General features: G+C 33.3%; 5 protein-coding genes, 4 non-coding genes and 1 pseudogene across 9 annotated transcripts; 5 read left to right on the top strand and 5 right to left on the bottom strand.

Annotated features, from left to right (window-relative positions):
- Positions 1-9,537: 9,537 nt before the first annotated feature.
- On the top strand, positions 9,538-11,119 carry LOC120177463 (probable WRKY transcription factor 72). Its single transcript, XM_039183599.1, has 3 exons — positions 9,538-9,672; positions 9,763-10,221; positions 10,294-11,119. The coding sequence occupies exons 1-3, from the start codon at positions 9,562-9,564 to the stop codon at positions 11,107-11,109; spliced, it is 1,386 nt and encodes a 461-aa protein (XP_039039530.1). The 5' UTR covers positions 9,538-9,561; the 3' UTR covers positions 11,110-11,119.
- A 1,116-nt stretch (positions 11,120-12,235) lies between these two features.
- LOC120177505 (translation factor GUF1 homolog, mitochondrial) lies at positions 12,236-16,635 on the bottom strand. Its single transcript, XM_039183632.1, has 12 exons — positions 16,278-16,635; positions 15,278-16,013; positions 15,046-15,202; positions 14,878-14,932; positions 14,728-14,795; positions 14,522-14,626; positions 14,369-14,440; positions 13,913-14,026; positions 13,349-13,489; positions 13,214-13,273; positions 12,931-13,126; positions 12,236-12,475 (listed from the first exon to the last, which is right to left on the bottom strand). The coding sequence occupies exons 1-11, from the start codon at positions 16,578-16,580 to the stop codon at positions 12,961-12,963; spliced, it is 1,977 nt and encodes a 658-aa protein (XP_039039563.1). The 5' UTR covers positions 16,581-16,635; the 3' UTR covers positions 12,236-12,475; positions 12,931-12,960.
- Positions 16,636-18,624: 1,989 nt separating this feature from the next.
- On the top strand, positions 18,625-22,554 carry LOC120177508 (beta-glucuronosyltransferase GlcAT14B-like). Its single transcript, XM_039183633.1, has 4 exons — positions 18,625-19,377; positions 19,598-19,673; positions 19,801-19,916; positions 21,951-22,554. The coding sequence occupies exons 1-4, from the start codon at positions 18,786-18,788 to the stop codon at positions 22,463-22,465; spliced, it is 1,299 nt and encodes a 432-aa protein (XP_039039564.1). The 5' UTR covers positions 18,625-18,785; the 3' UTR covers positions 22,466-22,554.
- A 10,597-nt stretch (positions 22,555-33,151) lies between these two features.
- On the bottom strand, positions 33,152-33,246 carry LOC120177533. The gene has a single exon (XR_005521425.1). It is a non-coding gene; the product is annotated as a small nucleolar RNA R64/Z200 family (small nucleolar RNA).
- Positions 33,247-33,291: 45 nt separating this feature from the next.
- Positions 33,292-33,384, bottom strand: LOC120177532. The gene has a single exon (XR_005521424.1). It is a non-coding gene; the product is annotated as a small nucleolar RNA U54 (small nucleolar RNA).
- A 73-nt stretch (positions 33,385-33,457) lies between these two features.
- LOC120177530 lies at positions 33,458-33,534 on the bottom strand. The gene has a single exon (XR_005521422.1). It is a non-coding gene; the product is annotated as a small nucleolar RNA SNORD18 (small nucleolar RNA).
- A 53-nt stretch (positions 33,535-33,587) lies between these two features.
- On the bottom strand, positions 33,588-33,669 carry LOC120177531. Its single transcript, XR_005521423.1, has one exon. It is a non-coding gene; the product is annotated as a small nucleolar RNA Z199 (small nucleolar RNA).
- Positions 33,670-39,860: 6,191 nt separating this feature from the next.
- LOC120177415 lies at positions 39,861-40,394 on the top strand. Its single transcript, XM_039183574.1, has one exon. The coding sequence runs from the start codon at positions 39,861-39,863 to the stop codon at positions 40,392-40,394; it is 534 nt and encodes a 177-aa protein (XP_039039505.1).
- A 4,856-nt stretch (positions 40,395-45,250) lies between these two features.
- LOC120177470 (type I inositol polyphosphate 5-phosphatase 1-like) lies at positions 45,251-47,815 on the top strand. The gene is made up of 7 exons (XM_039183607.1): positions 45,251-45,576; positions 45,656-45,734; positions 45,798-45,908; positions 46,009-46,632; positions 46,941-47,204; positions 47,329-47,518; positions 47,655-47,815. The coding sequence occupies exons 1-7, from the start codon at positions 45,468-45,470 to the stop codon at positions 47,748-47,750; spliced, it is 1,473 nt and encodes a 490-aa protein (XP_039039538.1). The 5' UTR covers positions 45,251-45,467; the 3' UTR covers positions 47,751-47,815.
- A 4,240-nt stretch (positions 47,816-52,055) lies between these two features.
- On the top strand, positions 52,056-56,378 carry LOC120177414 (annotated as a pseudogene).
- The last annotated feature ends 13,937 nt before the right edge of the window (positions 56,379-70,315 follow it).

Here is a 70,315-nt window from a genome sequence, read left to right as displayed (position 1 = left end):
GGGATAATGTTAATGGTGTTTTACAATATATGCCTTTACCCATGAATCTTCAACTAAAATTGTCTTTACAAAAGTTAACTTATGAAACTCTAATGCTACGTATTTCAAATAAATTGAATTTAGAGCCCCTAAGTGGATTTAGGCTATCTTATCAGAGAAATGGTAAAGTTTATTTGTTAACCGACAATGAAGATGTTGAACGATTCATTGCTTACATTAGTGTTTCACAAGATGATGTTACATTGTATGTTGTTGAACCTAGAAGTAGTATTGTTGGGTCAGTAGCGGGTAGTAATCAACTAAGTTTTTCTCAAAACCCACAACCTTTCTCTAATCCAAATCCCAATCAACTTTCAGCACCAAATTCCGGTTTTCGTATTGACCAGTTAGACGATGATGAGCCAACAAAAAAATTGTGAGTACTAGTCAGTATTCGAAATTTGGTCTTGGTCAATATCCGGACTTTGATATTGGTCAATACACGGATTTTGATGATGTTTCAGAAGAAGAAACAGACCCTGCGTGTAATGATTTTGATATTGGTCAATACCCGAATTTTGATGATGAAACAGCCGTTGCCGAAGAATGTATTGTTGATGATAATGAGGAGGAAGTTACGACTGTGAATGAACATGTTGAACATCCATTCTGTAATTCATATAATCCTGAAGAAGAAAAAGAAGAAGAAAAAATCCCCGAAGAAAAGAAAATGCCACGGGCGTATAACTGGAATATGCCAGAATTACTTCAGATACCGGAAGAAGAGTTGGTAAAGAAAGCAGTTGATTGTTACACAAAAGTTATTCGTATCAAGAAAGATGATTGTTTTGATACAAAGGAAGACTTGAAGATAGCTTTGTATACGAAATGTGTGGAAGATGGCTATCAACTAAAAGTTAACAAATCAAGCAAAGATCGTTTCGAAACAAGGTGTATGATTGACAAAAACTGTATGTGGCGAATGATTGCAAAGAGAATAAAAGATTGCGAAATGTTTCAAGTTAGGACTTTTATTGATAAACATACATGTTCAAGAACCCAAGTTTTTCCTCACCATAGACAGGCAAACAAAAAGGTGTTGGGTGGTTTTCTGGCTGAGTTAATGTTTTTGAATGGCAGGGTATATCGGGGACATGAAATTATGACTGACATGAATGCTCGGTTCAAGATTAGTATATCATATTCTCAAGCTTGGAGAGCCAAATGTTATGCCTTGGAATTGTTGAGGGGGTCGCCAGAAGCATCGTTTGCCCAACTGCCGGCTTATTGTCACAATTTAAAGCTGAAAAATCCTGGGTCGGTAACTCATATCAAAACAGATAGAGATGGACGCTTTGAGTTGCTGTTTATCGCCATTGGTGCTACGGTTAGTAAATCAATATAATTTTGTTGACTCATTTTTGTTAGTTACATGCATTTCACATTTAAATGATTATATTTCTTGTGTATATTATTTTGTAGATTCGTTCGTTTATTACTTGCATGCGCCCAGTTTTATAGTTGACGGAGCACATTTGAAAGGTCGATACCTTGGAGTAAACTTATTAGCAGTAGCCATGGATGCTAACAATGGGATATTGCCAATAGCTTACGGGGTTGGCAAATCTGAAACCTCTGATTCATGGACATGGTTTATGGGGCATCTTAGGGATTGCATAGGTCCTATTAGCAATCTGACAATCATATCCGATAGGGCAAACTCAATTGACAACGCTGTTAGAAGGTGTTTCCCAGATGCTTTTCATGGACTTTGTGGTGTTCATTTGTATAGAAATCTAAAATCAAGGTCTGCTGGTATAAAAAAGCACAAATGGACATACTGGAAGGCTGTAAAAGCTTATCGGGAAGTGGATTTCAATAAGCATATAAATTGTTTAAGACGTGTTTTGCCTCAGTGTGCTCAAACACTAGAAGATGTCGGGTTTGAAAGATGGTCAAGAGTACATCAACTTGGAGCAAGATATGGTTTCATGACGTCTAATAGTGCAAAATCAATCAACGCTCTAAGTCGTCATTCCCGGAAATTACCCATTACTATGTTAATGGAGTTTTTTCGAGCCTCTATTCAACAGTGGTACTACAAGAAAAGAAACCATGCAGGTATTATTTCTTTGAATTCGTAACTTATCATATTTATATATTTTACTAAGTATTGTTTATTTAAATTTACAGGAACATTGGAACATCGTGTTACACCATGGACTGAAAAAAGATAACGAAACGTGTTGTGAAGTCAACGTCATGGAGAGTTGAACCATGTTCAAACACTTTGTTTCAAGTACTGGATAATAACTTAAATGGGCTAGTCGATCTAAATGCAAAGACGTGTAGTTGTATGAAATGGCAAACATCTGGTTATCCGTGTGGCCATGTTATAAAGTTGCTCTTCATTTAAACCAAGATGATTCAAGCGCATACGCTATGGATTGCTACACTACAGAAGTTTATCGACAGACTTATGCCGAGATTGTCTACCCTATTCCACATCCTTCTGAGTGGGACATACCAGATGACTTACAAACAGTTTTGCCACCAGCCATGGACAGAAGGCTACCTGGCCGACCAAAAAGTCACGATCGTATACCGTCTAAGGGTGAAGAGAAGAAGAGATCGACATGTAGTCGGTGCAAGGAAAGTGGTCATACAAGGTTGACATGTGGATCACCAGTGCCATCAAAATCATCTTTTCCTCTACCAAAATATGGATCCTCATCAAAATCACAATTGGCTTCACCTTTTGGGACTGTTAACTTAGGTGATTTTTAAATGCAAACGTTGTATTATGTGGATTTTATGTGTGAACTTTTAACATTTTCAGTTGAATTAATGACTCAGGCCAACCATTTTGACTTAACCAACTCTTGTTATTCAGTTGTTATCACTATTAGGCATGCATTTGACTATCGCAACACGGAATTACAATCGCAACGAGAGAATCGCAATGCGAAATGAAAATCCCAACATGAAAATCGCAATGCGGAAATGAAAATCGCAATGCGAAATGAAAATCGCAATGCGAAATGAAAATCGCAATGCGAAATGAAAATCGCAACGAGAGAATCGCAATGCGAAATTAAAATCGCATTGCGATTCTCCAGTTGCGATTTTCATTTCCGCATTGCGATTTTCATTTCGCATTGCGATTCTCTCGTTGCGATTTTCATTTCGCATTGCGATTTTCATTTCGCATTGCGATAGTCAATTTTGCCTTCAACATAATGCAGATTGAAATCAACAAAATCAACCATTACATTTCAATCAATTAAACAAGCACAAATAAGAATTATATTCGCATCAATTACACAAATCAACTTTTACAAATCATCTTTTACAAATCAATTAAACAATCAAAAAATAAGCAATAATTCTTATTTCCGATCATCTACTATTGAATCAACTTTTACAAATCAATTAAACAATCAAAAAACAATCAATTAAACTATTGAATCAACTTTTGCAGCCATACATCATTTTCACGCAGTTCACTTCTGAGATTAACCTGCAGAAACCAAACATTTGCTCAAACAACACTTTCTACACATCTAAAACCTACAAACAGCAAATTATTGAATTCTAGGTACTTAACCAAACATTTTCAAAAAAAGTATATAAACTTACCAATTGTTTATGGACATTTTTATAACGCGGATGCAGGTAGGCAGCGTCTCGTATATATCGATTTAGCCATATAATGCCGAAACCACAAGCCTACTGCAGCTCTATCCCTATCGGTGGGAGGTAGATACTTGATGTTTCCCGTCGTCAAACGCTCCAACGCCAAGCATACGAGAGGACCACAATCTCCTCTGGCTCCGCTCGTTTGTTGTGGCGCGGTCTCGTCTCTAATAACTGTAATATTGAGCTTCTTTGGCTTCTTGTTTCCAGAACGAGTCCAATAATTGATCGCATCCAAGAATTTAGCCAAATGAGAGCTCCATCCCTTAATAACATCTCTTAAATCAGCCAATGATATGTAATTTATCATGCTGTCATACACTATTGTCTTAAGGGATGGGAGCTGAAGCTCGACGAGAATCCAATGTTTACGTTCCAAAACAGGGATAAACACCTGCAATCATAAGTAATAATTCATTCATTTGCGCACTTATTTCATAAAACCTTTAAACTCAATCTAAAATAAATACTAACCTTATCGACCTCCCACCATGCAGGATAAAGTTTAGCTTGTCCATTGCCCAAATCAAATGATTCATCTCGTGCATTCTTCAAGTGAACGGCGTGAAAAGACGTCGGCATAATTGTATATCGTATATTTTTATTTTTCTTAAGTTTTCTTATTATTAGAAGACGTGTCACCCACGCATCGATATGCTGTTTTACAAAAAAAGACATATATTAGTGACTTACATAAATTTAAAAAAAAATTAATCAAATTGAAATATAAGAAAAATATAAGACTTACCCCCCCATCGAAATAGCCATTGTCTTCGACCCCTAATAATACGCCCCACCAAGACCGATCAAGCAACAAATAGATATCATCGGTGAGCTTGCATATGTCAGTGAAACACCCCTGGCTCTGCTCATGTAGATAAAAATCAACAGCGGTCTTAGCCCAAAGGGTGTTATCCAGAATTGTGTCCGGTAGTTGATCCCTCTCCTCTTCAGATACCGGTATGGTACTGGCCGGTAACTCATACGAGAGCCAACTTGAATCCATCATGTCCGGCACGTCAGAGGGTTTCTCAAGAAGCCTACATATGACGCCATGTGAATCGGGCTCTTGAATGGTGGGAGGGACCTCTTCAATGATGACAGTGGCCTCTTGAACGGTGGGAGGGGACTCTCGAGGAATGATAGGGGGGCCTCTTCAACGATAGGAGTGGACTCTTGAGGGATGACAGGCGAGTCGGGCTTCTTCTTGCGGTGTCTTCGCACTATTGGGGTGTACGGAGACTTAATAGCACGTGCACGCTGTCTGATGCGTGAACTCCGTCGTGCAAGCATAACCCGACGTAAAGCATCCACTCTATCGGGCCGCTAAATAATTAAATACAAAAATCAGTAAATAAACAGACATGATATTTAAACAGTGAAAACAAAGACAAATATGTTTCAAACTTGCATTGTATTCACCCAAGTCATTATTCTATCATAGTTCACAAAATGCATCAGATAACAAAGAAAAATATGTTTCAAACTAATACCCTGAAGTTAGTATTTGTCTTTGTTTTGTCTATTGGTTGAAGTAATGCAATCCATTCAAGTTTCAATTTGCAGAAGAAGAAATAGTTTACTTTCGCAACACGAAACTTAAAATCGCAACGCGAAACCAAAATCGCAACGCGAAATGAAAATCGCAACGACAGAATCGCAATGCGAAATGAAAATCGCAACGAAAGAATCGCAACGCGAAATGAAAATCGCAATGCGATTTTGGTTTCGCGTTGCGATCTTGTCGTTGCGATTTTGGTTTCGCGTTGCGATTCTGTCGTTGCGATTTTCATTTCGCGTTGCGATTTTGGTTTCGCGTTGCGATTTTAAGTTTCGTGTTGCGAAAGTAAACTATTTCTTCTTCTGCAAATTGAAACTTGAATGGATTGCATTACTTCAACCAAAAGACAAAACAAAGACAAATACTATTTCACAGTGTTAAAGAATACACAGTTTAGCAGAATTGGCAGCAACCGAACAAATTTACTTTCAACCAAAAGACAAAACAAAGACAAATACTATTTCACAGTGTTAAAGAATACACAGTTTAGCAGAATTGGCAGCAACCGAACAAATTTACTTTCAACCAAAAGACAAAACAAAGACAAATACTATTTCACAGTGTTAAAGAATACACAGTTTAGCAGAATTGGCAGCAACCGAACAAATTTACTTTCAACCAAAAGACAAAACAAAGACAAATACTATTTCACAGTGTTAAAGAATACACAGTTTAGCAGAATTGACAGCAACCGAACAAATTTACTTTCAACCAAAAGACAAAACAAAGACAAATACTATTTCACAGTGTTAAAGAATACACAGTTTAGCAGAATTGGCAGCAACCGAACAAATTTACTTTCAACTAAAAGACAAAACAAAGACAAATACTATTTCACAGTGTTAAAGAATACACAGTTTAGCAGAATTGGCAGCAACCGAACAAATTTACTTTCAACCAAAAGACAAAACAAAGACAAATACTATTTCACAGTGTTAAAGAATACACAGTTTAGCAGAATTGGCAGCAACCGAACAAATTTACTTTCAACCAAAAGACAAAACAAAGACAAATACTATTTCACAGTGTTAAAGAATACACAGTTTAGCAGAATTGGCAGCAACCGAATAAATTTACTAAGCAATCTAAGTGAAATGGCTAATCTAAGTGAAATTACGAGTAAATTTATCATTAAGTTAACTATGGAAAATCTTAAACTTACCTCGTTGCGTAGAGTATGAACCTCATTCTGCAACGATACTATCATCTCACGTAGAGCGGCAACCTCACCACGTAAAGTTGACACCTCCACACGCCATGCACCATCGTTATCGCGTAGAGTACCGATCTCCTCACGCAAGGCATTGACCTTATCACGTAACTCCCTTGACTCATCCCGTTGAGGTGGAGGTGGAGAACAGGGAGATAGGAGTCGTGGCATCTTTGCCGGTCGCCTATCATGAGGTGATGGTGGAGAAGAGGCTCGATGATGTGACGGGATAGGTGATGGCTCTCGTTCTAGAGGTGTATAGTCGGGTCGATCGGGTGATGGCTCTAGGTGAGGTGATGGCTCTCGAATTGGAGGAAGTGGATGCTGCTCATCATCCGTGCCATCAAAAAAACTCTGACTAGCTTGCCACCAATCAGTGGCAAGCTCTTCCTCCGTGGGTGTCAGTCTTTGTAATGGAATGTTGGCCTCCTAAAATATAAAACTCAAACAAAGTTAAATGTCTACTATTAATAACTTGTTTATATTATATGAAAGTATTTGTGTTAACTTACATTATTTATTGTCGCATATGGTATTAAGTCTTCCCAATCCAACAGAGTTTTCCTCTTCCAGGAAATAGCCCTGGGAATATCATTTGACGTTTTTATTGCATATGTACGCATGCTGGGGAAAGCCTCGAATATCCAAATCTACAAACAATATAATAACAAAATTAGTAATTGTTAAATAATTAATTATAATTTTAGAAACATTATATAGAAATTCTTACCTTAAAGGCCCAAACAAAGCCTGACAAAGTGTATTTGGACCCATCGCCCCGCAAACTTTTGCGGTCATCAAAGGCAGACGACAACTTAGTCCAGGTAGCTTTCCATATATACGAACCCCACGGAAACAGATTCCATGCATTCAGGTCCTCTACCAATATTATTAGCTCCCGATGAATAGGTTGTCTGGCCTCTCTGCCTAAAAAGCCGGCATACACAAGTAGTAGAAGGCATACTCGGACAACATCGACGTCATCCATCCGAGTGAAACCAGCTTTCTTATTAAACAATTTCTTCAGGTCGTCGACATGTAGGTTCGGCTTCTCCATTGACTCATCCGGAAAAACCCGGGATAACCATGATGGGCGGGCGATATGACGAGTGTACCGGCCTACATCATCGTGTCCGAATCGTAGACCAGTGATTAAGCAGAACTCCTTCCGCCCAAAACAAGTATACGCTGGTGGAAAATGAAACCATATCTCTTCCTCACCACGTTGTATACTGTCGGGTAGATTTGATGTCATGGTCTGAAGCCACAAATGGGTCAAATTAGCATCTCCACCCGGATGCTGTACTCTCAGCCATGGCCCGAAGCAGGTTTCCTCAAACAATTGTCTTTGAGCAGGTGAAAGCTTCGAAGCAATTGTAGTGGCCAGGCTGACTTTATTTCTCAAGGTCAATTGAGCCGAAAAAAATTTCTACAAAAACAATAAACATACCAAGTTAGATATACCAAAAACTACACTGTGAAGATATACCAAAAACAATAAACATAAAAAGTAGTAGTTTATTCTTGAAACTAAAATTTGCAACACTGTTTTGTCTTTTGGTTGAAATGAAAATCGCAACGAGAGAATCGCAACGCGAAATGAAAATCGCAACTAGAGAATCGCAACGCGAAATGAAAATCGCAACGAGAGAATCGCAACGCGAAATGAAAATCGCAATGCGATTTTGGTTTCGCGTTGCGATTCTCTCGTTGCGATTTTCATTTCGCGTTGCGATTCTCTCGTTGCGATTTTCATTTCTCTCGTTGCGACAGTCATTCTCTCGTTGCGATTTTCATTTATCTCGTTGCGACTCTTCTGCAAATTGAAACTTGAATGGATTGCATTACTTCAACCAAAAGACAGAACAAAGACAAAGACAAATACTAACTTGAAAATCGCAACGAGAGAATAGCAACGCGAAATGAAAATCGCAACGACAGAATCGTAACGCGAAATGAAATCTAAGTGAAATGGTTAATCTATTATTGAAATGACCAGTAAACTTATCATCAGTTTCAATATGAAAAACCTACAATAATGCAAACATTTCAAAATAAAAATAATTAAAAAAACTAACCCTCGGAGGTTGATTTTCCATTTCTGAATATTGTGAGGGATTTCTGACCGTGAATGGTTGTGAGGGATTTCGCCGGAGATGGGGACGGAAATCTTCGGAGATGGGGACGGATTTCTTCGCCGTAGAGAGTGAGAGATGGAGATGGGACTGAGTTGTGATTTTAGGTTTTAGGTTATGAGTTGCGATTACGGGATTTTGTCTTAATATTGGTTTTTGTAATTTGAAAATAAAATACGCGTAGCGATTATAATGGCGCTTTAAATATCGCGTTGCGATTTACGGATACGCGTTGCGATTTTATGTATTATCGTTGCGATTTACGGATACGCGTTGCGATATACGGATACACGTTGCGATTTACGGATACGCGTTGCGATTTATGTGTTCGCGTTGCGATTTTCATATTCGCGTTGCGATTTTGGAAAATCGCAATGCGAATTTGTACTATCGCATTGCGATTTTCAAGAATCGCGTTGCGATTTTGGAAACTGATTTGCGATTCTGGGGATCGCGTTGCGATTTTTATTTCGCGTTGCGATTTTGTTGGTCATTTTGGCAAATCCAAAAAAAGTTGGTTAAAATCGTATATTATAACTTTTTTTTGGTCACTGAGGCGATTTTCTCAATTTTTAAATATGAAATGTTAAATTTATTAAATTGTTTCAAATTAGGACTAAATTGATCGAATGTATAATTATTTGGAACTAAAACTATTATTATATCATGTCAAATACCTATTCCGTCTAGTATTCAATGGTCAATGACCTATTTGTCACACTATTTTAATTGAGTGATTAAATTATGACTTTTAAAAGAAAATTTGGCCCGTTTGTAATCAAAGTAATAATTGATTGACCTAGGATGTATTTTACCCTTAATATTTTTAAGTCTAAACTGTAAAACGTTGAAGTTGAATTCTTCTCAAATGGTTTACTCATTGTTTTAAAATAATGAAATTGATCTTTCAAGTGTTGCTGGGGTGTTGACATTTCTGTGCCTTGGAACTGTATAAGAAAAGCCTCATTTCTCATACATCAATGGAGGTTTTATTGATGAAAACGTCAAGGGAAGATGCTGCTGTTAAGCAAGAAGAAAACACTACTCAAACTGTCTGCCATGAAGATGATTGTTGTCCAAAAGATAGCCAGGTAAATATACATATACATATACATATATAGTATGTATGTATGAATTTCTAAGTCAAATATGTAATATAACTATGTATGTTGATTAATTAGGAGAAAGAAATTGAATCAGCAATGGAAGAAAATGAGAGGTTGAAGACGATGATAAAGCAAATCCAGGAGAATTACAAATCTCTTCAACTGCGTTTCTTAGAAATGCTTCAACAAGGATCCGCCATTGAAGGTGCAGAAGAACCCGAACTTGTTTCACTTTCCCTTGGAAGAAGTCCAACTGGTTCCAAAAGAGATGATCAAAAGAGGACAACAATCAACAGAAAAGCTGAAGCAGATGATGATCATAACATCAATGGCGGTCTAACTCTGGGATTAGACCCTAAATTTCTATTGTCTACTAAAAATAATTCAGAGTTACCAAAGGAAGAAGATGATACAGGGCAGGCACCGAGCAAAGTTCAGAAGACAACAAGTGGGGATCATGAAGAGGCTGTAGGACATAAAAGCCAAGTAAAGAGAGCTAGGGTTTCTGTAAGAACCAGATGTGAAGCACTAACGGTTAGTATAAAGCTTTCAAGCTTTTGGTTATGGCGGAATTTTGTTTGATTTGATTCATTTCTATCCTTATAGATGTATGATGGGTGCCAATGGAGGAAATATGGACAGAAAATATCAAAAGGAAATCCATGTCCCAGAGCTTACTATCGTTGCACAGCTGCACCAGGGTGTCCGGTAAGAAAACAGGTGCAAAGAAGTGTTGAGGATTTGTCCATCTTAACCACAACTTATGAAGGGAACCACAACCACCCAATTCCAGAATCAGCCACGGCCATGGCTTCCACCACTGCGGCAGCCGCTTCCATGCTGTTATCGGGCTCATCAATATCTCAACCAGGCCTAAATTCAGCTACCACTCTCTCAACTGAACTCAATGGACTCAGTTTCAGCAGCAGCCTTCATGATAACTCGAGATCACCTTCGTTCCCAACGATTACTCTAGACCTCACCGGCTCTCCGTCGCCGTTTGTCATCAACTTACCTACAACACCCAGATTTCCTTGGACGAATCTCAACTTTTCTTCTCCGGTATCCAACGTTTTACCATCTGTTTACCTAGCTGGGAACCCAGAACCCATCCAGGATCAGTTCTACCAGACGTTAACCAAGGCAATCACATCGGACCCAAGCTTCAGATCATTAATATCTGCTGCCATTTCAATGGTGGATCAAAGTAATCAAAGAGCCAAGAGTTTTGGTCATAATCTGATGCAGGCCACCGTTTCACAAAGTTTAAAGGATCCATCATTATGTGCATCAGGCTACTTTAAAGGGCTTACATCTTCAAGCTCTCGTATAGCAAATTCGCCTCAATCATCGCCTCTGTCCTTTTCTGTTTTCAATAGTGCCTCTGCACTTGGTTCGGATAATAAAGAACCAAAGAAATAGTATGTATGTATCTTTCTTTTAATCAATTCATCATACACATGATTAAATTCAACGTTTAATCTGTTGATCTTAGAAGTTCATCCGTTTGTAATCCGCACAACATTTAATCTATTGATAATAGATATTTACTTATATTTAATCCACTTAATGTTTAATATATTGGTCATGCATGTTCACTCGCATTTAATCGGTTTAAATTAAAAATAAGCCTCTAAATTATATATTTTTATTAAACTATTTTTTTGTCAAAATAAATCATTAAATTATTATATGTAATTATTTTAGGTCGTGTCATTTTTTCAGTTAATATTTTTTCAGCCAGTAAAATACATATCACACAAAAGTAGGTACTTATGTTGACAAAAAATAGTTTAAGGATTTAAAACAAAAAGTACATGGTTTAAAGATTTATTTTGATAAAAAAGATAGTCTATACTTATATAAACTTATATATAATAGTTTAAGGACTTGTTTTGATTAAAAAACAATTTAAAGACTTAAAGGAAAAAAGAGATTATTTAAGATTTTTTTTTTAGTTTAAGCTTATCTAATCCGTGATGTGTTAGTAAAAAGATGTGGATCTCTTAATAAAATAAAATGTCAACCATAGTGATTAAAATATTTCAACTTCTGTCTCCCTTTACAAAAGGGTATTATGCAAATTATCGACCAAAAACTCTCAAGGGCTTAAAAACACTAAATATGAATTTTGATGGGTTAATTGAAAAATAATTAGGGTAATTATTTCAAAGTGACAACACAGTTACCATGGCTATTCACAGCCCTGAAGGAAAGAAATAATTAGGGTAATTCATGTGCTAAAAATAATAAAATTTATTTTATGTATTTTCAAAGAAAATTAAAAGCTTGCTATATGTCATGTTATCATTGGTTAATGAAACGTTGGATACCTCCTTCCACAAGGCACCACATTGAACTTGAAGTCAAGTTCAAGTACCTAATTGAACAAAAAAACATCAAGTACCAAATTGAACTTGAAGCCAAGTTCAGGTACCAAAATGTATGTTAAACCTTATATAAAAACATCACCTACTTTTATCGCTAAAAATAGTTAAGAGGGGTTTTACAAAAATATCAACTTATCCGATGACTACACTCTGACACCATTGTAGTAATAACTATAATCTTAAATTGTTGTGAAATAAAACATAACATCTTTAAGCATGAAAAGGTTCATGAAACTGATTATGATCCCTATCCAAAAACTAGGGCAGTTTATTGTAAGGCATACAGGTAAATAGAGCCAAATGCATCTTTACTGCTTCAGATTTTCCAACAGCTTCTGCAACCAGGTTCTCACAGTAATGCATGCACTTAACTGGTTCTTTAATCTTTATAGCTGAAAAAGATGAGTTAATAACTTCAGTTATACATCCATGCAACAAATTCTGAGCCATGAATCACATATCAGTTGTCTACTAAATTTTCACTGGGATATAAAAGCCCATACTATCTTCAAACTGAGAGATGCCTTTTGTAGACAAGCCGTAAAGTCTAAAGGGCCAAAGTGAACAACTTTCATGATGGTGTGGACTGTAAGACTGAGACTATAAGGCATAGCTTAAGTAGTAGCTACACCTATCCTAAAACAGTTTTCAAGTGTCCTCTTCACCAAATCATCAATTAATGAGGTTGAAAGGAAAATTCACTTTGATCAGTATGTATGACCAGTCATTTAGTATATTAGTAGACTCTGGAAAATGCAGAAAGAGCTTTGCTGCCATTGGCACTAGAGAATATATGAACGAAAAAGTTCAGGTTGAATTTAACCATTAACTAAACACATTGGAATTCGGAACTTACCACCATCATTGCTGATGTAGTCCTACACTATGAAACCTTCAGCAGTTGATGAAAAGCTTCTTGAGGTATGTCAACGGAACCAACTCGCTTCATTCGCTTCTTTCCTTCCTTTTGCTTCTCTAGAAGCTTCCTCTTCCGAGTAATATCCCCACCATAACACTTTGCAAGGACATTCTTTCTCATTGCCGAGATTCTGAATCCAGCAAATAAAGGCTTAGCTAACCAATGAATACTAAATGAGTTTTAAGGAACCTTAAGGAATGATAGACACAATACTTACGTCTCCCTTGCAATAACCTTTGATCCAATTGCAGCTTGAATGGTTATCTCAAACATTTGCCTGATTAGAATTGGACCATCTGTATTAACTATAATTGAATGCATACAAAGCTCATATTGACTTTAAACCAACTACCTGTCGATGAATTTCTTAAGCTTGTCCACCAGTTCACGACCAACTCGTTGTGCCTTCAAATTGTAAACGATTGTGGCCATGGCATCAACTGGCTGTCCATTTAAGAGGATATCAAGTTTCACCAAATCAGATTGTTGGTATCTGTAAACAAAATCAATAACGTGTCAATAATACGAATAAGAGGCTCCAATTTTGTGGAGGCAAAGGAAAACAACTTCAGCAAAGGTTTCATGACATCAAATGTCCAATCAGAAGTGTGTAAATGCCAGAAGACTAGCACTTCGACGTTGTATTTCACTGAAAATTTAGGCCAGATCAAGTAGGATTTTTCATTGGTAGCAACCCAGGAAATGAGGACATTTATCCAACTGAAACCAGTTGTCTTAATTTGTTTCACCACTTGCTCCCCAATGCATTATTATAGAACATTAAACAGCATATTGCAGACTTTTACAGCACCAGCCCTTATGATGCTGGGCCCTGTCATGAGTGTACGCACGTATCTGAGTGTGTGTATGAAGCTGTGTGCTTGTGTGTGAGTGAGTAAGAGAGAGAGAAGCCTACTCTGAATCCTCATAATCAAAGGAGGCATATCCAGATGTTATACTCTTCAACTCATTGTAAAAGTCGACCACAATTTCCCTCAGAGGTAACCGATACTTCATAAAAGCCCGTTGACTGCATAAAAAGAATGACTGGGCATAAGTACTGAAACATTAAAACATGATTCTTTTACGGATAAAAAAATACAATTTTTTATAGTAAACAAAAAGGCACAAGTGGATGTCAGAGTAACATTATAAAAAACAAACGAAGGCTTCATTAGTTGAAAGCACAGCTACTACAAAAAAAGAGCCTAAATTTACTCATCAGATATTTTAGTATTTCATTTACTCAACTAGGAGGCAAGGCAGCAGATTTTTCTACATCAGGACAAAAGAAACAGAAACTATTTCACTGAAGATTACCGTTGATGAGTTAAAAATTACAGGTTAAAGAGACCATAATGGTATAAATCACCTGTCTATAAATGAGTACTCCAGCTGCTGGCCTCTCCGCTCCGAGCAGAGGGTGATAACAGGCCCCACATACCTACAAGCAAGGAAAAAGTCCTGCAGAATGAAACCTTTTCATGCCGTAGAAAATTGATTGTAAAGGGTTATGGGAGCTTACTCACTAGGAATAATAATAGTTGCTATTACAGTAGGTTCCCAGCAAGCTGTAACTCGTTTCTTGGGATTTGAGGGCAATGCAGCAGGATTCTGAACTTCTACTTTACTGCATAAGATCAAGATATAAAAAACATGTCAAAAGCAACTTCACGAAGCTTATGTTTCTCCAAATAAAGAGTGATCATAAAAGGTCACTGTTATATGTACCTTCCATCAGAATACTCAAAAATATATGGAACAGTTGGAACAGTAGAAATGACATGAGCTCCATACTCCTACATCCGTGATAAAAACTGTTATGACTTGTAAATAAAGAAAGAAAATTTAGGTAAATGGATAAATGGAAAATTTGATCACCTGTTCAAGTCTTTGATGAAAAACATCCATGTGAAGTAAGCCTAAGAATCCACACCTGCAGAAGGAATACAAGACACACTAGAGATTATCCCATTATAACAATGTAAATTTCCATAATAAAGACAGTTGGTACTTTGAGATTAACTCATAAAACATAAGACAGCACACCTAAAACCCAGTCCAAGTGCCGTGCTACTCTCCTTAGTAATAGAGACGCTGGCATCATTGCAAGTTAGCCTCTCTATAGCATGGTTAAGTGCCTCAAAATCAGATCCATCTGCAGGGTAGAGACCAGAAAACACCATATGTTTTGCGGGTTTGAAACCTACAATTTAGAAGCATAGCAGATAAAAAGAGGGTGTAACAATCCTATAAAGATTAAATAAAGCCTCGTGTATACCAGGAAGGGGTTCTACAGTAGTCCGAGTGTGATATAGTGTATCCCCAATACGTGCCTCTTTTGTGGAACGCATGCCAGTCACCACATATCCAACTTGTCCACTTAGAAGAACTCCAGTGGGAGTAAGCTCAGGATGCATGATCCCAACATCCAAAATTTCATAAGCTTGACCAGTTGCAGCAGATGAAATCTTATCACCTTTACGCAATGCACCATCAACAATGGCCACATGGCAAATTACACCTTTATACTCATCGTAGTAGGAATCCAACAGAAGCATACGCAAAGGTGAACCACTGCTTCCAGGAGGGGGAGGAATCCTTTCTATGACAGCTGGAAGGACATGCTCGAGCCCCTGCCCTGTCTTAGCAGACGTTAAAAGGGCATCACTAGGCTCAAGATCAAACATTGATTTCAACTGAGCTTTGACACGATCAGGGTCAGCAGTTGGCTGGTCAATCTTGTTTATGACAGGTATTATAGTCAAGTTAGATTCAAAAGCAAGATAAAAGTTTGCAACAGTTTGAGCTTGAACACCTTGGGCCGCATCAACAACCAAAAGAGCACCTTGGCAAGCTGCCAGAGATCTAGACACCTCATAACTGAAGTCCACATGACCCGGTGTGTCAATCAGATTTAGCAAAAATGTGGAAGGCTCATCGCATCCACGGGACTTGTGTCTGTGGAACATAGTCGCTGTTTGAGCTTTAACAGTTATTCCCCTTTCCCTCTCTACCTAATAACATAAAAAACATAATGATGTTTGCACTTTTAAACCAAAGCTATACTCAATATCTTTATTTATTTATTTCTCATTTTAAACCAAATTTAACGTTTACATGAAAAGATAACAAATACCCAAGTCTAGTTTCTCTTTAAACCAACTATTGCAATGCCGATACCTTGCCTTTTCATCAATTTGTAAGATATATATAGAACTACCAATTCAAGTTTTGATCCAAACAAAAAAGCCACGATGAAAATTAAAAAGCAAAATTACCTGCAACTTGTCAAGATACTGAGGCTGACCATGACCTCTCTTAATTGTCCCAGTAAGCTCCAAAAGCCTATCAGCTAAAGTAGACTTTCCATGATCAACATGGGCAATAATTGAAAAGTTCCTTATTTTTTCAATGGGGTATCGACTCAAATCTATCGGAGCAGATTCTTTGCTGTTTTGACGAGAATGGGAGCAGTACCTCTGAGATAAGCCAAAAGCATCGAATGGGTTGTTGATTGAAGATAATGGAGATAAGTATTTTCGAATTTTAAGGGTTTTTGACGCTCTGAATAAGGAACCCATTTCAGGGTTTTAGGGAGCCTTGTGAGAACAAGAGAGACACTGAGCTGCGCTGCACCACTCTGAACAAAAACTCGGTTCACACCAAAACTTGGTCGTTTTTTCAATTTTATTTTATGCCGTGTTTTATAGATATATACGGATGGTTCCTTATGTTTTTTATCTATTCGATTTTGGTCACCGGTTCAAAAAAAAAAGTTTTAATCCCTTATATTATTGGTCCACTCGATTTTAAAAATTCGAATTTTAACTCTCGTTAACCCTTTAATGAAATTCTGTAACAATTAAAAAATAAAACAATAAATCTTCTTCAATCTAAGAGCATAACATTATAAACATTACTATTTTAAATATCTCACCGTTAAAAAAGTTAAAACACTTAAATAAGAAAAAAATTGTATAGTATAGGCATTTTTGTATTAAGGCTTATTATTATATATAGGATACATGTTTGATTATTAGTTTTTTTTTCTTCGGATTGAAACACATAAGCTATGTGTGTTTTGTAAATTAATGGGGATAAGACACCTAAAGTTTTACTTGGCTTCCACCGGATATATTATCTGCAACACCTCCATTTAGGGTGGTGGAAAAGAAAAGGATTATGAAAGTTGGTGTACTGTCAAAGGGGTGCTCGAGTTCATAATTTAGTACTGTTGCATCTCTAATTATATCTGGTAAGTATTTCAATGTCAATTCAAAACTGTCTACGATTTTTAACATTGAAAATGTATCTAAAAGAGAGCTTTTGTTGTAATGGTGATGTTAAATTAGAGAGCAGAACCAAGTTTAAATGTGCAGCCTTCGGTTTCCACTCCGTTTAAAACTGTGTGGTCCTGCAGAAATCATAGTCGGCAAACAGTTTACTACTAAATTAACTTGGATCATGTTTGAGGATAACTGGTGTTTATAAAATTCATCGCAATGGGTTAAGGAGACTGCTGCTGCTCTATATTCAGTTTTAGCAAGCAAAGGGGGTATGGATTCAACTCCCAGCTCGAACACAAGCCAAGAAATTAGTGAAAATAAGTGAAACCTGGAACCAAGCAACTCCACGTCACACTCTTTCTCGTAGGGATTGTTCATAAAACTAAGATTAAGAAAACTAACATTACTGCCATGAGGAAGAAATTGATGAGACTGGGGTTGAGCATAGGGACATTGAGTTGATCATGAAACAAGACGGGGTGTGGAGGAGTAAGGCCGTCGAGGCTCTCAAGACACACGATGGGGATATTTTGTTAGCGTTCGACAAGTGTCACTCAATGAGACTGCCATTCCTTGGGCCACCATATTATCATGTAGAGATGGTTGGGTTTGGGAGTTGATGAGGTGGGAAAGGTGGGGAAGGGAGGAATACGGTGACGGGTATTTAGAAAATAAATGAAAATCAACAAACTCACAATTCGAGTGAGAACTGAAAAGGGTTGTTGAAAATTTACAATAAAATCTTAAACTTATAATAAGAAATAATAATGTTTAATTTAACTCCATAAATACAACAATAAAGGCCTATTAAAATAAAATATAACATAATAATAAATTTCGTGTAGAATAGTTATCTTTCTTGTAGTACAATTAACTCTACTAGACTTGGTACACTTAAATATAAAATAAAATATTAGATTTAATAATCAACGTTGGTAAAATGAGTGTATTGATGAAATTCAGGAGTATACAATTTAATAAAATGAATTTTTTTAAAGATTTAATTATTTTTTTAATAAAAATTCAAGGACTTCTAACACTTCAAACTATTATGATTTATTATCAGAACAAGGTATGGTTTAAGTAGTAAACAGTTTGATAAACATGTTTTGAGTTCAGGTTATTGTGTATACAGAAATTCTCTCTATAGAGATTAACTCATTAAAATCTGGTGTACGATCTGAGTCGGTCCATATTAACAAAGATGAAGTATTAAAAACAGAGAGGATAACAAAGATATATTATGTTTATAATTAATAATTTGACCAGACTATATAACTTTGAAAAGAAATTAATAATCTGACCATAGTTTATAACCTTGATTAATCTGTCCTAAATTCCCCTATTTTCATGGTGAAATGCTTTCCTCCCCGTATCTAACATGTACCAAAGAAGAAGAAAACTTCTCTTAAATTTCACTCAAAAGTCCAAAAGCAGCAAATCGAACAATCTCAATTTTCCCTTTAATTCTTTCATTCTATCCAAACAACTTGAAAGAAAATGAAGAGATTAAGAAGCTATTACTTGCAGTTTCGTCGCAACAACAATCAAGCGATGGAGCGTAGATGGATCTTCCCATTAGCTATTGGCTCCATCGTTTCCTTATTTTTACTCTTCTTAACAACCTTAACCTCTTTAGATGGCTCCTCATTCCTTTTCTTCTACCGTTCCTCCGCCGTAACCGGTGGTTCCTCCCCTTTCGTCGAGAACCGACTAAAACCCATCCCTATCTCCACCCTCCCTCCGCCTCCCCGCTTCGCTTACCTCATTTCCGGCACCGCTGGCGACGGTCGGATGCTGAAAAGGGCCCTTTTAGCCCTTTACCACCCGTTGAATCAATACGTTGTTCATCTTGACCGGGAAGCTGGCTCTGAAGAGAGGCTCGATCTGGAGAAGTTTTTGAAAGATCATCAAGTGTTTAACGAAGTTGGGAATGTTAGGATGATTGTGAAAGCTAATTTGGTTACTTACAGAGGCCCTACTATGGTTGCTAATACGCTTCATGCTGCTGCGATTTTGTTGAAAGAAGGTGGAGATTGGGATTGGTTTATTAATCTTAGTGCTACTGATTATCCCCTTGTTACCCAAGATGGTGAGTTGAATCTTCCAAATAATTAATTCCCCCCCCCCCAAACCCCCCATTTCTTTGGAGAGGAAAAATCCATTTTCATCCTTGATTTTTCCAAGTTGGGAATTGAAACGTCTTTCCCCTCATTTTTAGTACTATTTGTCTTATTTCCCTCCATTCCTCTCTGTGTGTTTTTCTAGCTTTGCTACTTGATATTGGCTTTGAGATTTTGGGTATCTTTCAGATTTGTTGCACACATTTTCATACTTGCCAAGGGATCTGAACTTCATTGATCATACAAGCAATATTGGGTGGAAAGAGTGAGTTCGTTTCTTTTATTAGAGCTTTTAAATTTTACTTTTCCCTCTAACTTCCCTTTTTCGCTCATCTTTTATTTCGAGATACTGATTGATTGTTGGGTTTTTTTTGTTGTTGTTGTAATGGCAGGTTTCAGAGGGCTAAGCCAATCATTATAGATCCAGGATTGTATAGTATGAGAAAAGCTGACGTGTTTTGGGTTACACAGAAGAGAAGCGTGCCCACTGCATTCAAGCTCTTTACGGGTAAGTATGCTGAAATTTTCAAGTTGTAGGCGTTTCAGTGATGTTGTTTATTTGCCATTGTTAGATAAGTTGTGTTTAGATAGACACTCTGTTTACCCTTTTCTTTGAATTGGTCCAACTGTGTTTCATTCTTGTGAGGATAGTTGTTAGATATAATGATTTCTGCGAGATTTGATTAATCATTTTAGATAATATTTTGCTGAGTAATTTTTCTTTTATTGTTAGAGTATTGTTATTGAGGTTGGAACTGGAATATGGTTATCACTTGATTCTTTTGTGATCAAGTTAGATGCCAAAGTTAAAGACTTCATAAATCTGGGATTTCCAAGAACAGTAGATTCGACTGAGCTTTGATATGAATTGAGGTTGACTGGTTGGAGAACTAATAACTTCCCATATCATGTTCTCTCAGCTTTCTGATTGTGTATAAGCAGCTTATTGATGTGATTATTTTGCTTTTAATGCTTCTCATATTATGACAAGATATTTCGGAATTTCTGATCCAAACGAAGTGTCATATATGTATAGTAGAATGACATGCCTACACTGCTTCCTTGTTTAAGAAGCTAGTTTCAGTATATGGAATAGATACACATGAAAAAAAGCTTTGCTGCTTAGCTCGGGGGATTGTTGGTGAGAAATGTTCAGGAAAACCGGCGCAATAAACAGAAGTTTCTGTTAGGATACTAAATTATTTTTACTTATATTTTTTCTCTGTTCCCAAATAGCCATGAAACATGTTTGATCCGGATGCTCTTGATGTCGCTCCTGTCAATTAGATGGTGAAACCCATGGTTACCTGCCAACTCTCTCGCTTCCCCTTAAAACATAGAAACCGAAAGTTTTTAAGGATATACATGACATCTTGTAGATTTTCCTATTTATTTAACGTTGACTTTCCTAATATTTCCAAATCCATTATTGAAACTTGATGCACAAAAAGATAATTAATGTTTATTTATCATTACTCATTTTCTTCGTTGTTCACTCTTTTCTAGAAAGGAACGTTAAAGCAGTGAATTCATTCAAGTTTCCTTTGAACCCGACCTCATTTCACTTTGATTTTATCAAGAGGTTTTATTACATTTTAAGTGTGGTTTTTTTTTTTTATAAATTTAAATTTCATATTGGACGGCTAATAGTTGACTCTGAATTCTAGCAAATCCTTGAAGTTTTTCATCTCTTTGATGAGAAACTAGAAATCAAAACTGCTTCTTAGCCTAAAATAGTCTTCTCATTATCAAATATTACATTATTCTTGTTCTATTTCATGTGGCTAGCACTAATGCGATCATTTAGTTTTGGCTTCCAGGCTCAGCTGACTAAAATTCTTTATTTCTTTTCTTATTTTTTGATCATTTGTAACCTATCCAAATGCATTTTTCTGATTTTGCGGGTTATTTTTTATAGAACTGATTTTGCGTTGCTATAAAGCTAGACACGGTATCATTTGATTTCCTTTTCATGTAGAATATTTTATAATAATGAAAATAGAAGTTAAAGGCTCAGAAGTAATTCTGTTCTTTGAAACTTTGTAAACAATAATTTAAGGCAAAACAGTATAGATTTGATGTTCCAATTAGCTTCAGATACATAAACGACTAAACGGTGCATGTATGTTATGTTTGACTTGTAAGTTGTAATTTCAATGAATTTTTATGATGTATATAATTGCTGACTAAACAGTATAGATTTGATGCTTTTGCATAACGTTCATCATGATGTTTTCAATAACTTTGATCAATCATATGGTTGTGTAGAAACTTTTTGCAGTAGTGACAAATATAAAGTATCCTTTAGCTGTAAGAAACACAAGTAGTATGCAGTATAAATGTCGAAAAATTCTCATGAAGTAGTGGATTATATCTTGAATTGGCTGCTGTATGATCATATGCATGCTACTTAGATAGTTTGATCGGAAAATGTCTTCATTATTCTGGCAAAATGTTTTTCCATCTAACTTGTTGGCAGGATCTGTTAGACAGCCCATAAATATCCACAAGTATCTTGATTAAGCATATCATTTTGTCACAGGTTCTGCTTGGATGGCACTTTCTCGCCCTTTTATCGACTATTGCATTTGGGGATGGGACAACCTACCTCGAACCGTCCTTATGTACTATGCAAACTTTTTATCTTCTCCAGAAGGTTACTTCCACACAGTCATTTGCAATGCTCAAGAATTCCGTAACACTACGGTAAACAGTGATCTCCATTTTATATCGTGGGATAACCCTCCGAAGCAGCATCCTCATCACCTCAGGCTTGCTGACATGCAACGTATGATTGATAGCAATGCTCCTTTTGCTAGAAAGTTCCCCAGGGATGATCCTGTAGTTGATAAAATGGACTCTGAGCTCTTGTCTCGGGGCCCAGATATGTTTACTCCTGGTGGTTGGTGCGTAGGAAGTGGGAAGAATGGGACTGATCCTTGCTCAGTTATCGGTAATACAACGGTAATCAGGCCCGGCCCCGGGGCAAAAAGGTTGGAAATTTTGATCAGCTATCTTCTATCCAACGACAATTTTAGACCGCGGCAATGCAAATAACACGAAATTACACGGACCGAGACTTGCTATGGGAGGCACTAATGCTGATTGAGGTTGGTTTATTATACATGTATCAGAAGATGGAAATGGGGGGGGGGGTTAGTCCCACTGATCTTTTTGCCTTTTTTTGGGTAGTGTTATTGTGTACCTATTACACAGAAGAAAAATTTTAGTTATACACTTTTACCCCATTAAACGTGTATATAGTTTTTCATGACATGATAGAAAATGATAAAAATAACTGACATTAATATTTTAGTTACAGGACAAAATAACTAATGCCAGCTTAACGTCAAAGGAGATAGATTAAAAGTAGAAATGACCAAGTTTATTAAAATCAATTAACCTGAGTCGAGCTGATTTTATTAAAGAGTAAATTATAAATTAATTCATTGAATTTTACTCTCTTTTATTTCAATTGTTGTACTTTTAAATGTTTAAATTTAATCATTGAATTTTGTACACTGGATTTTTTTGTCACCCACCCGTTAACCTGCGAACCGCGTTATGATTGCACCAAAATGATATAGTTTTAGATTTTATAAAAAATAAATTTAAATGTCAAAATAAAAAACTATTTTTCTTTTTTCCCTTTATTCTCTTTCTTCTTTTTCCTGCAATTCTCTCTCCATTTCTCTCCTCAACCTCATATTTCGGACACCACGCTGATTGTTATTCTGATTTCTGACTACTAAGCATCGAGTAGTTCGTGACACCTAAGAGATCGGAGAAAGAACATTATTTATGTGGCTAAAGGCTAATACTGCTATTGTTGTTGGTTGAAGGGCTTTCTAGGGCTGGTGAAAGGGTATCTTGCATGAACTGTTCAGCTTCATCTTCCTCTGGAACTTGGTCATTTACAGTTGCTGATGTTGAAGTTAAAGCATGGGATTTCTTGTGTATGCAGCAAAGAACCTAATCATCCAACTGAAAAATCACATCTAAAATGAAATGATTGGAGAAGAGGCTCTTACCCTCGTGGAGAAATCTTTGGACTTCAATGGTCTAATGTTGTAGTTGGAACTAGGGCTATGTGAAAGGTGATATTCATGCATGATCCAGTTCGTCTTTATCCCTTTTGAAGGCCTTCCTTTGTAAAACACCAAAGTTTTCTTTACACCAAAATCGAATGCACTCCATCTCGTCCAGCGACAGCTATAATCTTTTATGTCCTAGTTGCTTACCAAATCTAGCTACAGAGGTTGGTATTTAGCCAGTACTTGATCATTTATCTTCGGCGAAGGTGGTCGACAATTATCAGTAGGGGTGTGCAAAATTACCCGACCCGGATCTAAAAAATCCGGGTAATTCTCTAAAAAAATTACCCGACCGGGTCGGGTACCCGGCCCAACATTTCCCAGGTCAGGCCCGGGTCACAAAATCTAGTTTTTCTGGGTACCCGGTTACCCGAGTACCCGGTTAGTTTTTAATTTTTTTTATTTTTTATATATAATTATATAAAATATAATTAATTATTTATTTATGGATTATTATATTTTGTATTTTGAACTTTTTAATTTTATGTTCGGATATTAAAGTATGTAATTTGAAGTTTCGAACATTTAAATTTGTGTATATATTTTTTTAAATTAATAATTTGAAAATAAAAAAATTAAAAACCCGGGTATCGGGTATCCGATTACCGGGTATCCGTAAAATCCAGGTACCCGTAACATCCGGGTCGGGACACGGGCCGAGAAATCGTCTACCCGAAAATTCCGGGTACCCAAAAATCCGGGTACCCGAATTTGTACATCCCTAATTATCAGAATAACGGCCTGTCTAGTGGTTGGAATCTTGGTTTCATTGAGGTAAAGGAGAGAAGGGGAGGAGGAAGAAGGGAAAAAAAAGAAAAGAGTAGAAAATGAAAGAAAAAAATTATTTTTTATTTAAATTAAAACTATGTACTTTTAGTATAAATTTGATTTTCTATAAGATCCAAAACTATATTTTTTTTTGGTATTGATTGTAACGTCATAACACGGTTAGAATGCTAACATATGAGTGACAAAAAATTCAATGTATAAAGTTTAATGATTAAATTGAAAATATTTTTAGTACAATAAATAAAATAAAAGAGAGAATAAAGTTCAATTAGTAAACTTTCTATTTTTTTATGATGTGACACATGAGTAAAAATGCGTTAATTTTTAATCTGATCTCTAAACTTTAGGTAGAATAGTAATTTGACATTGAGTTTTAGATAAAATATCATTTTGACCCCTAAATTTTAGATTAAATATCAATTTAACTCATAATTTCGATAAAAATCTCTTGTTATTGGATGCCACTCACCATCATCGTCGGTCGCCATTGATTGTTATTGTTATCGAGTCCAAAATTATTAGTTTACTCCTTTTCTTATTACTTGAATGCGAATCTAGTGTCACTTTATAGGAAATGCCCTGAACTCAATAAATTTATCTTATAACCCTTCGATTTTCTTTAAAATTAAATAATAATAAATTTATCATTAATATTTCTTAAAAAATAAGAAAACCAAAAATCTAAATATATATATCATAGTCAAATGCATAACTTTTTTTATAATATTTTTATTTTATACTTTTTTATTATGCATATAATATTAATTATAATTTTTAATAAATATAAATTATAATACTATTTTTAATTTATTAATCTTCAAACTAATAATATATTAAGACTCTTTTATATATTTATGTTATATATTCCGTTATATATTTTGGTAAAAGTAAATAAAATAAAATAATTTTTCATCTCCTATGATTTAAGCTCAATTTAAGATTTAGAATTAATTTAATTTATGTTAGAATTGGATTGAAGTTTCATCACCATTTCCAAAAAATAGCATTGATTTTTTATTAATTTATTTTAATACTAAAAAAATTATAAAAACATAGTAAAATCAAGTTATAAATAAAATTTTGATAAAATTTATAGAATGATAATTATTTTATTTTATTTTGAATTAATAATTAATTTTTATATACATACTAAAAATAAATATTATACACTTTTATACAATATGTATGTATATATATATATATATATTAAATTTTGTCATATATTTGATATTTATAAATATTAAAAATTTATTAAATATTATAATATAATTTTTTATTATGTTTATAATATTAATTATAAATATTTAATATTTATAATATATATAATAAATTTACAAAATTTTAATATTTACATTAACAATTTTATTTAGACTCTTTCGTACATGTTCGTTATATACTTCATTAAATATTATCGATGACAAGTGTTTATTATTTTAATAAATAATTTAATTAAAATTTCAGCTCCTAGAATTTGACTCAATAATCACAAAAATAATCTCATTGTTTTACCACTACAACTATCAAATACATTGTTTTATAATTGTGAATTAATCTATTTCATGTTATAATTAGATTGAAGTTTCATCATTGTATCTGAAAATTAGTTTTGATTTTGTATTAAATTATTTTAACGTTATAAATATTATAAAAATATAATAAAATAAAATCATAAATAATAATTTCTTAAAATCTGTAATATCATAATTATTGTATTTTATTTTAATTAATAACTATATTTTTACACACATACTAAAATATAAATATTACACAATTATATAACATCTACACTTATAATATATATAATATTAAAGTTTGTCACTTTTTTATACATATAAATATTGAAACTATATAAATTATATTATAAACATGACAATATTATAAATAAAACTTTATATATTTAAATTTGATATAAATTAAGATGTTAGGGTATCTTTACTTTTTTTTGAAAAACATTAATGATAAATTAATTATTATGATTTAATTTTAAAAAAGTCGACGATTCTAAGAAAAAAATTATTGAGTTAAAGTATTTTCCAATGAAAATATTATATCAATTTTACGTTTAAGAGATCAAAAAGAGTAGATTGTAAATTATATAGTCTAATTATCATCAAAGATTCAAGATTGGTTTTCAAAATAAAAAATTCAACAAGTTAGAAATTCTCTCTCACAAGAAAAGCTCTCTTTGGGGTTTGTCGATTTGTTACCATGCAGGAAGTGACTTCGTCGGTCACCGGGGTGACCCAGGCGGTGGAAGGAGAGGGGAAAGTGGAGCGAAAGCATAAAAGATTCCAGCCAACCGAAGGCGATAGAGTTTCGGATGAGGAAGTTCCGAGAAGGTCATGGAGAGATACGGTAATAAGCCCGACCATTCTCCCGGAAAACTTTAACAGCTCGATTGAAGTTGAAGTCGAAGATTCGAACGAAGAGGAAGAAGGTGAAGGGGATTATATTCCGACTATCAAGATTCCCCAAGAATTAAAAGAAAAACTGAGGAAACCATGGAGAAAGGCGCTCATTATCAAGATATTAGGTAAAACAGTGGCATACAAAACCCTCATTAGCAGAGTGACAAATTTATTGAAATTGGAAGGTGAGTTCGAATGCATCGATCTTGGCTATGGTTTCTATGCTATTAAATTTCAGAATATGGTAGATAGAGCAAAGGTCTTTATGGAAGGCCCCTGGAAGATATTAGATCATTATATCACAGTCCAAAGATGGCGTCCTAACTTTGTGGCAGCAAACGCAAGTATTCCCTCCACGGTGGTCTGGCTTCATATCCCTGGTCTTCCAATTAAGTATTTTGAGGAAAGTGTTTCGTATAATATAGGAAGTATGGTTGGAAAGCCCCTGAAAATTGATTTCTATACAGCATGGTCAACAAGAGGGCGTTTTGCTAGAATATGTGTGGAAATCGATCTTAATACTCATCTACTGTCAAAAGTGCGTATAAGAAATAAGGTTTATAACATCGTAAACGAGGGATTGCATTCTACTTGCTTCAACTGTGGTGTTGTAGGTCATAGAGCAACGGATTGTCTAGCGAATCAGAAGGAGTCTCCTGCTGCTAGGGAAGTCAATAGCGAACCACATAATCAAGTTCAACAAGAAAGACAAGAAGAGGTGAGAAATAAGAAAATTCAACATGAAGAAAATGAATGGATTAAAGATAGATATGGACCTTGGATGCTGGTTCAAAGAAGACAACGTGGGTCAAAATTTAACCCTAAGAATCAAAGAAGCAGAAACCAAGAACCAAGTAGAAATAACAGATTTGCTAATCTGGAGAATTATAGTGAAGAAGTCTTAGACAAGGGAAAGGAAAATAATAACTGAAATCATGATATTAACGTTAACAGCAACGCACCTGAAGGATCAACAAAAAATATGAAGTCCTTACAACGTGAAGAAAGCAATAATAGAATCAGAGGGAGTAATTTGGTAGGAAGCTCAGGTGAAGAAAATTTAAAGACAAAAAATGAATATTCCCAGTCTCCTAAAGTTCATGCAAAAAAAGATGACCAGGGCAAGACACAAGAGAGCAAGCTTAGATGGGATGGTAACCAAACTGCTGGTTTGGGGTAAATTACGGAAAAGGAGAATATTATCGGTAAACAGGGGTAGTCCTCAATGGATATATAAAAAGCTCTAAATCAAACAGATAACCGAAATACGCTGGAAATGGAAGCCGAACCAGTTGGTCAGGAACAAGCTGCTACGTTAAATGAGCCGATGACCATAGAGGCGAATAACAATAAATTTTTTTTTTCTAGATTAAGCTTATCTCTTGGAATTGTCAAGGCGTAGGGAATAATGATTTTATTAGAAACTGTAAGGATTTGATTCGGGATGAAATCCCATCCATCATTTGTCTACTGGAAACAAAAGCTAAGGCAGGCGTTGGTTCTGTGCTAGAGAAAAAACTGTAAGGATTTGATTCGGGATGAAATCCCATCCATCATTTCGAGGTCCCTGCTCAAGGCCTCTAGGGAGGATTGGTTCTCATGTGGAACACAAGTCAACATGATATTATGATTCGGCAACATACTGATCAAGTTATTCATGTCGAAATCCATGAGAATGGTAAGAGGTGGTTGCTCTCTATTGTCTATGTTCAACCATATTCGAATAAAAAAGAGGAGTTTTGGGAGAATATTTACAATTACTCTATGAACGTAAATCAACCTTGGATGTTGGTGGGAGATTTCAATGATTTTGCTACGATTGATGAATGTGTTGGTAGAAACTCAGACTGTATGGAACACATCTTAAAGTTTCGGGAACGCTGGAATATGTGTAATCTTATGGATACAGGGTATGTGGGCAGTAAATTTACTTGGACTAGACACCTTCATGGGAGAGTTACGCTTCATGAAAGGCTTGATCGATTGCTTCAGAATACTGATATGGTGGAACTATTCCAAATCTCAGAGTGGTTACTTTAACTAGATTCTAATCGTATCACAACCCGATCCTTGTTTAACAGAGACTTGGGAATTCCAATTGACAGAGAGAAACGCCCATTCAGATTCGAAGCAGCTTGGCTTACTTATGAAGAATTCAAGACAGTTTTTAGTTCAGTCTGGGATAAGAAAAAGGATTCACTTGTCAATGCGGTGGAAGAAACGAAGAATGTCATTGTTGAATGGAAGTAAACTAAGTTTGGTAACATTTTTAAACGTAAGAAAACCTTGATGAAACGGATTCAAGGTATTCAAAGATCTTCAAATTATTTATATTCTTCTTATCTTCAAGAGTTGGAAATGGCCCTCGAAGCTGAATATCAACAAGTATTAAATCAAGAGGAAATCATTTGGTTCCAGAAAACTAGACTGGACTGGATTTTGAAAGGTGAAATGAACACTAAGTTCTTTCATCTTACCGCAATGGTGAGGCGAAGATATAATAAAATAGTGGGTTTATACATAGGAAATGAATAGATTACTGAAAAGCAAACTCTTTGCAATCACGTCTACATGTACTATAAAGAGTTGTTCGCAGGAAAAGAGTATGAACAACTCTCAACAGATTATGATAGTTTTATGCCCAGATTAAGTGAAGACGATAAGACCGAATTAATCAATCATGCCACAATGGTTGAAGTTAGAGAATCCTTGTTCTCCATGAAGGGATTGATAGCTCCGGGCCTCGATGGCATTCAACCCATTTTTTATAAACAGAACTGGGACACTGAAGGATACTATACGAGACTTTGTTAATACGGCTATGGAGGTGGGAAGGATGGATACTAAAATATTGAAAACTTTCATGGTGCTTATACCTAATAAGGCTATTGCTGGCAACATTACTCAGTTTTGACCTATAAGTTTATTGAATACATCATATAAAATCTTTTCCAAGATAATTGTTCATCGTTTGCGTCCTCTACTGCAAAGGTTAATCGACCCTTACCAGAATAGCTTTCTTAAAGGAAGAAACACGACGGAAAATATTTTGGTTGTTCAGAAAGCGACCCATTCCATGATGAATCTTAAAGGTAGGAAGGGTGCGGTTATAGCAAAGATAGATCTCCAAAAGGCCTACGATAATGTCAGTTGGGAATTCCTTAAGAAAACTCTACAGGACTTTAATTTTCCTGAAAAACTTATAAAGATCATAATGTTCTGCATCATGTCTAGCACTATTGAGCCGTTGTGGAATGGGGAAATCACAGATATTGGAGAAGGAATAAAAGGGTTTATGGAAATCTTTTAAGTGCTCTAGAGGAGGAATTAAACTAAGTCACTTGTTTTTTGCTGATGATATTTTATTGTTTGCAGAAGCTAAATCTGATCAAATGAATATTATTTGAAGTTGTCTACATGAATTCAGCCGAGCAGCTGGAGTTGAGGTAAACTTACAAAAAAAAATTATCTCCCCAAATATTAACTCAAATATGGCTAGAGACTTAAGTGATTTGTGTGGTATTCCCCTTACGGATGATTTAGGAACCTGTTTGGGAGTTCCAATAATCCATAATAGGGTCAATGCAGGAACTTATGCTTCTCTTATAGATAAGGTCATGAGGAAATTAGATGGTTTGAAAGGACGAGTACTATCCATGATCGGTCGAAGAACTCTCATCCAAGCTGTCACAAATGCAATCCCAATCCATACAATGCAAACAACTAATCTTCCAGTGGTTGTCTGTAAGAAATTGGACAGATTAAATACCAATTTCTTGTGGGGATGAGACACTGAATATGTGCATAATCATCTACTGAGCTGGGAAAAAGTTTGCCGATCAAAGCAGATGGGTGAACTTGGTCTGCGTAAAACTAGATCCATGAACAGTGCTCTTATGGCAAGAATAGCTAGAAATTACTCACTAGACCAGAGTCTTTGGTGCAAAGTATTCACAGGAAAATATCTTAAGGATAGGGAGTTCCTAGAGATAGAATCAAGAGGAAATAGTTCTTCCACTTGGAGAGAATTGCTAAGCACTGGAAAATTGCTCAAGGAAGGATGTAAATGGAAATTGCTCTGGTAGGACTGGTGGGTCAAAAAGGAACCTTTGAAGAATTTATATTCGCTTATTGATAATCCTAGTAGAAACGAAGAAGTTGTGAGATACATCGATGAGGACAGTTCGTGGAATATCCAAGGAATTCAACACCTGATCTCTAAAGAAACTAGAAAGGAGATAATAAAAGTTTAGATCCCAATCTTGACCGACTATCAGGAAATGGACAAAATTATTTGGGGTTTCTCAAAAGACGGACTGTTTATGGTCACATCAGCTTATCAAGCAGTGTCTAACAAGGAGATGGGTGAGCAATATGGAGAAAATTTAAAGTGGATATGGAAAACAAATACTAGCGAGAGAACCAGGTTCTTTGTTTGGCTATCTTATTTAAACAAGCTCAATACAAATGAAGTTAGAAGCAAGAAAAGCATGACACGAGATTCAAATTGCAAAGAATGCCGAAATGAAGTTGAATCTGTAAATCATATTCTATGGATGTGCCCCATAGCTATAAGGGTCTGGGAAGAACTAAAAGCAAGGGAACATGACAACTAATTCGATTCGCTGGAATTTAAAGAGTGGCTGAAAAAAACTGCCTTTAAAAGAAAACCAAGATTGATGGTTTGGAATGGGGTCCTTTATTCTTGGCAGCCATTTGGGGGCTGTAGAAAAATAGAAATGAAAGAGTGTTCAAAGAAGGAAGAGTTGATCCGTTTAAAGTGACAAGTTATGCAAAACAATTTGCCAGAGATATGAGAAAAACGTAGACAGCCTCTCAGAGAAGGATGACAAATGATCCATGCTGGATTAAATAGGAAAAACCAATTGAGGGAAGATGAATTTTAAATACTGATGGTGTGTATAAATCTAATACAGATTTGGCTGCTACAGGTGTACTGATCCGGGATAACAATGGCGACTGGAAGAGTGGATTCATGATGATTTTGGGGAACGTGAATAGCTTGTTCGTTGAAATCTGGGGAGCTCGATAGGGTCTCGTGTTAGCAAAAAAAATCTGGGATTAAGAAATGTAATCCTTGAGATAGATGCAAAATAGGTGGTGGATTGTTTGAAAGGTGAAAGGATGGTAGAAATATCAGTTGAGCTGGTTAAAGACTGCATAAATATCCTGGAGGAAGGTTGGGATGTAAAAGTCTGACATGATTAAGGATTGCATAAATATCCTGGAGGAAGGTTGGGTTGTAGAAGTCCGACATGCCTGGCGTGAAGGAAATAAATGTGCTGATAAGCTGGAAAATCTTGCTCTGCTTCAAGAAAAAGAAATCTCTAGTTGAGACAATAGTCTATTATGTTTTCTTTCGGTGTACCAAAAAAAATTATCATCAAAGATTCTGGTCAATGCTAATTAACACGATGTAAAACTCAAAATTAATATCTCAATGATCAAAATATAACCGTCGAAAGAGCAATCAATGTCCTCGAAAGAGCCATCTCAATTCCGCATTTTCATTCACCGCAATGAGCTGGAGATAATATACATCTACTCCATTTGGTTCACCATCGCCGCAATCATCGAAGATTTTCCAATACCAAGAGGACCATAAAAAACATATTCACGTTTCCAAGACTTCCCAATTGTAGCAGAGTAATCTTTAGCGGTGCTAAACTTGATCAAATCGTTTTTTATTTCGTCTTTCAAGTTGACATCCACTGTTAAAGCATCAAATGTTGCGGGGTGTTCAAACGGTACATTGCTCAACTTGCTCCTTTGATAGCCTCAGCAATTCTGATTCGGATTGTTCAAACTTTAGCCAATTGAAGTTCATCAGTTACTTCTCGTTATAATTCGTGGTAAGGACTACAGATCGGCTATCATTCAACGTAAATGCCTTAGAAACTTCGCCAGCACCATCAACTCGGCAAAAGTGAATTCGCAATAGAGTTGAAAATGATGAGGGATAAACTGTTCAAAACCGGCATAAACAAGCATCAAAATACACGTCGAGGAGACTTGATTCCATATTTCCCAATCATCACAAACTCTTTATTTGAAATGATTAATAACGATGTCATCTTAACTTTTTATAGAGACGATGATTAAGGTACAATGTTACCTAAAAAATATTATTTATCGATCACCATTTTGAAAATAAGGAACATTCAATAAACAAACCCAACCATACATGACAAAAGCCCATTTTACTACATGACATTTCGAGCAAGTTGGTAATTTCCCACACGATTGCTGCGTAAGGTTCATATATAATTTCTAAAGTAGGCCAATTCTAATGTAAAATTATTGTCTGTTTGAGGCCACCATTAACGGACCACAGTGGCTTATTAGATTAATAAATGGCGGGAATTAACAGGCGAAAACACCTTTAGCAACCCAGAAAGGCTAAGATTTCTTTTAATGAATAACAAATCAAACTTGTGCTCAGAAAATATGAATTTTCTTCTCATAGATTTTAGAAAAATCTCTGAAGTCTGACATGTGATTTTATTCATACTTCATCACGGCTGAGCATTTGAAGAAACAAAAAAATACTCAAAATTAAGAGTAAAAAATTAGCTCTCATTCCTTCTCCCAAAGTCGTCTGCTCATTTATTCTAGAGATCGGAATAGCGTATATTGCCCACGTTAGGCTATTAATCACGGAGCTAATTCCATTACTTACAAAATACATCAAAAAACAGAATACATCTTTTCAAAAAAAAACTTGGGCAATGAAATTTGAGATCAGAGTTTGGTTAAAAAATGTCGCTCACGGTTAAATCAGAAACACGGACCAATTAGAACCTCATCATATCTCAAAAATCCCAAGAAATTTTACAGAGAATGTTGAAAAGAAGACATGGAAAGAACGACCATCAGAGACTTAAATACAAGTAATCATGGAATTATATCCAATATTATTGTTGCAGTTTTAGTTTCTCTTCACATGATCGATGAAACAATAAAACAGAATAAAATTCATGAAAATAGAAAACCCAGAATCTAGATTTGAAAGCAAGAAAGGGGGAACATGATACACCCTTCAAGTAGAATACAGATAAAAGGTGAAGATGATGGCTACGAGCAGTGCATGCCTGCTTATTTATAGATCTAATTGGGACAAACCCTAGATTGAAACGCGGCGTTTGGGACATGGGAATTGTAATAGGGTGAACTGCTGAATACTTTGTTTGGGCTTTTAGGTCTCACTTCTTCCTTTTTGGGCTAATTTTAGCTTCTTGTTGTTTTTCTAAGCTCAATTTATTTCATTGAAAATAAATTATATATTTTAAAAATACTTTCTAGAAATTATTTTTTAGTGTTATATAATTCGGGGTACATTATTTTATTTTATTTGAAAATTTTTAAAGAAAAATAATTACCTTAAAGTCATGTATATAATTGTTGATATTATTAAAAAAAATTACACTAATTTTTTAACTACATGTTAAGCATGAAGCTTCAGGGGAAAATAATATTATTATAATATAATTAAATATATTATTATAATATTGAAAGCTATAATATTAAAAATATTAATCAACATTATTTTAAATATTTTAATAATTAATATTTTATTAAAATAATATAAAATAGTATTAAACAAATTTTAAAATATTTTTAACTCCATTCGATCACTCTTGAACTCGTGTTCGTCGTCCCACAATATCTCGGATACATAGCACCACAGATTACATCATAAATGGAACTTAAACTTGAAAACCGGATCGAATCAAAATATAAAACATTGAAAAACAACTTATTGGCTTCGAATTTGGTGAAACATACCTCAATAAAGAACTCTGGACGTTGAAACGTTAGGATAGATGTTCCCGAAAAAAAGTCAATGATCGTTCAATGACAGTCAATGGCTTGGCTCAACTCAATCAAAGGCTCAGTCAACACCTTGGCTCAACTCGGTCAACTGCTTGGTTCAACTCGGTTAATAGCTCGGTCGCTCGGCTTGATCGGCTCGGATTGGACTGTACCGATTCAAGTGGTCTAGACCGGTTCATACCGATTCTAGAAGGTCTCTTGTCTGCTAGACAACCCCATGTAGAAAGGGCGACACATGAAGTGTGTGCGACGGCTGCGACGATCAAAATTTCACTAATTTTTTTATAAAATGAAATTCAAGGTTTGGGAGTCTCTTACCACTGTTATTTTGCGACGAAGAACGATGAAAATGTCAAAATTCGAATGGTCAAAATTTTACTCTTCTCATCCCTCCACACGTTAACGACGACGACAAATCTGAGAATATTAGTCGACTCAAAAAATGACGAGGAATGCAATGATACCGACAATACCGTAAATGGACGGCTTATCAACGATGAAACGAGGATGAAAAGAGAGAATGAAGCTTTTCAAAGAAAGTGATGGGAGAGAAAGTAGTTTACTATTTTGGGTATGTGTAAAATAGGACGATTCCAGGTATGTGGTATTGCGTATCCACCTTATCCCAACAAGGTAAAATTTTGATTTAAGTACTTAAACTTTCTCCACATGATGACTTTAATTTAAACTTTAATGAATTACATTTTAGTCCATATTTTATTTTAGGAAAAAATATTAGTCAGGGTGTGACAGTCACACAGTAATGTTGGATACGATTCTATTAACTTACGATATAAAGCAACATTGCCTCTTATTTTGAAAATGAGAAAATAAATGTACGATTAATGAATGCAACAATAATAATTGGCACCTATATAATGAATAAAATACCAAATATGATATACTAATTTTAACAGATAAACTTGCACACAACTACTAACCTTATTAATTTGAAATTAATAGGATATTTTTTCAGTCATGCGTCTTAAGGAATCACACTCTAAGTATTTGAATATTTTCCCACATATAATATTTCGTTCGAGACATTAACCCATAAAAAAAATAATTTAATTTTTATGGAAATAATTTCTTTTTATTTAATTATGAGAATGGGAGGGATATCCCTTTGTTTGAATAATCCTCATAATGACAATCTAGGTATTTAGAGGTGTTTCATAGATTAATCTCACAAAAAAAGACATTGCCTTAATTTACAATCGAATATATATATATATAGTATATAAAAAGATATCCTCTTACTCGAATAACCCTTAGAAGGACATTCTAGGTATTGAAGGCATTCCATAGATTAATCTTAAAAAAATAGAGTAGTACCTTAATTAAATAAAAAATAATGTATTTATATATATATAATACTATATAGAATATAAAAATATTTAGGAATGAAAAGGATACCGTCTCGCTCGAGTAAATCTCGGAAGGATACTCTAGGTGTTCGGAGGCGTTCCATAAATCAATCTTGCAAATAAGTGACACCACCTTAATTTAAATCTATGTGGGGTAATTTTTACCTTCTCTAAGAAAAGCTCCTAAAGCCCTCCCCTCTTTCTTCTAACCTAGAGGAAAAAGGGAAAGGGTTGTCAGCGATCACTGTCCGGCCACCGTGAGCACTTATCCAGTCGTTGTAAATTGGTGCTGGCCATAGTAAACCAACCCCAAAAAACATTCTATTCGAGCCCTAGACCCAAAAAACAACCATTAAACCATCTTAAAACACACCCCTGCCACTAGACCTAAGAAAATGAAGGATAGAATGAGTCAAATGACAAGAGAATGGTCAGAAAAAGCTACCACCACTGCCATTGACGCAAAGTATTTTTGATAACCGTTAAATGTAAGAGTAAAATGTAACAGAGCACTACTGGAATAAAAAATAACTACTTTACATAATAATGTGTTCGTTTTAATTTTACTTGATAATTACTATTTTTGAATAATGTTATTATTTAATTAACAATAATAATTAATTTTATTGAATACATAACGACAAAATATAATAAAATCATAATCTTAATAAAAAGTAAATAAAAATCATAGCATATTAATTATATCATTAAATGATATAAATTAAATATGACCATGTAAGAAAATATTAAAAAAACCAATAGAACAATTCAAAAAATAAAAGATACAAACAACAACAACAAAACCATATTTCCATATGCAATGGGATAAGGGGAGGTAGGGTAGTAGGCTGCCCCCAACGCCAGGATTGAAAGTAGCTTTCGTGGAAGACCTCCGGCAGGAAGAAAATTAAAAATAAAGATAAAATACAATACATGTATAAATAAATAAATAACTAAATACATAGTTGAAAAGTCTTCCTATGTAGTCTTCAATATGCTCGTCTGTAATGGGGAGTAATCTCTGCAAATAAATCCTTGCGTAAAATCTCTGCATATAGATAGAAAACGTAAGATCCGACTAAATATAAAAAGAGGAAACCTGAAGAGAATGAACACAATGGTCAAACGATATAAGCTACGAGAAGGAATAAAGATACAAACAATGTCATTATTGGTGATGATAGTTAAATACTATCAACATTAATATAAAAATAACTATAATGATAACTGATTTTTACAAATCAAAGTAATATATCTGAAGTGATTTTGTGAATATTTGAAAGCAACAATTTAAAGTCTAAACAAAAGATAGATAAAAAAGAGTAAAAAAACCATTAAAAATGAAAAAATACCAATAAAAGAAATTATGTTAAATTTAATTTTAAAAATATGTTTAATATATATTATTAATTTTAAATGATAGTAATTATGGAGAAATGGGAAACGTAGGGTCATTTTCGTATGATGATGAAGTGGTATTTAAAAAACAAGGCGTGCTAAGCAGCTTGACGTTCCCGAACTCAATCGTTACTGTCATCAACCGGCAAAAATCTGCTCCCCCTTTTCTCTGTGTTTGCTTCTAAAAACGCACTCCGGTTTCCAACTTTTTTTAATTTGAAATTTCGGTTCTACGCAACGCACCGTATTATTTTTTGGGGGTAAAAACACATATGGTCTCCAGATTATACAACATTACTTGTTGAATCCTTCGACTATTAAAAGTTATAAAATGGTTATCTGATTATAGGGCGTTTCTTTGTTGAGCACCTTGACTATTAAAAGTTACAAAATGATCACTCAACTATTCATATGTTCCAAACTCGTCTTTTTCCATGAAAAATGACAACAATCTGAGCTGAACGTTAACCTGCTGACTGAGATATGCTAAAATCTGATATCAAAATCTCAAACAACTATCATATACCAATCAACATGATAACGTCTAGCTCAGATGACCGTCAATTTTTCACAAAAAAATGATGAGTTTGGAACATATGAATATGTGGGTGACTATTTTGTAACTTTAATAGTCAAGAGATTCAACAAAGCAACGACATATAATTGGAAGAACATTTTGTAACTTTTAATAGTTTGGTGACTCAAAAGAGCGAGACCCTATAGTTGATGGACCTATGTACTTTACCCTATTCTTGTAGGCTAAACTATCTATTTGATCACTTATCTATTTATTTATTTTAATTTTGGTCACTTAACTATTATAAAAAAACATATCTAACATTATATTTTGTTTTTGTTTTGATCTTCTGTCATTAGGTTAGATTGTTGATTTGACAAAAATGGTGATGACCTAGTATAATAAAAATTTAATCCCTAATACTTAAACATTGTATCAATTTGATTCTAGTTTAAAATATATCAATAAATCTTTTCTATTTTAAAATTATCTCAAAACTTTTCTCCGATCATTCCCCTTCACTATAATACACGATTACTTAAAAGAAACACTTTTACATGCATTTAATTCACAAATTCAGAAATCCATTAAAACATGCAATGTTAAGATTAAAAAATGTATAGGGACTAAAGCTAGATTAATAATTTTGATTGAAATATTCACTTCTTCAAATATATAGAGATGAAATATTCCTTCTAATTATAGATGGATTAAAATGAATTTTTGAGTATAATAGAAGGGAGTTTAAGTAGACTTTAACCTAAATTTTATATGATTTAACTTCCAATTATTTCATATTTTCTATTCACTACATTACACCATTTTTACCAACGTCTCTTCTATCCATTATCCACTATGGTTTGTTTCCCATTTCATTAATAATTTCACGTGTTTGTAAAACATGCAAGATGAAAGAGAATGATTATGTTTTCCAAATTCATATGTGCTTACTCTCACGAGTTTAATTATCTTTTCAATTAACATTTGATGAACATCAATTCGAACTCACGTTGAGTAATTAAGTTTAAAATTGAACATAAGAATCAAGTTTTAAAAATGAAATTCGATTAAATTTAAATATAATTTTATATTTTGAATTCAATTCCTTACAATTTGAACTCATCTCAACTCAATTACTCCCCCATGCACGATAAAAGAGAGAATAAAAGTTATGTTACTCAAATTTAGAAGATAATGTCAAATGCTAACTATCAGTTCATTTAGAAAGATGAGACGTTAAATCTTTTAAACAACGTTCATGATTCAAGTCTTAACGCTGTGAATAATGTGAGTTGGATAGAGTGTCATCTCTGTAATGAATTTTTATAATATTATATTCATATTAACCAATCAATATCTCACAATATCATATATTGTAAAAAAAATCAAATTTGTTTATATCTATTTAAGATAAGGTAAACTACACATTTAGCATCTAAACTATCAGTTTTGGTCTTTTTTTTAATTAAAAACTTCATATTAAGTTTTTAATGACATAATATTAAAATGAAACAAAAACTAAACGTTAGGTAAGATTTTGAAAAAATTGAAAGTTTAGATATTAAAACAGATCGAAAATGATAGTTTAGTTATTAAACGCATAGTTTACCTTTAAGATAATGAAAAATTGATACATCGGACAGTGGAATGTTTCACAACTCCATTGATATACTTAAAAACAAAGAGCAAAAGCTGTTGGAAACATGATTTTAGGCCCACTGGTGTGCACGCCGAGCCCTAACATACACAAACTTACATAACTAAATCTTAAAATGTAGCAATCATAAGTTGACTTTATTGTTACCACAAAGTGTTTATGTCTATGTTTTCTTGTCCCCCTAGCCCTTCCCATGCCATGTTTTGCCTCTGGTTTTCACAGCTGGTGGAGCCAGAGGATTCCCATTTTCACCCTAATTTCAAGGTCATTCTGATTTCCCATTATAATATGTCGTCAATTTGTTCATCTCCAAAAGGTAAAAGGTTAAAAAAGCCAAGATTTTTCAAGCAAAAAGAAGAAGAGAAAGTATGGAGGGGAAGAAAGAAAATGTGAACACAGCTTTGTTTACAGCAGGCATAGCTGTTTTAGTGGTATGTTTGAAACGTCCTTTACTGTTGTTTCTCGTTCAACAATGGCGGGCTTGGGTGTTTCTAGTGTTAAACCTGGTGCTTTTGGCTATCTTTTTCACTTCCATGAACCCAAACTCAAGTCGTCAGCAAGAAATCAACAAAAAAGATGAAGAAACGAAGAAGACAAGTGGGGGTTTGAATGAAGATGAAGTATGTAAAGAGGAAGATCATCTCCATCAAGATGAGGTCACCAATTCAAAGAAAAGAAGCAAAAGTGAGGAAATAGTAGAGAAACAGTTGGTGGTTGAAAAAGAAGAGGAGAATATTGAGGCTCTAAAGCTGTCAAAGGAGGAATTGAATGAGAGAGTGGATGCTTTCATTGCCATGTTTAGGCAGCATTTGGCTTCGGATGCAAGAAATGGAAGAAAACAAAGTGATTTGAACAAGAAACACATCAACCCAGTAAATAGTTTTGTTTTCAAAGTCCGGTGATAATCCAACTGAATTTGGTCCAACTCATTCATTTAATCAATTTTTTATGCACGAGAAACTCATCACACTTTGCAGTTTTATTACATTTTCCCAATGAAAAAGCCTAGCTAAATAACTAATATAAAGATAGAGAAATGTAACATAGAACAAAGATAACAAACCTTTTACAGATTTATATATATATATATTCCCTTCAACTAGCAAATGAGAAAGAATATGGGTTTCTATTAAAGATTAACTTTTTTTTAATAGTTTAAGGTGATTTTAAAATAAGTAGTATATGTTTAAAATCTTTTTTAATTATTGACAAATACATACCCTATAGACAGACCGTTCGAATACAGATCATTTTGCAAACATTCGAGTTGTATTCATACATTAATAACAAATACAGCCTTATCCAATTGATTCTACCAATTTGTAGCTTAAATGAATTAAATAAACTTAAAAAGATTAATTCCACTTGTTTGAAATACATTTAGGTAAAAAAAATGGAACATTTCTAAGTATCGATCATTTGGGTGAGCATGTTGTGCTGCATCTAAAACTAGGGTTAAAAAATGACGCAATCGATTTTATTAGGTACCGGTTATCAACCTAAAATGTCGTATATATTGACAATATTTTCGGTTGTAATCGAAAATATTATCTAAGTTTTAAGTTGGTTTCAACATAATACAATATCAAACCTTTTTATTTTTATATGAGTTTTGATACCTATAATTTATAATCTAAAATGATATCACTTTTACATACTTTGTTTTGGTATACAGAACATTTTAAGTTGCGCCCTAAAATCTTACATAATTCAACCTAGAATATTATATGTTTTTGATAACATTTCTAGTTTCAATCTAAAAATCTAGGTTGATTATATCTCACATTTCGATACTTACAAAGAAAACCTAAAATGTTACCAATATATATATGTATATATATAATATTTTAGGTTGAATTGGTAAGTATTGAAACTTATTCTCTGAGGTTCGATAATTATTATTTCTAACTTAAAATGTTATAAATATATATATATTTTTTTTATTTTTTTTGGTAAGTATTGAAATTTAAAGTCTAAGTTTCGATACTTGTCGTGAAATATATTCAACTTGGTAAGATAAAAAACTGATGTAAGAATTTAGGTTGAAACATGAAATGTTACCAGCATCAACCTAAAATGTTATATGTTTGGTAACATTTCATGTTGCAAACTAAAAATGTTATATGTTTAGTAACATTCCATGTCGCAATCTAAAATAACATCAATATTAAGTTGGAACCAATTTAGAAACTTAGATCACATTTTAGATTGCAACTAGAAATTTTACTAATTTTAGGTTGATAAATGGTAACAAAGCACTTCCAATTACTAACCGAAAATGTTAAAAAAATATATAAAGTTGATAACATTTATAACATTTTTGATTGTACTATTTTAAAAAAGTACTCTATTTAATAAAATTTCCGATTGATTAAAATTAATCTTAAATTAAGGCGCTATAATTTTAACTGATCCCGATATTTTTAAGTCAGTAACCAAAATCTTTAAAAAGATCAATCCTTTTCCAGTCATTAGTGAAAGAGAGATTTTTTTTTTTCAAAAAAAAAAAATTATTCGTTTCCTGAAATTTTCCAGGATTTCGCTTTCAATTATAGAAATGCAAAACGTTCAAGTTTCATGCCTTAGACCCTAAGCAACCATTTGAAATAAGTTTTAATCATTGAAAATAACTTTTATAGGTATTTCAAATTAAAAAATCATACGTATTTAAAATTAAAAAATCATTTTTGACCACTTCAAGTTTAACACGTCATCCGTATTTTTTATGCTTAAAACACCACTTCAAAGTTTAACACGTCATCCTTATTTTTATGCTTTAAACATTAACAGATTCAGAAATATTTCTTAGGGTGAGATTATATATTAATCATACAAAATTTTTATAGAGTAGACATAAATAAAATTTTAGAATAGACATAAATAATAAAATAAATAACTAATAAAAAAAATTTAAATTTCAAGATGAGTAAATTAAACGTGTCCGCCATTGACTTTAAATGCAACTTATAAGTCATTTAAGCATGTCAAAGGTTCCTAAACTATCTAATACTCGTATCCCAAGCAATCAACAAATTATATACATACCATATAATAAGTTTTGACTACATTTACAAATTAAACATGCAAGGATTTATAAATTTCATATGCAATCCATGCCATTACCAAACACATTTGCATATACATGCCAAAATGAGTTATAAACTATCATAAACATATCCTGTATATCATAAGCATATCCTGCATAAAATTTTGTTTATAATATTGTTACATTATATTTTTATTATGTTTATAACATTAATTATAATTTTTTAATATTCATGATTCAAAATAATAATTTATATAAAGAAAAAAAGTTAAAATCCCAAAACATTTTTTTTAAAGTTTAAAGGGTGAAAATGTCAATAAAAATAATGAGGATGACAAGGCACAAATCACGTGTAACCATGATTCTTTTGTCATGAAATGATATGATATCCAAAACAAACCACACAACTGGCGTTATAGTCATAACTGATATGGGCCGATGCTGCCCATTTGGACTGATTGTGATCGAGACTCAAATCTTTGGTGATTCAACAATATATGTATTTTAAAAAATCAATGTCAAATATTTATTGTATTTTGTTTCAAAAAAAATATTTATTGTACTTTTTTCATGCTGACTTTAAGAAATGTAAATACTAATCAAACTGTTAAACACATTAAAAACCTATAATGAAAATAATATTTATATCAATTAGTTTTTTTTTTAACTCCAAAATATTTAAAATTCGGCACCTATCCTTATATTTTATTTTAAAAATAAAAACTACTTAAATAAAAAAAAAAGCATATGTTTCCTAATCCTACTTATAGAATTAAAATAAAATTCACTTCTTTTTTCCCAACAATTTCTACCTAAAAAAATGAATTTTACTTCTAATGGATATAGAATCTACAATCTAGAAAAAAGAAAAAATGAGAGCTTTTATCCATGTGCTCCAAAGATAATTAGAAAAAAAGCACTTCTAAAATACCAGGGAATAGGACTTATCCATATAACATATGAATTGAACATGTTATATTATTGTATTGATTTTCAAAGCTACAATTATGAGGATCGGGAACCTTAACTAAAGCAAATTAAAAGAATTAATTTGGAGCAATTATATTTAATCGATTGGTCAAGCTACTCATATTTGTTTTCTTATATTTCTTAGGTCATGAGTTATAGACTCATTAGGAGCATTTGCTTTTTTTCCCCTTTAAAGTCTTCTTTCTCCTTTCCTTTAAGTAGGATTAGATTTAAAATTTGTTTGAAGAAAAGAAAGAATTAACTCGGAAATTGGCGACCTTCAAGATTACATTGCTTATTTCAATCATTTTATAGGGCAATTTTTCATGAGAATTTGATATTGGTACATTGGTTTTATTTAAATAATTCTTATTGATGTTAATATTAGTTGCATGATTTAATATGATAAGATACTTTGTTTTAATATATGAAAACTGCACGAATAGATATACTTTAAATTTTAGATATCAATTGATATCAACGAATGTAACTCAAATTCTAGTTTTATATGGACATTAGTCTTCTTTTCTTTTTCATCTTTGCAACTAGCGGAAGCATTAGCCTTAGTGCTGATCATCGATTATCAGTATTCATTGTTTTTTATTTATTTCATTATGTCATATATTTATTATTACATGTTTTTTTAATAACTCTACCTTTATGACACGTTTTTCTCTGTCTTTATGGCATGTTTCTATCTTTTGGCATGTTTTTGATCACTTGACCGTTATTTTCGTTTATCCTTTTTCTCAGGACAAGAATTGACATCACCACAATTGATCAAGATGACACTCATTTATTATTATGTTGATCTTCCTTACTTTGAGCCATCAAATTGGATTTGGATATATGATTTATGTTCGTGGATAACTTTCTTACATCATTTGATTCTAATTTGTGGTTTATCAATAGTCTTTCAATAGCTTAATCCCCTTTTGTGGTTCGTTTGTCAATACAGTCAGATCTGTTCGTATCTATTTTATTTGAGCTTATTGATTAGGTTTTTAACACTTTCCTTATATGAACCTTGTACGATCTTAAGTGACTACTTTCTTGTGTTAATGATTATAGAAAAATGTGATCTTATGTGTTTTAATTTACGATTATAAATGTAAACTTTCATTGTAATTTGATTATTTTTTATTTTTAATAAAACTAGCTACTTCCATCTGGTCAAAAGAAAATTGAACTTTCAAATGGAAATAAGAGATGTCAAAAGAAAATTGAACTTTCAAATGGAAATAAGGAAAAAAGAAGAAGAGAAAGTTGACTTGAGAAAGAATAATGCCCATGGAATATTTAGTTCCATTTTAGTAAAATATTGATATAGAAAAAGAACTTGAGAATGTTTGAAGAAAAACTAAAATAGGCAACAATATATATAATACTTCAAATATAATTATAATAAAATATAATATTAATAAACGGGTTACTAAATTATAATCACTATATGAGTTGGAGTTGAAATAATTTTTTCACGTAACAAATACAAAAGATATACGTGACCAGCACCACCACGTTACAACTAATAATCAAACAAAAAAAGGTTTTCTTGATAGAACATTGTGCGGTCCATTTTTTTTTCATTTTATTTTATTTGGTTTCTTGAGATTTAGGAAATTCATTTATACACACAAAGATAAAAGGTGAAGGAAGGTTCTCATCATCCTTCAAAGTCTTGACTTTTCATTTATACCTTTTTTCCCTCCTGTCTCCTTCTCATATGCTTCAATATATTGGGATTATCACATAAAATTATGTCTAAATTTCGGGGGTTTGTCTCATTGTTTTAAACTGCTCTTCTATTTGCTTTATTAGGCGATAAACACTAAGAGATCGATGAAGTCAGGAAGAAAGCAGCTGGAGAAGATGGGCTAATTTTGTTGTAATTTAGTCACTATGCTTCCTATTTTATGGTAAATATTTTCAGGCATGGACAAAATTTTCTTGGGGAGTTACAATGGATGAGAAGAATCCAAAGTCAAGCTCTGGGAGATTTAGGAAATGGTTCAAAAGGAAGCACAAAAAGAAACAACCTCATCCTTGTTACAACCAGGATGAATTTTCAGGTTTTAAGTTTGTTTTAGTTCTTTTTTTGTGAGTTTTGTTTTTCAGTGGTCGTCTGAGTGATGGATATATTTCTTGCAGATGGAGGTAATGCTTTCATGGAAGATGTTTATGTTAGTTCGTTTGATATGGATCCATGCACTTCAACCAATGAGTTAAGGTGAGATTTAAAGGCTTAAACAATCAAAAGTATGAATTAGCTAACCTTTCCTCCAATTTTCAGGATTTTCGTGGGAACTTGGAATGTTGCTGGAAGATCTCCTGTAGGAAGTTTGACAGTTGATTTAGAAGAGTGGCTGAAACCCCAAGATGCTGTTGATATCTATGTTCTAGGGTATGAAATAATTCCGAAAATCATGTAATATTGTAGACTCTGTAACCATCCAAAGAAGAATAAATCATCAAACTGAAAACAAAAAATTTTCAACTTGTAGATTTCAAGAGATTGTCCCGCTTAAAACTCGAACAGTGATCGGAGCAAAAGATCCAAAAAAAGCAACAAATTGGAACCTGCTAATAGGAAAAGCACTAAATGAAAGCTTCGGTCGCCCTTGGTTGACTCCCATGTTGAATCCAATCTCAAGTGACACTTACCATTATGTGGAAATTCCTGTTTCAGAAAAAAGAGCAAGTTTTAGTGCAATAAGTGACAATACCCCAATGAGAGGGAGGACAATAACTCAACAGCGACATCATCAGCAACCGGTCATTGGAGGCAGCAAGTACAAGCTAATGGCAAGCAAGAAGATGGTTGGAGTTTTCATAAGTGTATGGATGAAGAAGGAATTGTTGAAGAAATTCTGTGTTTCAAATGTCAAAGTTAGTTCAGTGGCTTGTGGGATCATGGGGTATTTGGGAAACAAAGGTTCAGTATCGGTTAGCATGCTAATTGAAGGGACCAGCTTCTGTTTTGTTGCTGCTCATTTGGCTTCTGGTGAAAAGCAAGGCGATGAAGGTAGAAGGAATCATCAGGTTTCAGAGATTTTTAAGCGAACTACCTTTCCTCGATCAGCCAAAGATGATGATAATCTTCATCCGCTCACCATCTTAGGACATGAGTGAGTAATTCTTCTTCAATGAAATAAATTAACCAAAATAAAGGATGAACCACATTGGTCCCAAAACAAACAAACAAGGGATAGTGACCTATTTGTAGGATATGATTATAGAATTACCAATTACTAGTAGTTTAAATTTTCTAGCACTTGCAACTATTATAGATTCGAAACAAGGTAGTATTATTTTCAGTAACAATGAACATCAATGTTTGAAATATCATTAGGGATAGAAATCATCCAAATTTATGCATTGTCGGATTAAGAATCCAAATTCATGAAATAAAACCTGCCTCATTTTTGTGGAGCAGTAGGATATTCTGGTTCGGAGATCTCAACTATAGGTTATACAACTTGGAAGACAATTTAGCTAGGAATTTGATAAAGAAGCAAAACTGGAAAGCACTGCAAGAGTTTGATCAGCTTAGAAGGGAACAAGAAGATGGAGTGTTCCAGGGTTGGACAGAGGGAAACATCGAATTTGCACCAACTTATAAATACTCTTCATCGAATTGCAATCGCTACTGTGGTGGCCTTCCCAGCAGATCAGGAGAGAAACAAAGGACTCCAGCATGGTATATTTTCTAATCAAGTAACTTTCATAGAATTAAATTCTTATAGCAGCAATAGGAAAATTAGATGCACAGCCTCTGAACACAGATCTGATTCTATGAGCATGATGCATGTGTATGTCCACAGGTGTGATAGAATTCTGTGGTACGGGAAAGGAGTGAAAATCCTATCCTATTTAAGAAGTGAAATTAAGTTTTCCGATCATCGACCGGTCTCCGCCCTATTCTCAACACATATTGAAGTCATGAAGTCTACAAATCCAAGATTTTCAGCCAAGGATACCATTGTTCCTAACATCATGCCTCCAGAACTGATTGTAAGTTCTTTCATTCTAATTACTATACCCCAACTTTGGCATGTCTATCCTACAAATTAGTACCGTAAATGTACAATCCGGCAAGTTTTGTGAAGTCCATAGTATATACCATGGCATGATATCTTTTCCATTACAGGGGACGAGCAGAAACAATGAAGAGGGTAAACCTACGTTGCTGTCTTTAATTGTAAAGGATACAGAAGCATCATCAATACACATAAAAAAAGAGTAGATAAACCTAATGAGAGCGGATTCAGCTAATTTATTTGACTTTAAGAAGGCACTATTATTTCATAATCTTCTTTCTTCTCTTCTCCCTCTTCCTTTTCTTGGACAGGATTCTATGAATTTTTGAGTTAGATCCATATATGAAAACTAGTTTCTATAATTCAATAAGTGTAACATTCATAAAAAATATAACAGCGAGCAAGAACTGAGATATATAAAACCTCTTACACTGAATGGCAAGAGATTTGAAAGAGATAACATTAAAGGTATGATCATTAGAATATTTTTGTTCATATTTTGTTGCTTCTTTGTACACATATTTTTAATTAAAAACCAAAAGTAATCCATGATTCATTCAGATCAGCAAATCATATAAACAAGTCGGTTTTAGTACCTTAAGCTCCTTTATTTCAGATCTAACTGAAGATATTTCTTACTGAATCAGAGCAACTCTCTCCTGCAAATAACAATACCATTATTAAAAAAAAAAAGACAAATTAGCGAAAATTTTTAAATAAATCGAAAAACAACGACCTATATCGCTCGAATTGAAGCTTTTTTCAAAGGAAATCCAATTTCGAAGCCTTTAAGCTCTGATTGAAGCTCTTCGATTTGCTTCTTTGACCCAACGACTCTTCTCTCAACACTCATTCACTCCAACCATATCAAATAATAATCTCCCTTCATTTTTACATAGAAAATGTAGGAAAACAAAAAAAGAGGGGGAAAATGATTCGCGGAAACTTCAATCCTGTTCTCTTTCATGTTTTGCATTTTCTCAGGAAACAAAGAGAAACATATGTATGATACATGCAACTGTAAGGAAATGATCACCTTCTCTCGAATTCTTCGAATCGAAGTCGTGGATTAGAAAAAAAGAGAGGATACTTTTTGGTGTACCGATTCCCGCCATATTTGCTTTTATTTCCTCTCTTTTCACAAATGAAATTTCAAGTAACGAATTTATCCGAGTTTTTTTTATATCCGATCTATTGATCGATTAATCTATATCCGATCCTCCCAATCCAGTTTGCTCCATTCGTAATGGTTAGATATCAAACTCTTGACCTTATTTAAAAAAATCTAATGTCTTATCTTACTAAATTAATTAATTTTTAATTTTTTTCTTTAATAAAACTAGCTGATACTATTTGCATAATAAAAATTAAAAAAGACACGAAGATTTTTCTAAAATGAGGTTGTAAAATATTGGCATAAAAGTTAAAACACAAAATAACCCCTAAATTTATAAGTTTGGTCAAATTGACCCTTCAATATTTTTTTAGTCATTCTAAGCTTAGCAAGTATGGTCAAATAGACACCTGTACCTTTTCTTTGTCAAATTGACCTTTTTTTCCTGGTCAAATTGACCCTAAACTTGATAAATTACGGATAAAAGGGCTAATTTGAATAAACTTGTCAAATTCAAGTATCATTTTGTGTTTTAAGCCTAAAATGTTGATATTATATAGCAAGAAAATTTAATTTTAAAGTAACCTAGTTAATCGAAAATTATGATCAAGATAATTTTAGCGTGTATAAATTACTCTTAGCCCAATGTAGAAGGTTTATCATTCTTGGGCCTACGCCTGAAATCCGTTATATTATTATTATTCTTCATTACACCTTGTTAAATTAAATTAAAGTTTTAATTACATATATTATTTATATTAATATATAATTGGTATAATGATTTTATTATTAGAAAAAAAAATTAGCTAAATTTTATTATAAATTCAAACATATCAAAATTCAGATAAAATACATAAATATTGTGACAAATATAAATAAAAAATAACAGAAACATTACATTTAAGAATGGAATTATTGTAACAATTTACGTAAAGTATATTAGGACTAAAAATATATAGGAAATATCATATTAATCGACAAACTAATCTCTAAATTAACCCATGGTTAATAATGACGTAAAACATAATATTAAAAAAACATAAATATGATATGTATTTACAATCAGAGATGAACTTAGAGGTATCGAAGATAGTCGTATTATTTAAAAGTTTTAAATTCACATATAATTTAATTATTTTTTTATTAATGATCTAATTTCTTTTTTTTAAAATAAATAAGAAAGAAACTAAAACGCATCATCCAAAAGACCTGTACTAATCTCATCAAACCGTTCCGGAAACATGTGTTTTAAAATACATATTTTAAATAAAAATACATATTTATAATATTTAATAAAAATACATTAAAAATAATTTATATTTTAAATTATTAAATTTAGGACCACATACACATTATTTTTAATATTTAACTAAATATAATTGAAATCACCTATTATAGTACTCCTTAAATGGTACATATCAATAAACTTTTATTAAACCAAATGCTAACAATCAAGTCTAAGAATTTGCCTCGGACTAGCCAAAATATATAGTATAACGTTATTGTGGGTATTCTTTAATTAATAATCATTATCATGTCTAGACTTGATCCAGTCTAAATTCAAAATTAATTAATATTTTTTTAATTTTATTATGTTAATGTATAAAAATTGATATAATTTTTAATACATGTTTAATGATATTTTTAGTCCTCAAACTTAAAAGAAATCATTTTAACCCTTAGTTCTTTTTGTCTCTTTTGAGTTTTGACCACAAACTTTTAATTTTTTGTTAAATTTAATTAACTGACAAAAGTAACAGAAGGGCAGTTATTTAATCTTTTTACCAATATTTTCGTCAGATATTTTATCCATTTAGAGAAAAAAAGTATTTTAAAAAATAAAAGGGTAAACTACAAGTTTAGTACTTAAACTATCAGTTTTGTTTTGTCTTAGTACCTAAACTTTCATTTGTTTTAAAATTATATTTAATGTTTACTTTTTGTTTCATTTTAGTACTCGTTAAAACTTGACGAAACTGATGCACGTGACTTTTTATGGCTAAATTAAAGCATCCATCACTTAACTTTCTTCTCACTCCTAGTTTGGTCACTAAAGTTTAAATTTTTCCAATTTAACTTCTATACTTTCAAATTGCTCATGTTTTAATCACTCTAGTTTATTTTTTAATAATTTTTGTGACATGCAATTTTTTGTTATTTCATTAATATATAATTAAATGAAAAAATTAAAATTAAAAGTTAGAGTGATTAAATTAGGAGTAATTTGAAAGTTAAGTAATTAAATTAAAAAAATAAACTTCACTAATCAAAATAAGAGTGAGAAGATAGTTGAGTGATGAATGATGTAATTTAACCATAAAAGCGACATGTTGTAACAGTTCCGCTAAGTTTTTAACGACGATGTATCAAGACAAAACAAAAAGTAAACATTAAGTATGGTTTTGAAACAAATGAAAGTTTATGTACTAAAATGAACTAAAACTGATAATTTAAGTTTTAAACTTGTAGTTTACCCAAAATAAAATTATGTAAAAATGGTAAAAAAGTATTGTAAAAGTATTAAAAAAATAAAATTGAAAAATAATAAATGATTATGTCAGCTTAATAAGCCTATTATTTTAATTAATTAATTAATTTAATTTGATAAAGATAAAAAAATTGAAAGTCAAAAGAAATAAAAGTTTAAAGATTAAAATGATTTTTTAAAAAATAATTGAGAGTAAATGTTGTTAGAATTTGTAAAAATAAACCATCAAACCAGGTTAATGGATGAAAACACAACAAAAATTATGACTAGACATGTAAAATAATGCACAATTAAATAGTGGGTGACAAATGGCAATCGCTCAAATTACAATCCAACGACATCATCCTCCGAACAAATAAGAAAGAATAACCGTAGAGATTCGTTTCGTCCTGCTATTATTATTATTATTATTATTATTATTATTATTATTATTATTATTATTACTATTATTAGTATTATTAATATTATTATTTTTAATGCAGGCCAATAACAAAACCTGAAATTGGGCCTCAATTACAAAGTAAACTCGGAATCCAACAAAAACCAAAACCCAATGGAGGCTGTGTATGTGAACCTAACAAGTTAGGGTTTCCAAACCCTAATCTCATTCTACCGCCTCCTCCTCAATTGCCCAGTCCCATGCCACCTTCATCTGCATCAATCTCCTGCCAAAATCACCTGCACCATCCCTGACATACCAATTGATGCTACACCAACACTCCACGCCACCTTCACTGTCACCGAATCTAATCTCAACCAATAGAGCAACTTCTTTTCTATTTTTTATTCGAAATACAACACTTTTTTAAGCAATAACAAAGTAAAAAAAAGTAGAAGTTTACCTTCGACCATGCACTTTACCGGCGTTCGGAGCCTCCATCGCCAAATCTGAACGGTGAGGAGGAGCGCATGAGGGAGGAGAACAACATACCTCGAGATCGGCCTGATCCAACAACGGACGGCGCGATCGGAGCCCGGGAAAGCCGAAGGGTCTCAACTCTATTTCACGCCATTGGGGGTTGTTTTTTTGCAAAATCGAGCCCATTTATGAGATTAGGAGATCGAGGCGAGTCTTCTGATGAAATTTGGTAGCCAACAGCCACCGGCGGTGGCCGATGAGGGCCAAATGACTGACGAGGGGTCGACTTTTTAGAGAGAACTCTAGAAATAAAAAAAATAAAAAAAAGAAAGAAATTTTAAAAAAGGGAAAAAGTTGTATTTATAGAAAATTTTAGGGGAAATTGCACTCAAGTCCCCCTAACTTGCGCTTGTTTTTGTAAAATGGTCATATGTAAGGACCGAACCTGCTATTTACCCATTTTCGTGCATGTTTTATATTTTTAGGATTATTTGATGTTTAGTCCCCCTAGTTTAGCCGTGTTTTTGCAGTCACCTGCAGGGACTGAATATGATAGTTAACCATTTTTATGCATGCTATATATTTTTAGGATTATTTTCTTTTTAGTCCATCTATGTTTAGCGTGTTTTTACATTTTGGTCATATGTAGTACTTGTTTAATTTTTTTAAAATGTTCTGGACTGATTAGGTAATTTGACCATTTTTCTTTAAAATGTTTTAGGCTAGAAGAGGCCTATGAAGGCCCGAGAAAAGAGAATATTTTTCAATCTTGGTTTACAGGTATTGGAATTGGACCAACTCAACTTCTTATATCATGTGTTTTAGACTTTGAGTTTTGGTATGGTGGCAAACTCATCTCTTGAGGATACACCAGTCCAAAAGCTCTCATTGAAACATTCCTCATTTTGAGTAGCATTGGTGCTATCATGGCTGAAGCTGCAAGCATGACACCAGACTTGGTTAAGAGTTCTGAGGTTGTTGCATCTTTGTTTTCTATATTAGACCACCATACGAGAATCAATCCGGATGACTCCAATGGTTACCTTGCTGTAGAAGTTATTGGATGCATAGAAATCCATGACGTCGATTTTGCATATCCAACTAGGCCTAATGTGATCATCCTAAAAGACTTCTCACTCACCATCAAAGAAGGGAGATCAACATCATTGGTAGGACAAAGCAGTTCCGGAAAATAAAAAATCATTAGTTTGATCGAGAGGTTTTACGATCCTCTAAAAGGAGTAGTGAAGATCGATGGACGAGATATAAGATCATACAACCCAAGGACATTGAGGAAATGTAATATCCCAAAATCGGGGCTAGTGATTAAAATGGAAATTTTGAAACTTTAAGGTTTGATTTTGAAAGATTAAAAAGTTTAGGGACTAAATTGGTAATATTTAGGGGATGATTGTTTAGTAAATATTAAATGAAATAAAGGGTAAAATGGTCTTTTATAAGGAAGGATTTTATTTATCCCTTTATATAGGAGAGCAACACGTGGGAAATGAAGGTTAAAGGCAAACTCTGCAGAAAACTCTCTATTCTTCTTCTTTTTTTTTCTCTTCACCGTGAGAGCCAAAGAAAAGATGAGTATTCTTATTAGCTAATTTCTTGTTAAATTTTAGGGTTGATTATGATCCTTAGATAATACTTAAGCTTAAGGAAAGCTTAAGTCATCTTAAAATCAAGGAATAAAGAAGTTAGGAGAGATTAAAGATAAGAAGTGGTTAAGTGAAATTATGGAAAGAAGTTAGTAATTGAGTTTTGAGGTTAAATTTGAATTGTCATGAATAGAAATAAGAAATTCAAAGTGATAGAATTGAATTCAGAACAAGTGGAAAAATTGGTATGATTCTTGAATTCCATGTAGAGGATAGGATTTTGAGGCTAGAGATGTGATAAATAGATATTAATGACTTTAAGTATGTGTATGTGAGTTAAGAATTTAAAAGGGGTTGAATTATGGCACAATTAAGCTATAATGAAGTGATTTTCATGCTTAAAATTGATTTTTGGGCAAGGGTGTATCGGTACCCATTCAACAGGTACTGATACCTCAAGAGAAAAATTCAACAATATATTCAGAGGGTACTGATAGCTTCAAGAGTGTATCGATACCCCCTTGAAATGGAAAATTTCGAATGTAATTTGGGTATCGATACCTAGGGAGTGTATCGATACACCAGTTAAGGAATGTACTGATACCCTATAGAGTGTATCGATACCTACGTTAAACAAGAAAAGAAATTAGCCTTTCTTTTAGTCTAAGAAATGAAAGATTAGAGTATATCGATTAGAATCTTGATATGGATCCATGTATGATTATATATATATTGAACATAACCATATTCCTAAACAATTGAAGAATTAGAAACGATCGAGAGAGAGAAAGTGATAGAATCAAGCAAGGCTAAGGTGAGTGCATCTTATTTAATAAGATTATATGGAAATTTGACTTGCGATAGTCTATTTTCGATAGTTATAGTACATGAAGTTGTGATTACAAGTATGTGATTAATATGAAATGTATGTATGATTGATTGTATGAGTGTATATGTGATATGTGATCTATGTGAATGTATGTGAATATATGTTTACGGAATAAAGTATGTAATAATATGAGAAAATGATTAATTATGAGAATTAGTATAATAGAGTTATAGAATTTCAAGAGAATTAAAGAAACTAAATAAGATTGAATTATAGAATGAAATGGAAATAATATATCAATTAGGAAACTTAAATATAAAGTAATGATATGAACATATAAGATAAGTTATATGTTAAAGATCTATAGAGCTATATATGAGTACATGTATAAGTGATGTGATTACATGATCACAAAAGATAAGCAATATGATGTGAATGATATGATATGATAAGGAGCTGTGTGATGAGAAGCTATGTGCTTATGTGATAAGAGTATGTGAAATGATATAAAAAGATAATGCCCATATTATGTGTCATGAGATCTAGAGGTATAGTTGACATGCCAAGAGTCGAGGGTTATACGTGGTCCTTCAGGACATATGTGTTCTACGTGGTCCTTCGGGACATATGTGTTCTATGTGGTCCTTCGGGACATAGTGGTCCTTTGGGACAAATTCTACGCGCCCTAGTGGGAATTATACGAGCTATGGTGACAACATTGTGCACAACCTCTATGTACTTGAATATCTTTAGTTCTCACATATGTACAGAGGCTAATAAAGAGATAATAACACATATATGTTTGTGATATGAAATATGTTTAGAAATTATATGATGTGGTGTGTATAGTGTTTGAGCAAGAAGGTTAAATGTAAAGTATATGAATAAAAGATATGACTGTTAATAATGATCTATGTGTGTGTATATATATATATATATTTGTTGCTATGAAATCTGATATGATTTTATATGATGTGATGAAATGAAGTGAGTTTGTATATCATAATAGAGTAAAACACGCATGAAATGTTAAATGTTATAAAGTGCATTAGAAATTTTTATATGCCTCACTAAGTCATCGATTTAGCGTGTGAATGTTTCACACGTAGGTTCTGAGATGAGCTTATGGATCGATGTGAAGCAAGACAGGTCAGCTCTCCTTACCGAAGGTCAGATCAAAAGAAAAATGAATAATATGTATTTTTTATTTTATAAAAATCTAATTGGCATGTATTTAAGGAAAAGTAAATAGTATAAGCTCTGAACAGTTTTGTAAACGTTTTTGAGTAAATATATGTAAATTATTTAGTATGCTCTAAATAGAATTTGAATATTTCTCAATTTGATATAAAGAAATGGTTTAAAAGGTTGATGTGACATATCGGACTCGTATTTGGGTCAGATATGGGTTGGGGGTGTTACAGGAAACATATAGCACTTGTCAGCCAAGAGCCAACATTATTTGCTGGCACAATAAGAGAGAACATTTTATACGGAGTATCTAGAGAAACTAATGAATCCAAACTCATTGAAGCTGCTAAAGCAGCTAATGCACATGATTTTATTGCAGGCCTAGCAAAAGGTTACGAAACATGGTGTGGATATAAAGGAGTGCAATTATTTGGCGGCCAAAAACAACGGATAGCGATAGCCCGAGCCGTATTAAAAGATCCGACAATCTTATTATTAGATGAAGCAACCAGTGCACTTGACAGTAAATCCGATAAATCGGTACAAGAGGCATTAGAGAGGATAATGGTGGGAAGAACAAGTGTTGTTGTGGCACATAAGCTAAGCATAATTCAAGACTGTGATCTTATTGTTGTGATAAAACAAGGGAAAGTGGTGGAGACAGGTAATCATTCATCTTTGTTAGCCAAGGGGCCAAGAGGAGCTTACCACTCTTTGGTTAATCTTCAAAAGAGAGACACATAATTCTACTCGATTATTCAAATGAGTTATTGGGTATTGTAAATATGTATAGTACATGGTTCGATCCAATCCGATAATGTCATGATTTTAAATGAAATTTGGACTTCGGATCGGATTAGATTTATTCTTAAGCTTAATCAGGTTGGGTTCAGTTCGGATTTAAAGAGAATCCACTTTATCTAATGTAATTACAAAATATCCTTGTATATATTATATATATTTTTAGTTAAGCTTTGACTATATTATATATATATATATATATATATATAAGTTTAGCATATAAGTTACTAGAATTATTGTACTAGTAAATTTTAATTTTATGATATTTTCTTGGTGTAAGATGAAGATAAGTTTGTTGAACCCAATTCTTGAAATGGTTTTGTTTATATTTCTTCAAGATAACTCCTGCATAAAAATAATTCAGCTTTTTATTTTCTTTTGATTTCTGGTTTACAGGGATGAGGCTGCTACCGTAAGTTGTTTTTACTTCGTCCATTGCTATTAGATTGTTTTGTTCATCACGTTGAATTCAGTGATTTCTGTTGAACCCAATTGTTGGTAATCTCGGCTGCTCGAAGAAATGGGTGGATTTTTTGTGTGTTTTTGCTATGGGGTTAATTTTTTTCATTATGTTCCCTCCTCCCCCTCTGATGATAAATTATAGATGATATACCCCGTTTTTTTTTATCTATTTTAGTTTTGTTTTTTTGTTTGCATGCACGGGTTGAGGACTCTGAATAGTAGAGGGATTTCGCCCCTCCCCTCGACAGACTGGTGCTACAGTTTTTTTTTTACTGTTGCAGTAGGTACGATCGGTGGTAGCTGCACGATCAGATCCATGGGCGCGTGAGGTTGTCAGAGAGACACACGTGAATCTCACGAGCGAGATCTGACGATTGATGCCCTTTCAATCTGACGGCTGACTTTCTCTGGCGGCGGCGGTAATAGCTCTTTAAGGTAAAACCCTAGTTCTTGTTGCATATGGGTCGTTGGATCTCACCAGATCCAACAGTGGATAAGTGACTACGCGGATGGTGAGGGCCTTCTTATCCAAACCCTAGTTGGGACTTGGGTTGCTGTTGGGCCTCCAACCGATTGGACAACTTGCATTTGGGCATACGGGTTCAACATTTGTAACATTTGGGCCTGTAATCGAAAACCAATGAAAGTTAAATGTTGTTTCAAATTTCAGCCATCATCTCATATATGTAATATAATATATTATGTATATATAATATATTATTATATATATATATATATATATATATATATATATATATATATATATATATATATATATATATATATATATATATATAATATATATATATATATATATACACCGTAAACTAATAACTAATAATTTCCCATATTAATAACACTATACATATAATCTTAGCTAATATATATAACTAACTAATGATGATAATTAATAATACATATATATATATATATATATATATATATATATATATATATATATAGACAGCATGCATAACTAGTAATAATAACTAATATGAACATATATATACACGCAAATGAAACTTGGACAAAAACTCCAGACAAAATGAGTATCTGCAATATGGAAAGAGTATATATGTATGAGTATCATAAAATAATCTATAATATTTAATATTATATCTAGAATTATCTATTAGAAGAATTTAGATATTTGTAATATTAAATGGATAAGATATTGACGTGTTAAAAATCAATGGCCACTAAACTATAAATAAGGTGAGTTTTACCATTGTTGTAAGAGTGAAAAAAGGGATAAAAGTTTCAAAATTGTGAGTTAGAGAAATAGAGCTTAAAGGTAAAGAAGATAAAATTTGTGAGGGTGTAACATTGTAATTAAATTTTATCTTAATATAAGTGTTATCTTCTTGATTTTTTCGGTTAAATCTTGGTTTGTAAGTTCTTAGTTTTATTATATGGTCAGTTCTGCTGTCTAATTGATAAATGGTCGGTTATACTGTCTTATTGATATTTGGTTAACCTTAGTATTATTGTACACAAAGAATTATAGAATAAAAGATAAAGCAACGTCATATAATTGGTGTAATATTAGCTTAATATCTAAGTCCTTTCTGGTGAGTGAGTTGAGCTTGTTAAATTTCCAACTTAGCACTCAAGTTTTGAGGCATTGACGTCTGCTGATCATTGATAAATAATGATCCCGCGTCTCTCTCAAAATTCTCTTGACATCAAAATCATCAGAAACGCACACCCATAATCTTACATTGAAAGACTCTCCACACTACATCATGGCAAACTAGTCTTGCTAAAGTAGTTTCCCCAATACTACAACAAAGAGAACTTGATCATCTTAGAGACTAACCAACATGTCAATCAATTACTTTTGACACATCATTTTTCCTTCTAACAATATTCGATTCATCAAGAAATGAGACCTCTCCACCTTTAATACAAGAATATGTGTTATCTGAACCGTGTCTCTTTATTGGAGACTAAACTGATTGACTAATTTGTTAAGGTCATTCAAAGAATTACAAATGTCTTTAATTTTATTAGCCATCTTGAGATGAAATACAATGTGGTTGGAAGAAGAACAAAAGTTCAGTATCTTCATTCGAATTAGGTTTCGAATCTCGACTTTCTTAGGAGAATTTTGTAAGCAATTTCTTACATGATCATCAGCATCATCAACAACATTTTTAAGCCTCTGCAATCAAAGCTTGATTGAGTTGACTTTCCTTTGCTTTTCCTTTGCATCTTGAAAGAAAGTCAAGTTTCTAAGGCCAAAAAACAAAGTCAAAATTTTGTTTGAATCTTAATTTGTAAGCTTTTATGGAAGAAGCCACAATTAACTGATCATATTTTAATTATAAAACTATAAATTTCATCGTTCAACTTTGATTATATTTTATTTTGATTAATAAAATATTTTTATTATTAAAATTTTAAATTATTCTATTAGTATCATTCGTACATTAAATTAAAAAGAATAAGAAGAATTAATCAATTAATACTAAAATATATTATATTTGTTGATGTGAGAGTTATTGATTGTGTCAAAGTTTCGTCATTATCATGTCGGTGTCAAAACTGTCATTCTGTAACATCTTTTTTGGTCACACAAAACATCGACGAACTTGTCTCTTTGTTCCTTGTTAATCCTATCAAATTTAGATTTTTCGAAAATCTTCTTAAAACCTCTGCTTTTAACAACTGCCATCTCCCGTTCTCCCCTATTATAAAATGGACTTTGTAAACGTTGAATTAACCATGTTTAAACGTTTAATTTCTGTATAAAAATTGAGATTATCAAATCTAATGCAGTCACTACCTATGTTCATCAAGGAGGGAATGGGCTTTCGAGGCATGGATATATTCCAAGTTTTTCCCATTGATTTCTGATGCAATGAATATCAAATTTCGATTTGTTCCACATGTCATATGTGAGATTTCGAGGTGTGAGAACTTCGATTCTTCCGCAGCTCCAGACCGAGTCTTACTTTGCAATGGATTAACTCTTGAGGCATCACAATTCATAGAAAAAAAACCATCTCATTCATTCTCTATGAAAACCACAAACAGGTTTTTCACTGGCCATCTTTTTCTCAGACTTTTCGCTGGCAGATCGATAACTGCTCTCCTGGCGTTTTCTAAATGGATGATATGTACATACATGTATGTAATGGTAACTATAAATAAAAATTTCCATGGAAAAAATGTGGAATATATTGTTTATATTCAATGAAGAACAAACACATGGCAAGAGTCTTAGGTTCATTCTTTCAATAAGGAAATGCTATCTCGTTAATATGCTTGATGTGGATTCTTCAACGGCAATGATTGTATCACATATTACTAGGTGATATGTAGTATTGACTAGGGGTGTAAATGAATAGAGCGTTCAGTGAACTATTCATGAACCGTTTGTATAATGTTCGTTTATTAAGCTAAATAAACGAGTATGAATAAATTTTTTATGCTTATTTAATAATGAACAAATATGACCATATATGTGTTCAGTTTGTCTAAGTTCATGAACAAGCTCGTTTATAAGCTCCTTTATTGATTGGAAAAGTTCAAAAACAAAAGATCAATGAACCTGAAGTTGAACATGTTTCACAAGTTGTTGAGGAACAATCAACAGATTTAGAAACACAACCACTGAACAGATCCACAAGAAAACGCCATGCACCTGAGAGATTTGGATTTCTCGTTACCACACATAGAGATGTTCTTCTTATGGATCAAGATGAGGCTAGAACTTATCAAGAGCCAGTGTCTAGCCCAGACTCTGAGAATTGGCTTGAAGCCATGAGATCTGAGATGCATTCTATGTCAATAAACTAAGTGTGGATTTTGGTTGAACCACTTGAAAGGGTCAAACCTATAGGGTGTAAATGGGTTTTTAAGAAGAAAACTGACATGGATGGTAATGTACAAACATACAAGGGACGATTAGTCACTAAAGGTTTTTGACAAGTTCATGGTGTAGACTATGACGAAACATTTTCCCCTGTAGTTATGTTTAAGTCCATTCGGATCTTACTCGCAACGGCTGCATTCCATGATTATAAATCTGGCAAATGGACGTCAAAACCGTTTTCCTTAATGGAAAACTCAAAGAGGATGTGTATATGACACAACAATAAGGTTTTAACGCTCCAAAAAATGTTGGAAAGGTTTGTAAGCTACAGAGGTTTATTTATGAACTAAAGCAAGCATCTCGAAGCTGGAATCGTCATTTTAATGATGCAATCAAAGAATTTAGTTTTATCAGAAATGAAGATAAGCCTTGTGTTTATAAGAAGGCTAGTGGGAACTTTGTTTCTTTCCTAATCTTGTATGTAGATGACATACTCATCATAGGAAATGATATACCTACTTTACAGTCTGTTAAGACTTGGTTAGGTAGTTGTTTTTCTATGAAAGATTTAGGTGAGGAAGCATATATCTTAGGAGTTAAGATCTATAAAGATAGATTAAGACGACTTCTAGGTCTGAGTCAAAGCACATATATAGACAAAGTGATGAAAGGTTCAGTATAGAAAAATCCAAGAAATGATTTTTGCCTATGAGACATGACATTTCTCTTTCGAAGGAAATGTGTCCTTCAACTCCACAAGAAAGAGAATGGGTGGATAAGATTCCATATGCTTTGGCTATTGGTTCTATCATGTATGTCATGATATGTACTCGACCAAATGTATCTTATGCTATAAGCATGACGATTCGGTATCAGGCAAACCCTGGTGAAAATCACTGGGTTGCGGTTAAAAATATCCTTAAGTACTTAAGAAGATCTAAGGATAAATTTCTTGTCTATAGAGGTGATGAAGAGCTTAGTGTAAAAGGTTATTTTGATGCTAGCTTCCAAACTGACAAGGATGACTCACGATCGCAATCAGATTTTGTGTTTTGTCTTAATGGAGGTACTGTGAGATGAAAAAGTTTGAAGCAATACACAGTAATTGATTCTACAACAGAGGCTGAATACATTACAGCCAGTGAAGAACCAAAAGAGGTTGTTTGGATCAAGAAGTTCATATCGGAACTAGGGGTTGTTCCCAACATATCAGATGTTGTAGAACTGCATTGTGACAATAATGGAGCCATTGCACAAGCAAAGGAACCCATATCTCATCAATGGTCCCAACATATTCTTAGGCGTTTTCATCTCATTCGAGAGATCATAGATCGAAGAAATGTGGAAAATACAAGTACACATGGATGACAACATTGTTGATCCCTTCATGAAGCCTCCTACAAAGCAGGGGCATGATCGTCACACTAAGTCACTCGATATTAGATATGTGAGTGATTGGACTTTGTGCTAGTGGGAGATTGTTAGAGTATACCCAAAGACTAATCATATGATGATTGTAATAATACATTTTATTTACCAATTTTATTTAATAAATGCATTGTCACTATTATTTTCAGTTATATGCTTGTGTTTAACATAAACTGAAATATAATAAAGTCCATATTATAACATTATTATTATTAAAAGATCCATAGTCAAGTATTATTATGGGTCTGACAATAATATTAAGCTTAAGACTAACATGTTATTGATTGATGACAACGAGTTGTCATTGCATAGAGATGTTAAAATTGATACACAATTATATTGTTAGAGAACAATGTATTGGATTGACCCACCATGAGCATATGTCTTGGATTATTATGTGACGTCATAACATTGCTCATGGTGATGACTATATGTATGATCCTCAAACTTGAGATCAATGACATCCCAACATGTATTGTTGTATGTTTTGATATAGTTAAACATGCTCCGTAACTGGTTGCACTATAAAGACTGTTATCGAATATATCTCGATATATGTAATGGTGTGTATGATTAAGATAGGATTTATCCTTCATGCATAATAGGAAATATATCACAAGCCACTTGATTGAGTGAGACTAGAAATGGATGGCCAAACTCGAATAACTTGATATGAGATATCACAAATTATTCGTTAATTATAATCTACTCTAGATATCAAGAAACAATAGATGTGTTATACAAGTGTGACTATTCCAAGACTTGTACCTATTCTAGATAAAAAGGAAAAAATGATGTAATACATAAAAGAGTTAATCACGAAGATGATGCGTCGAATCATAATTTCTTGTAACTTAGGTGACAATGATATATTGCTAGATGTCACTAATTGTATGTAATATTAGAATTGTTCTAATAATTACTACTAACGTTACAAGAACCTACAAGGTCACACCATATGATTGAAATGAGCAAAGATGTACAATTTGTTATACGTTACTAAAATATATCTGGAGTTAATATATGTATATTTGATATACATATGGTTTTAATTATCTCGAATATAGTAAATAAACATTAAAATAATGTAATTCTGATTACAACTCTTTTAATGGATATTTAATTCGGAATAATTAAATAAGAGTTTAAATAAACGTTAAAGTGTGTAATTCAGATTATAATTCTTTAATGGTTATTTAATTTGAATTAATTAAATAAGAATTTGATTAATTTGAAATAACTAAATATCCCTAATATGTTAGGGTAACTCGGATATTTAAAGGTGTGTAAAGTTTAACAGCCGTTTTTTAATCTTCAACCATTTTCTCAAAAACTGTTTTTGGGAAAAGTAAAATTTTGCTCTCAATCAGGTGAATTGAGTAGAGGCCGAGACGTATTTTCATGCAGGCTTACGATTCGAATCGTTCGTGATCACCATTAGTCGTTGTTGTCTTTAAATAACCCACTGTAAGTATTCACATCCTTTCCTCCCGATTTCGATTTTTCGTACTTGGATCGATTGTGACACCGTCAAGTTTTGTTTCCTCTGCGTCATGAGGTGCGCTGACGGTCCTAACAATGGTATCAGAGCCACTTGAACATCTGAATTCGAGTTAAAATTCTTAGTTGATGCGATATGTATGAGATGCATGTTTTGGTTTTACTGTTTTCGACTATTATGTGATATTTGTGTGAAATCAGTGGTCGATTTAAGTTATGATTAATGTTAATATGTTTTTACAATATGTATGTTGCTACAAGGATTTACGAAATCCATATGTCAATTGTTGACATGATGATCGGTGGGTATACGATAGCATATTGCGTTTGGCAGTAGAACAATGGTTGTTCCGATGTAGAAAAATCCTTTGGGATTGAAAAACCTATGCTGCTCAAATTTGAACATTTCTCAATGCGAAGCTTTTGAAGCGATAAACAATTCCCTGTCAGTGGAACACTTTGCAATAGGGGTAAACAAGAAACACTCAACTCCTCTAAGCATGGAAACATGATTGTTAATGCCATCGCTGTCCATTCTTTTAGATTCTACATTCGCTCTAAGGTGAACTTTTTTAATGCAGGAAACACATCATTCTTACCCTCCCAACTTTTGTTGCAATAGAATTCATTACCCACACATTTCACTTGCTCCATATCACTCACTGTAAGGAATTTCAGATTCTGCAGTTGGCCCAAAGGTGGAAGTCTATAACAGTTCATGCAACATATTAATTCCAACTCCATCAAATTGTCGAGCAGCAACGAAACCCGTTTTAGTAGGTCTTAACATCCAAGAGGGAAATATTTCTCCGCCATAGTTTCTAACAATTAAGCTTGCAAACTTGAGTGGGGTTGAAGTTCTTCCAGCACTGCTCGATCATTGTAATAGTTGCATTTTCTCTCGGTGCTCCATTCAAATATTACCTTGCATAATTTTTCTTTATGCTCTAGATCTCCTCCATCAGCCTCTTGTTTGTCTCTAACATTTTCGAGATTGCACATCAGCAATTCGCCACCACGTTCGTTTAGGCCTTTTAGTGCATCGACGCGATGTTCTGAAATCCCCAGTGAGAACATTGGCAATGTTTGAAGAGCAGTTAGGTATTGAAGCTCAACAGGTTGAGAACTTTCACAATCGAAATGAATGTGCTTCAAGCTTATCAAATTCCTCAAGCCATCTGGAAATGTGAGTCGCTGGCAACCCATTAACCTTAACGATTGCAACAAGTAAAGTTTGATTATGGATTGAGGCAGTGCTGCGACAGAAGCTTTCGAGATGTCCATATACCTCAAGTGCTTCAATTCGCCAAGAGAAGCAGACAACTATAGAATATTAGCATCAGAAAACTTAAGGACTCGTAGGCTTGTGAAGGTTCTTGACAACTTCTTGAACACACCAGTCTCTGAAAACAAAGAGTACAATTTTGGAGCAATAACAGTTAACAGTTTTGGTAATGATTCCCCATCATAGCCAATACAGAGGCACCGAAAATGAGAAACTTCATCTATGACGGAAGTGGAATTCTCCTGGAAAATCGAAGTATCAAACTTTGACACAGACAACGCTAGGACATGCACTAAGTCGTGCATCTTTGGGGCTGTCTAACAAGTCAACCACTTTTGAGACATCATTTTTCCTTCACCTTGTTTCTCTTTTGGTTGTTGTACTTTCTCCGGACTTTTCTTCTTTAGTTTATTATAACCACTAGCTGTGACTCACACTTTTGTATCAATAACTTTTGATTTAGGGTAAATTACACCGTTCTTCAATGAACTTTATTCTCTCTTCTATTTTTCTCACCAACTTTCAAATTTTCTATTTTGCTCATTGAATTTTACAGATTGAATCATTTTGCTCACTCTGTCGTTAACTATTTAATGGTGTTATGACATGGTACAATCGTCAAAACGACGTCGTCTTGAAAAACTCAAATATACACTAAAACGACGTCATTTCGAATCCTATATTGAATGTTCGGTGAGTAAAATAGGAGAGATAGTAAAGTTCAGTGAGGAATAGTGTAACCTACCCTTTTTCCTTTTTTTTCTTCATTTTCTCTCCGTCGGTCACCACACCATTTTTTATTTCAACCACCGTCCACCGTCGTTGATGGTGGCCATTCGTTCTCAAATTTCATGGGTCGGTTCATCTCGACCCCTGAGTATGAATCTAGTGGTTGTTTAACCGAAAAAGTACAAAAACCCGTGAATCTCAACTAAAACATTTCGGCTTCCTCACTTTCAACCTTAAATTTCTAGGCTTCGAAGCAAGTTCCAAAATGAAAGTCAGATTCGAAATTAGATGTCGAGGCGAAGCAACCCATGAAATTTGGGACTGAATGACCACCATCTACGGCGATCGATGGTGGCCGATAGTGGCATCCGTCCACCTTCTATTTTTTTTGTTATTTTATCAATTATTTTATATTAAAAATAAATAAAAATGACACATCATCAAAACATTAGAGAGTTAACAGGGGTTGAGCAAAATGATTCAATTTGTAAAGTTTAGTGAGTAAAATAGAAAAATTGAAAGTTGGGTGAGGAAAATAGGAGAGTATAATTCAGTGAGGAGCAATGTAATTTATCCTTTAATTTATTAACAAGGCACGTAAATGTAATTTTTCGAATTTAAATTTTTTGAAAATAAATATTTTTCTTTTATGGGTGAAATCATTCAATAATTCCAACACTGCATTGAGTGGCAAACATTGGTGACATTTTTAGTTACATAATGTGATATTAATATATGTGATAAATATAATGTAGTCCCAGTTTTCTTAGTCTTTCGAGATTCATTGGTTACAAGAATCCTCTTCTGAACCAGTTTTATTCTGGCATTTCTTGTGTGTGGGACATAGCCCGGTTCTGTGGGCTGCCGTAATTTTATCTATGTTTTTTCTTTATAGGGTAAATGACAGGTTTAGTATCTAAACTATTTATTTTGATCTGTTTTAGTATCTAAACTTTATTTTTTTAATGTTAACTTTACACTTATGTTTGTGTTTTATCCACTTTTCCTCACTGATTTCATAAAACATAATAAATGGTCACTTTTGTTTTTATTAATTAAGATGTGGTCGTCACGAGTTAATTGTCGTTAAATATTTTGGTATAATCACACATTTGATCCTTATTATTTATATATTCTCTCAATTTATTCCAACTTTTAATAAATTTAATTTTCCAATCGAATGATGCCACGTGTCTGTGGTACCACATGTCATGCCATATGTCACCATTCAGTTAGAGGACTAACTTGATTTAAAAATATTTTCTTTTTATTTTAATTTAAAAATATATTTAAATTCATAATATTATATATATATTTTTATGTTAAGTTAGTCCTCCAACCAAATGGTGACATGTGACACGACACGTGACACTAGTGACATGTGGTATCATTTGATTGGATGATTAAATTTATTTTAATTTATTAAAGGGTGGACTAAATTGAGAGAATATGTAAATAACATGAACCAAATGTGTGATTATACCAAAATACCACGTAACCTAATATGTTAATTGTTAATGACAGTTAACTCGTGATAATCACATCTTAATTAAATGAAAACGAAAGTGATCATATATTATGTTTTATGAAATCAATGAGAAAAAGTGAACAAAACACAAACATAACTGATCAATCATGTAGTTAACCCTTTATTTTAAATAATATCTAACGTTTATTTTTTTTCATTGTAGTACTCTGTTAAAAACATAATGTTGAGTTTTGAAAAAAATTGAAAGTTTAGGTTCTAAATTAGACCAAAACTGATAGTTTAGGTACTAAACGCGTTAAATTTCTAATGAAGTGGTATTGAAATGAAACAAAAAGTAAACGTTAGGTACGATTTTAAAAAAATTACAAGTTTAGGTACTAAAATAGACTAAAACTAATAGTTTAGTTACTAAACGTGTAATTTAGCCTTATTTATTTTATGAATTATTACATCTTTCTTTTGTAAAAAATATTCTCAGCTTCTTTATTGTTTAATTAATATAATTATATAAAAGATTTTATTAAGTGATTTTAATGGTAAAAGAAAATATTATTTTTCTAAAAATTTTAAATTTAAACAATTATGTCTATAAGGTGTATGCACATTCATTGTCAATTGATTAAAAAAAATGTTATCATAATCACCCCATATTAATAAAATTATTCTTAAGATAATACCATTATTTTATAATAATATCATTGTTTCCAATTCATTTTGTTTCTATTATCTTAATTTCTTAATTAATGTTAACATTTTATTTTTATAATACTATCTTTATTTTCAACAACAACGACTATTTGATCTAGGGGTGAGCGTTCGATCGAGTTGAGTTGAGTCGAGTCAAAAAATTTCGAGTTGACGAGTCTTATTTGAAATTTTTTCGAGTCGAGTCGATTTTTCGAGTTTCTGTTTAAATTTAATTATAAAATATTTATAATATTATTTGATTCTAATTTAAGTGGCTTTCTATAACCATATATACAATACAAATATATTTTTTCATTTTTTTCATACGTGATATACATATATAATAAAAAGTTCTGTAGACTCTAAAGGTGCATCCTTTATGTGCCAAGTTGAGTAAATGTGTATTCCGACTTTGTGAGGTGACTTTTCTTGGGCATATTGTGTCTGCTAGTGGTATCCAGGTCGATTCGAGCAAGATTGAGGCCATCGTGAGTTGGAAGCAACCTAAGAATGTCTTTGAGATCCACAGTTTCTCGGGTTTAATTGGGTACTATAGGCACTTTATCGAGGGCTTCTCCATCATTGATGCCCCTTTGACGAAGCTGCTCAAGAATAATGTTCCTTTTGTTTGAGGTGATGCTCAATAGGAGAGCTTTGAGAAATTAAAGACAACTTTGACTCAGGCATCAATTCTGATTTAACCCGAGCTAGAGAAAGACTCTACAGTCTATAGTGACGCTTCGTGCTCTCGACTTGGCTATGTTCTGATGCAGAAGGAAACGGTAGTCGCTTATGTATCCTTTCAACTGAGGCCGTATGAGTGTAATTACCAGACCCTTGATCTGAAGTTAGCAGCTGTGGTATATTCCATGAATATTTAGAGACATTATCTCTATAAAGAGAAGTATTATATCTTTACTGATCATAAGAGTTCGAAGTATCTTCTAACTCAGAAGGAACTTAATCTAAGGTAGCAACGTTGGCTCAAGCTTCTCAAGGATTATGACTGTGAGATTGATTACCACCCGGGGTAAAACTAACGTGGTAGCTGATGCCTTGAGTCGTAAGGCGATATCTTATTTGAAGTTATTGTTTGCCATTATGAAATTGTATGATTATGGTGTTCTATTAGCCGATCTACAGGTTAAGCCTACCTTGGCCGAGGAGATCAAGGCCAAGCAGTTGTTAGACATCTCTTTGCTTTCCATTATTGAGCAAGTTGAGCAGGGATCTACCTCGGATTATGATTTTGACTAGGATGAAGTTTTGTTCTTTAAGGGTCGTTATTGTGTGTCTGATGATGCCAATTTGAGACAAGATATCCCTTGTGAGGCTCATAGCAGTCCGTATACTATGCACCCTGGTGGAGATAAGATGTACCGTAACTTGAGAGAGAGGTATTGATGGGTTGGCATGAAGAAGGACATCTCTGATTATATGGCTAGGTGCCTGACTTGTCAGCGAGTTAAGGTAGAGCACCAGCATTCGTCTGATTTATTATAGTATATCAAGTTTTCATAATAGAAGTGGGAACGTATCACTATGAATTTTGTTACTGGACTGCCTTTGACTCATTTGAAAAAGGATTCTATATGGGTGATTGTTGATAGACTCACCAAGTCAGCTCACTTTATTCCCGTTCGAGATAATTATTCTCAAGACTAGCTGGCTAGGCTATATATCTCAGAGATTTTTAGATTGTATGGGGTTCCTATATCTATCATTTCTAACCGAAATATGATATTTACTTCGAGGCTCTAAAAGGTTCTGTACAAGGCTATGGGTACTCGCATGAATTTCGGTACTGCTTTCCATCCGCAGACTGATGGTCAGTCTGAAAGGGTGATTCAAGTCTTGGAAGACATGTTACATGGTTGCTTGATTGATTTATGTGGTAGTTGGGAGAATTTCTTACCCTTGGTAGAGTTTTCTTATAACAACAGTTATCAGACCAGTATTCGTATGGCACCATATGAGGCTCTATAACATCCTCAAAACCGGGTTAGTGACCAAATTATAAAGTTTTAGAAATTGGTGATTAAAGTAGGATAATTGAATAGTTCAATGATTTATTAGAAATATGATGAAGGTATTTAGTAATTATGGAATGAATTAAAGGGTAAAATGGTCAATTGACAAGTAAGATTTTTATATTTCTTTTATAAGACAAGGAATCACGTGGAAAAGGAGAATTATCCAGAGTTTTCTTTCTTCTTCTTCCTCCTCCCGTATCTCCAAGCTCAAAGGTGAGTTTCTTTGTTTATGGATTAATTGTTGATTTTAAGGTTAGGTTTTGATTATTAGATGATAACTAAGCTTAAGGAAAGCTTAAGTTATCTTAAAATCAAAGTATGATGGAGTTATGAGGGATTAAAGATTTGGGGTTCTTGGGTGAAATCTTTAAATATAGTTCATTACTCAAATTGGAAGATAAATTTGACTTGTCAAGGGTTAAATTAAGAGATATGAAGTGATAAAATGAGTT

This window comes from Hibiscus syriacus, unplaced genomic scaffold (assembly GCF_006381635.1).
Source record: "Hibiscus syriacus cultivar Baekdansim isolate YM2019G1 unplaced genomic scaffold, ASM638163v2 tig00112289_pilon, whole genome shotgun sequence".
NCBI lineage: Eukaryota > Viridiplantae > Streptophyta > Magnoliopsida > Malvales > Malvaceae > Hibiscus > Hibiscus syriacus.
Note: the sequence above shows the minus strand (reverse complement) of the source record. Positions and strands in the feature narration are given on the sequence as shown.

Excerpts from the sequence above, each read along its gene's own strand:
- LOC120177415 (XM_039183574.1), top strand. The coding sequence starts at position 39,861 with ATGGAGGGGAAGAAAGAAAATGTGAACACAGCTTTGTTTACAGCAGGC.
- LOC120177470 (XM_039183607.1), top strand. The coding sequence starts at position 45,468 with ATGGATGAGAAGAATCCAAAGTCAAGCTCTGGGAGATTTAGGAAATGG. Across the intron at positions 46,633-46,940 it reads CTCACCATCTTAGGACATGA|TAGGATATTCTGGTTCGGAG; the intron begins GTGAGTAATTCT and ends TTTGTGGAGCAG. Across the intron at positions 47,519-47,654 it reads TCATGCCTCCAGAACTGATT|GGGACGAGCAGAAACAATGA; the intron begins GTAAGTTCTTTC and ends TTTCCATTACAG.
- LOC120177463 (XM_039183599.1), top strand. The coding sequence starts at position 9,562 with ATGGAGGTTTTATTGATGAAAACGTCAAGGGAAGATGCTGCTGTTAAG. Across the intron at positions 9,673-9,762 it reads GTTGTCCAAAAGATAGCCAG|GAGAAAGAAATTGAATCAGC; the intron begins GTAAATATACAT and ends TTGATTAATTAG. Across the intron at positions 10,222-10,293 it reads CCAGATGTGAAGCACTAACG|ATGTATGATGGGTGCCAATG; the intron begins GTTAGTATAAAG and ends CTATCCTTATAG.
- LOC120177505 (XM_039183632.1), bottom strand. The coding sequence starts at position 16,580 with ATGGGTTCCTTATTCAGAGCGTCAAAAACCCTTAAAATTCGAAAATAC. Across the intron at positions 14,796-14,877 it reads TTCATCAAAGACTTGAACAG|GAGTATGGAGCTCATGTCAT; the intron begins GTGATCAAATTT and ends TCACGGATGTAG. Across the intron at positions 14,441-14,521 it reads ACTATTATTATTCCTAGTGA|GTATGTGGGGCCTGTTATCA; the intron begins GTAAGCTCCCAT and ends CCTTGCTTGTAG.
- LOC120177508 (XM_039183633.1), top strand. The coding sequence starts at position 18,786 with ATGAAGAGATTAAGAAGCTATTACTTGCAGTTTCGTCGCAACAACAAT. Across the intron at positions 19,378-19,597 it reads TCCCCTTGTTACCCAAGATG|ATTTGTTGCACACATTTTCA; the intron begins GTGAGTTGAATC and ends GGTATCTTTCAG. Across the intron at positions 19,917-21,950 it reads TGCATTCAAGCTCTTTACGG|GTTCTGCTTGGATGGCACTT; the intron begins GTAAGTATGCTG and ends ATTTTGTCACAG.